At 37.1% G+C, this 72,089-nt stretch overlaps 3 protein-coding genes across 3 annotated transcripts; 1 reads left to right on the top strand and 2 right to left on the bottom strand.

The window, feature by feature from the left end:
* Positions 1-28,413: 28,413 nt before the first annotated feature.
* On the bottom strand, positions 28,414-29,726 carry LOC5565061 (probable E3 ubiquitin-protein ligase HERC3). The gene is made up of 3 exons (XM_021857633.1): positions 29,596-29,726; positions 29,057-29,540; positions 28,414-28,976 (listed from the first exon to the last, which is right to left on the bottom strand). Exons 1-3 carry the CDS (start codon positions 29,660-29,662, stop codon positions 28,463-28,465), a joined length of 1,065 nt encoding a protein of 354 aa, XP_021713325.1. The 5' UTR covers positions 29,663-29,726; the 3' UTR covers positions 28,414-28,462.
* A 58-nt stretch (positions 29,727-29,784) lies between these two features.
* LOC5565056 (ADP-ribosylation factor-like protein 3) lies at positions 29,785-39,340 on the top strand. Its single transcript, XM_001649324.2, has 5 exons — positions 29,785-29,908; positions 30,200-30,328; positions 38,052-38,183; positions 38,241-38,477; positions 38,541-39,340. Exons 1-5 carry the CDS (start codon positions 29,906-29,908, stop codon positions 38,577-38,579), a joined length of 540 nt encoding a protein of 179 aa, XP_001649374.1. The 5' UTR covers positions 29,785-29,905; the 3' UTR covers positions 38,580-39,340.
* LOC110681558 lies at positions 39,037-69,622 on the bottom strand. Its single transcript, XM_021857632.1, has 4 exons — positions 68,395-69,622; positions 52,924-53,206; positions 52,397-52,639; positions 39,037-39,940 (listed from the first exon to the last, which is right to left on the bottom strand). The coding sequence occupies exons 1-4, from the start codon at positions 69,324-69,326 to the stop codon at positions 39,860-39,862; spliced, it is 1,539 nt and encodes a 512-aa protein (XP_021713324.1). The 5' UTR covers positions 69,327-69,622; the 3' UTR covers positions 39,037-39,859.
* Positions 69,623-72,089: the final 2,467 nt, after the last annotated feature.

Below are 72,089 nucleotides of genomic sequence, written 5' to 3'. Positions count from 1 at the left end.
GTTCAATCGCCGAAGAGAATTCTTTCTATTTGTAATAACTGGGCGAATAGGAATGGTTAACACACACAGTAGCTTCGTTTATAAGGAACTTATATCCTACCTTATCACATCAGCAGCTTTAGCACAGGACACCAACGTGCCAGGCATCCAGCACACCATCATCCTAGTTGTGGGTTCGAATCCTGATTTCAACAAAAAAATCATTGAGATAGTAAAGAAAACCATTGAAAGGTAGCCAATGGATTCATTGTTTTGTTTACTTTTAGCGCAAGACCTAAATATACATTATTGTAAGCTAATATACATCATGAACCCTAAAAATACAAACATAAATGCTTTAGTAGGGCTTGTGCATTAAAATTGCTTTACCAAGTATTGCATTAATTTGGTTATTGTGCACGCAGCGAACTGGACTATCGAAATTCATGCTTTTTGCCTTATGAAAGATGGAACGATTATCGCATTACGAACGCTTTATGTATCGTTTTAGCATCACCTCACACTAAGGCGTCGATAGGCGCGGGGTGTACGCACGAGCCTATCGATCGCAAGGTTCTTGGTTCGATTCCAGGTTGCCGCGAAAACTATTTTTGTTTTCAAATTTCGGTTTCACAAGGCAAATTTATGAATTTCAACCCCGATTCCTTGTGGCGAATTTTCGTAAGGGGTTCCTATGTTTATCGATAGTCCATTTGCCTGAGTGTGGGGTCCTTTCCCACTTAATTATACTTTATAAAGCTATTATATGGTTCCGAATTCTGCATTCTGGGTAGAATATAATAGATACTATATGTTCTTTCAGAACAAACCTCGTTCCAAATTACAATCCCTTTTTGAATACCCTCATCCCCACACTATACTAAGGAACAAATCGCAATTACAATTAAAATCCCAGACATTTGGCTCAGCAGTTTTTCGTTCTCACCAGGCCTGAAAGCGAAACTGGCCAGACGGCGTTTCTGGCCGCATATTCCACACACCGCCGCCGCTGCACAGCTCTTAATTTCATCCGTAAAAATCCCTGACCCAATTTCCCAAATAGCATCCGAGACGACGAAGACGGTCGCATGAAGAAAAAAAAACTGCAGTTTAAGCTTAACAGCCCCTCGTCAGTATTTTTCCGTCTTGCCGTAGTCTCGATCCTCGATTCGCGGTATTACCCCATTACAGTATTGTTGTTTGGGGAACTAGGTGTGGAATGCGCCGTCGGTGAATACGTGCCAACGCAATATCTTCGCGATACAAGGTATTTTAGTCAAATTCGATCGTTTCATACGACATCTCTTTTAGTTTTAACACTTCTAATGGAAAAATATGTCCAAATTTCCGTCAAACAATTGAGAAAAATCTAAACCAATTTAGACAACCTTGGAACAAAATGCGCCATACTTAATGGTTTCTGAGAATAATATTGATATCGCGAAAGTCCAAACACAAACGAGATATAGAACTGCATATTATCTGCTGCATTCACAAGAATTTTGAAAATATCTGGATTTTACTACAAACAAAAACATTTAGAACTGGAGTGAAGTGTTATACCCGCTGTTTTTAAAATTGTTGACTATGGTTTCATTTCTTTTAAATTTAATATCTTAGACTATTATCTAAATCAAATAACTTCTTCTTCTTGGTATTACGTCCCCACTGGGACAGAGCCGGTTACTCAGCTTAGTGTTGTTATAAGCACTATCACAGTTATTAACTGAGAGCTTTCTTTGCCAAAGTTGCCATTTTTGCATTCGTATATCGTGTGGCAGGTACGATGATATTCTATATCCAGGGAAGTCAAGGAAATTTCCATTACGAAAAGATCCTGGACCGACCGGAAATCGAACCCAGATACCTTCAGCATGGCTTTGCTTTGTAGCCGCGGACTCTAACCACTCGGCTATGGAAGGCTCCTGGTTTTACTATTAAGCTTATTTGTACAATTTCCCTGTAAACTCAATTAGAACAACGTTTCCGTCGAAATTCAAAACTAAAAATTGAGGAGACGCATATTACCCCGTCTTTCCTTATTACTAAACCCCGTCTGGTCGCTATCCCCAATCCACGGTCAGCTCCAATGTCGATTTGGTTTTCTCCAAAAAACCCGTCCATGTTCGGAGCGACAGCAGTAAATCATCCAAACCGCGCGCGGTTCACAAAAGAATAAAGATCGACATTGAACGCATTAAATGGCTTGGCCCTGCTTGCCGTCAGTATTCAGTATCTTGCAATTGCATTTTTGCTCGACGGTCGCACAGTGGCGCGCTTTCATACAAAGGCTGGACCAAACCTCAAATGTGCCCAAAATCGATTGAAAACGTTAACTTATCATCTTTACTTGATACTTAGAGTAAGCCTAATGGTAATAAACAAAACAAAGTTTTTATCTGTTTTCATATAGGAATAAATATTAGATGAAACGTGGTTTAAAACATTAACTTGTACAAGGAATCGGAAAATGTATCTGATATTTCTATATTTTTCTTAAATTCATTGACTGTGCTGTTATATTAATCATTCTTCATTCATTAGAATCTATTATTTTTCTTACCTATGTTCTACAGAAAAAACAGTTAAGAATATTTACTCTAGATTCTTTTAACAGAGGATAAGAATGATGAATAACTTTGCTGTGAGGTCTTCGTTAGAAGCATGATGTAAGTTAGTTAGTTGCTTCTTTCAATATACATTCGCTTGTCATCAATCTCCTAATGTTTATATTATTTGAAATTTCTTATTACTCATTTATTATTTGATCTTTGGTTTCCAATTCTTTTCATAAATGCCTAAATATACATGAAATTACATTCCGCATGGAAGGTTTTCCAAATAAAGTAACTTGCTAATTGTTATCTCTTGACCCTGAGCAAACTATATAACTGGGCACTTCTATCGTACGTAATATTAAAAGCCACCAGGAGCCTCAGCTTGCTGATTTTTGGCAGCAAATTTCTAACAGACATAGTGTTTATGGGTATGGAGTGTTTGTATCACAAACAGTTGTGGAAGGAATTTGAAATTTACAGTGGAGTTTTCTCCTCATCAAAATTATCTATGGAATGATTTGTTTAGATCTAATGCCAATGGAAGCTTTTGTCCTAATGGTGGTCGTACTATGTCTATTTTGATTGCTATAACTTCGTGGATTGCTCAACAGTATAGAACTGTACGAATACCTTAAATCTATGTGAACCTCAATTTTATACATATTTCTGCCTTTTGCTGAACTATAGATTCTACGTAACCATCACAAGTCTACTTCCACTTTTGACTATACTCACTCTCTAACACATCCATCAAATGATTTTCTCAATAGCATGAACGAACCTGAAGTGTCAATCCATACATTCACGTCGAAAGATCGTATGTCAGAAGTCTAACATACAAATTAAAATTCAAATCAATTTTTTCTACAAAAACAGTGGCTGTCTTTACATACCTACAAGATTTTTGCCACGAACTCTTCAACGTTTCCAAAACAATTATTATGCTGAGTTTCCCAACTATATTTTTTGATACATGTGGAATTACGTTAAGGGTTCGTGCGATATAAAACATGCACAACTAACATCCAACAGGTTCAGGTATTTTGTATACGTCACATACATTATAATATCATTTCGATTCAAATATAGAAAAGTGTTATCAATACTAAACATATCATTTGCATTATATCGTGAATACTCAGTACTCATATAAGAAATCATAACATGCTGGAAAATTCTACAGATTTGCGTATCATTTGAGAGCAAACCTCTTGATTGTAGAGTGGATATCTTGACATGCATGAAGGCAAAATAAAAGGGCACTTATTTACTTCTCATCTGAGAGCATCAACCTTTTTTATCTATGGACGATATTATTTATTCAACAGCTCCAACCTGTATTTGTTTTCGCTTCATTTATTTTCTATTTTCGCAATTAAGATGGATTATCTGAAATTTCTTTTCAATCATTTAAGCGTATTATTTTTCTTCTTTATTTGCATCATCCAAGAATATTTTATTTTTTAATATTTTTTTTTCATCATCCAAGAACGTGTTTCATTTTCTTTCACGTCATCCATGAGCCATCATTTCAGCGCATCATTCAAGTGCGTTCTACAGAGCTATCATATGATTTTAAATTCACATTATTCAAGAGCGATTTCTTCTTCCTTTCGTTTCCTATCCTTATTCAATTTTTTTTTTGCTTTTCTTTCGGATCAGTCAAGAATCATAATATGATTTTACATACACATCTTTCAAGAGCGTTTACCTTTTTATTATATTCTCTTTCGCTTGATCCAAGAGCGGTCATATGATTTTTTTTTAATCGTATCATTCAAAGGCAACCATTCGATTATTCATTTGCATAATTTTCGATTTTCTTTATCCTTCATTCGCATCATTCAAGAGCGATCATCTGATTATTCAATCGTATAATTTCCATTCATAATCGTTTTCCATTTTCTATTCTTTTCTTTCTCATCATCCAAGAGCGATCAGTTGATTTTTCATCCGTATCAATAAAGAGCAATTATTTGATTATTCATTTGCATCACACTCCATTTTCTTTTCCTTTTCTTCACATCATTCAAGAGCGATTCATTCGCAACATTCATGAGCGCTTTCCATTTTCTATTCATTTCTTTCGCATCATCCAAGAGCGATCATTTGATTTGACATTCGCATCATTCAAGAGCGATCATTTGATGATCATTTGCATCACACTCCATTTTCTTGTTTTTTTCCTTCGCATCATTCAAGAGCGATCATTTGATTTTTATTCGCATTATTAAAGACCGATCATCTGATTCATTCGCAACATTCATGAGCACTTTCATTTTCTTTTCATTTCCTTCGCATCATCCAAGAGCTATAATTTGACTTGTCATTCGCATCATTTAAGAGCGATCATTTGATTATTCATTTGTATCATTCTCCATTTTCTTTTCCTTTCCTTCGCATCATTCAAGAGCGATTCATTCGCAACATTTATGAGCGCTTTCCATTTTCTATTCGTTTCTTTCGCAACATCCAAGAGCGATCATTTGATTTGACATTCGCATCATTCAAGAGCGATCATTTCATTTTTCATTCGCATCATTCAAGAGCAATCATTTGATTATTCATTGGCATCACTCTCCTTTTTCTTTTCCTTTCTTTCACATCATTCAAGCGATCAGTTTTTCATTCATTTCGCATCATTCAAGTGCGATCATTTTACTTTTCATTAGCATCATGCAAGAGCGTAATATATTTTTTTTCTTACGTGTCATTCAAGATAATCTATTTATTTTTTCTTGGCCACGTATGTTTATTTGATTTTTCTTGCACATCAATTAAGAATATTTGTTAAGCTTCTTTCCTTTTGCATCATTCAGGAGTAATCATTTTTTTTTTTCGTTTGCAATCGTTTGACTTTTTGATTCGTTTTATTGACGAACGAATTACATGTTTCCAAAAGTCTGAATAACTTCAAATATGTGATGTACATAAGTCTGCCTTACGTAATTCATCATCATTATTATCTATTATTGGTATAATGAAAATTAAAATCCTGTCCCTGTATCCTTTACGCGAAAACAGTTGCGGTGCGGTCGGTCCTATAACAACTGCCCAATAATACAAATAAAAATAGAAGGTCAATAACTCGTTTGTATTTATTACAACGATCATGAATCCAAACTGGAAGAGACCAAGTTATCAATTGCAACAGCGTTTATAATTCTTCCGATCTGAGCAGGTTGTAAAGTCCACAACTATGCTCTAACCCTATTTTATTACAGAAGTTGAGCAAAGTACAGAACATTTTAATGCTTATTGCTTCTCCGATGGTATGCTTTTACCACATTTGAAATGAAAGCGAGGGCTCTTACGAACTCAATATACATATTCAAGTCATCATATTTGAAAACTATCTTCTACATACTCCTTTCATTTATGAGTATCATGATCGATAGAGTCAATTCAAAAGTAAAAATGATAAACAATAATAGTCAATAACTCTCAGCATTAATGACAAACTTACCTTAAATAACAGCCCATGAACAAACCTGGTAGCTACATCAACACATTTCGATGAACACCAATCAAACAAATCACATGATCATTATCATGTGGCTCTACTAACATGCAAGATCCGTGTTCACTTTTACTCACATTCGACCTTGAATGCGACATTCGAACAAAGCGAGCAGCGGCGATACAGCACAACGAAGGGAGAAATAAAACAATAAGCACCCGTTCGTATCTCCACTGCGTGGCGGATTTGTTCACTTTTTCACCTTTTTCGTTCGCCATCAATTATACACAGCGTATAATTGCAAAACAATTTCTTCCTACACTCTATTAATTATTTTTCTTCACCTGAGAAAATCATCACATAATTAGTTCAGTATTTGGAACTTTTTATTGGGATTCTACATCCTCGTCGCCATCTTGTGGTAACGACCACAATGTATAATGAATCCAAAAACCACGCGCGCTGCGGAGCGAACGAACTATCCTCGTCAGAGGTGTGAGAGCGACTGCCTGAAAGCATAACTATTTATTTGGAAGGATGTCGATCGGGAAGGCATAAAGTAGTTGATAACGAATGTTAATGAAGACTCTACCACAAGTTCCATTTGGTTCATTTTCCACCAATTCAGATAAAATGGCTAAAATTTTATCAGATTTTCAGTTATGTGTGGTAGAATTGGCTTTGGTCTAATAAATCCTAAAGGCACCGCCCACAAATTAAGTAACGCTCGAAGGAGGTGGTGGTAGACTAAAGCATTACAACTCATACATAATCAAAAATTTCCAATTTAGGCGTTATTTTACAAATTAGGCAGCATTTAAAATTTAAGTAACAAATATTGTTCATTCAAATACATGGATATTGCTGCCATGTAGCGAACTTTCTCCGAACCACTTCACGGTTTTGGATAGGCAATAAAAAAAAGAAATATGAAGGTTCGAAAGTAAATCAATCCCGGATTTGGGGGATCTCTTGACGGGGTCCTTGGTACAAAATGAGCGGGTAACGCTAAGCATAAGAAGAGTAAGTATTATAGAAAAACATACAGAATATTAAACAAAAAGTTATATTGCTTAAATTTGACTATACCCACATCACTTCGTGAATGTTACGTATAATAAATAATCTATAAAAAATACACAATGAATAATGAGCTTGAAATTTGACCGAATGGTTCTTAATGAAACATGGACACATTTAAAATGAGGCCAAGCAAAATCAAATTTGAAAAATATGAAATTTTAAGAAACGTCGTTCACTAGTAAAAAAAACTATAAAAATTACATACAGTTTTATAAACTCAAATTTTTGAGATTTTGTCCGGCCATGCGCCACTGTGGGTCGGACGAAGTGCAGTACACAGTGCGAGTACCCAGCCTATGGACGGGCATCGGTAAGTAAGGAGAGAAAACACGAAGGAAGATATCCACCGCCCTGCAACGAGACGATGACAACGAAAAGAGTCCCAAACTGAACCCAGTCATACGAAAAAGCGCACAATACAACACGCAAGTCACCAAAAGAACGCTTGCCGTCGATAGCCTTGAAGAAATGTGTACGAGCGAGGATCGATCGCTGTTCGAGCAGACTGAGACGCGCCCAAATTATAAAGATAAATCCCACTCTAATCGAGTCTATGGTGATTAAAGCAGATGTAATTTATTTCTTCAAAAAATTCTCATTATGATACTATCAGTACAACATCTCTCAAATAACACTGATAGAGGTTCTATCTTTATCTATTGATAATATTATAGAATAAAAATTGTTCGACGATGGGTATATAAAATTAATTTAATTCCATATTTAGCAATCCAAGGTGGCGGCTTAAGAATTGTTGGAAACCCATGCAATATGGGTATTTTCGGAACGGGCACGATGAGGATATGGCGAAATTCTCTGTCCGACGCCATTTTGAAATCCAAGATGGCGGCCTCCGGTCAAGGAATATTGTTGAAAACCCTGGCAATATGGGCATTTTTGGAACGGGCGCGATGAGGGGATGACGAAAATCGATGTCCGACGCCTTTTTGAAATCCAAGATGGCGGTTTCCAGATCAGTAAAATCATTGAAAACCCATGCAATATGGGCATTTTCGGAACGGGCGCCATGAGGGGATGACGAAAATTGAGCCCGCCATCTTAGATTTCAAAATGGCGTCGCACATCGATTCCCCTCATCGCGCCAGTTCCTAAATTACCCATATTGCATGGGTTTTCAATGTTTTTCCTTAATCGGAGGCCGTCATCTTGGATTTCAAAATGGCGTCGGACATCGATTTCCGTCATTCCCTCGTCGTGCCCGTTCCGAAAATATCCATGAGAACATACCTTGAGTTATTTTTATTAGCTTTTTCCCATTATGCGCAAGATTTTGGTTTCGGTTTTTGTATCAACGATAGGATAGATAGGGATAGCTATAAAATTTTGCAGATAGTATATTTTTCCCCAAAGATAGATGCTAAAGATATGCTTGATCCATCAGTGATGAAAAAATGCTGATAGTATCTCCAGCCGTCTATCAATCGATAGAGATAATATAGTCTATTTTCTGTCCATCATTTTTCAAGAAGTGATAGTATACCCTACTAGACTGGCCCAGCTCAGTATGGGAGAAAAATAAAGTTGTATGATTCCACGGGGCACCCCCCAGGATTATTTCTTGGGATTAGAGGAAGCCTTTCTGAAAAATTCAGCTCATTTGGTCGTTCCATGAGCTGGCGCATTTAAATTGAAGTTAATATGGGATTTTCAGCTCAAACATAAGAGCAACAGCACATCATCTACTGTTTGGTTCAGGAAAATTGATGATCGCGTTCAATTGGACCCAGAATGTCAAAAACACTACTTGATATAATAGCGAAGAATATTGTAGAAGATTGTACCACGATCAAAATTAATAAAGTTGGTGTTTTGACCATCTGAAATATATCATGCAATACTGCTTGTATTTCTTCAACATAGCGTGGAGGTAACCACTAAGCGCATCATAGCCACCTATGACGCTGGGCGAGCTGAGGCACATGTCGCATGCATATAAGTGACTGTACGGGAGTGCTGATCTAGACCTAACTTTCAACAACTGAAAAAGTAATGAAAATGAGATTAAATCCAGATACAACCTTCTGCAATTATGTTCATTAGGGTTTCAACTAGTGTATTTGTCATTCTGGGCTTATTTGAATGCGAACAATTAGTATACGGAACGAAACAGTGACATAGGGTCAATTTTCAATATATTTGAGACGAATATCCCATACAAACTTCATAACAATTGCGCCAGCTGGTGGAGCAACCAATTGAGTTGGAATTTTGAGAGAGCGTTTTTCTTACCCTAAGGCTCATATCTAGGGGGTGCCCCGTTAAGTTTTACAACTTTTTTGTTTAAGGGCCAGTCTAATACCCTACCCATAGTGATAGTATCATTTGATAGTATCAAAAGATCGACGTTATAATGGTAATTGAGAAGGACAAATTTGAAGCCTGTCCAGGTTGCCGTGAAATATATTTTTGTTTTTTGTTTTGGGCTAATTTTACGTCTCCAATTTAAGGAAAATAATCAAATTTCAATTATTTGTTCAGAATTTGCAATATATTCTCATATTTATCCGAACACATCAAGTCACATTGCGAAATTTACTCAAAAACAAATGAGGACTTACGCAGTTTTGGCCAAATCTCACCCAAAACGACGGAAGTTGCACATTTGTTTTCAAATTTCTTTAAATTCGAAAGGTAAATAATTTCACCGTGAATTGAACTATTCGCTGATACGCTGAATGGCTCTATATGGCTGTGGTCTGTAAAGGTTTCTTGCTCTTGAACGCTCTATCATCAAGTTATTACGGAAAGAATGAATGGTAACATTAAAAAAGTTTCCGATTGCGCTGTTCCACGATTTTTTTTTTTTTGGTTTATGAATATTGTTCGATCGGCTCATTCGGATCAAAATCCAAACTTTGCCAGTCAAATTTATTTGCGTTTCTATTATTATCAGTGTATGATAAAATCAGAATAGGCCCTTTGCAAATCAATTCACTTATGTCTTGACACAAAAACATCATCCTCTGATTGCCTGTAGAACAACAGAAGTGATGCCAAAATAGTTTAACTATTAAAAGACGTATATTTTATATGTTTCTCAGTATATTGAAGATTATACACTACAATCTTCAAATAAGAAAATATTAAAACGCTCAATTGTTACCAGGCTTGATAGAAACTCCTCTGCGAGGCAAAGAGAAGGCGATTTTGCCGTTTTTCTGAGGAGAAAAAAATAAACTCAAAATTTTCAACACAGATCCTCAAGCGATTCGAGTGAGAGTGCAGAAAAATGCGAGGATTTTTTCAGACACTCTCTCTCTCTCTCGTTGCGATGCTCACCATCACTCACACTTCAAACGAACTCTCGAGTCTGCCGCCCGAACAGACAGTCCTCGGGGAGTTGTGAGAGCACCCTTTTTTGATGGAATTTAACTCGTTTTTTTTTGTGCTGCATCTTCCTCGCTCATTTTTCGTTGCCTCGCTGCTTAGCATTTTTTGGCTCCCTCGCAAAGAGGCACTAGCAGCACGCTGCTCTAGAGTATGTCACCGAACTCTGATGATGTTGAGGAGAATTATCAAGCCTGATTGTTACCAATGCATGCTTTGTTGCCTAATTTCAATAAATAAATTAGTTGTGTTTTTTTTCTGTGAATTTAAATCGTGAATAATAAATACACCGCAATTGAAAATGGTGGCGTCCACAAATTACGTAACGCTCTAGGGGGAGGGGGCGAGTTGGCTCAAGCGTTACGGCTCATACACAAATTTTACATTTTTCATACAAAAAGCGTTACGGACGGGGGGGGGGGGGGTCCAAAAATTGCACATTTTAGCGTTACGTAATAAATGGACGCTGCCTATGGTTTTCTGGCAACCTGGTCCAGTAATAAAAAGTGATTGCTGAGGAAATCAAAGTGCATTAATTTTAATTTGTGATTTAAAGCATAAAAAATAAGTATTTTCGAGTGCTTTATATGCAAATCAAAAGTTCAATAGTGCATAAGTGATCGGTGCGTAGCTTTTGTGGAAACATTGGCATTGGAGCGGTGAATTTGACCTTTTAAAGCGGTGAGTTTTTGTAAGCTGTTCTTGTGTTGTTTTATTCGGCAGCTCACGAATGACGATAATTTCGTAAGCATTTATTTTATTTAATGATAACACCCATGTTATATAATATTTTTGTAAAAGATGTGATTTTCATGCAAGATTATAGTTCAAGGAATATGTTGAGTACATTGAAGTTAACTCTTGTTCCGTAGATTAATTTAAACAAGGACGATAAATTAGTGCTGCCGAAAATACTCTCAGGGTGCCGAAGCCATCAATTACCCGATGTCATCATTGCGCAACGTTCAAAAAAAAAGTTTAGCCATAATGAGTTTTATCGCCTTAATCTATGAAATATGTAATCTGAATATGTTATTTGGCATTTTTGTTGTTTCAGAATGGGTTATTCACATATTACGTAATATTTTACTAAGTTTTTTTCTATTAGAAATGCAATCAAATTTAGCTGTAAGCACAAATTTTGTTTGTATCTGACCAAGTTTGATCAAAATGTGTATGTGTGGTTAAATATATTTCAAATGATTTTTGTATGGAAAATATTGCCAAAATATATGTAAAACATTGCATTATTCAAATAGCTTTAACTTAAAAATCAGCAAATTAAGGTAAAAAATGTTAATGAATCACCCATTTCCCGGAAAATCGTTTCCCGGAATACCCCATTTCCCGGAAAGATATTCAAGAATAATTAAAATAACTATACAATTTTTTAAAACAAATGATGTACCGTCGTTTGAGGGCGAATTTCGATCACTATTTTTACAGCGAAGTAATATCAGAATCATGCAAATAATGTAGCAAGCTTTAAGAATACTTTGTAAATAGACTTTAGAATGTCATACATTAGTTTTTTGACGTTCATGCTAGCCATAAGATGCTTAGAAAAAGGCGATCGAAGTCACCCCTAGGCCCAAAGTCATGGTGGTAATACTTTATTGATGTAGAGTTTGAGAAAATATTGCTTGATTGCATCCTCACTTTTTCATACTAAAATAAAATGTTAAAAAAATATCAATTTAACACCAAGTAAAGTGATTTTTAATTTTGTCCTTCTATTTGATATGTATTCTGATTACAAAAGCAGTATTGCTGTGTGCGTTTGAAATGCAAATAACAAATGCGGGAACACCAAACGCGATAGGATTTTTAACAAGGAAGGCGAAGTCAAAGATTGATTTTCTTTACTAGGCTGGCGGTGGTATTGATCATGGTTGCTAAGTATCTTATGGTTACGTTGTGTTACCGCATTTGAAGCTATGTTAGACTGGATTCGCACGTCAAACGCAAACAGCAATGTTACCGGTCAATTTAGTAGCTCATTAAAAAGACATTCAAGTGAAACCCCTGGAAAAAATAATTTTTATCCATCATCTTCTTCTTTCTGGCGTTACGTCCCAACTGGGACAAAGCCTGCTTCTCAGATTAGTGTTCTTATGAGCACTTCCACAGTTATTAACTGAGAGCTTTCTTTGCCGATTGACCATTTTTGCATGTGTATAATCATGTGGCAGGTACGAAGATACTCTATGCCCTGGGAATCGAGAAAATTTCCAACCCGAAAAGATCCTCGATCAGCGGGATTCGAACCCACGACCCTCAGCATGGTCATGCTGAATAGCTGCGCGTTTACCGCTACGGCTATGTGGGCCCCATATTATCCATCATATTTTCAGTTAATGGGCGAGGTTAAGGGTTGGGCTAAGTATGTATGAGATTGAGAAATTTTACGGGAAGGATTTTTTGTTTCGAACAATCTGATTGCAAGTTTAGTCTAGTCTATTTAAATATCATGTAGACCAACATTCTAGATCTAATATCCCAACATATGGTTTTCAACTGGAGATTTACTTTAATACTAAATAATCTCAAGACATTTCAATTCTTTTCAAATTTCTATGTACTGAATCTAAGAATCTTTTCGGCCGGTCTATTTTCGTTTTATTGAATTTGTTTATCAGCATATCAGTCTATTTTGCTCGAAGTAAGCAATGAACACTAGATGAATAAGTACCGTAAGGGCACGGCGAGAGAAATTGGATTAGATGTTGAAGAGGGCATACCATATGAAATTGAAGATTGGCTGTCTTGGTAGTGTCATTTTCAAAACACACCCAAGCCGTTCCCATAGGGGACGTTAGCCACAAGGAAGGACGTTTCAAGTAATACTGTTTCATATGGTATGCCCTCTTCAACATCTAATCCAATTTCTCTCGCCGTTCCCTTACGGTACCTATCCATCTAGTATTCATTGCTTTCTTCTCCATAGAAGAGTGCATGGTGACGTCACGAAAAATTTTCCTTCTCTGTCCCTCTTTCATCACGCTCAATTGACTGTCCTGCTCTTTGACACTCACTGCTGGAATTGTTTAGATTTTTTTTATATGGAGTTGACATTCACTGCTGGAATTGTTGACATTTTTTTTTTATATGGAGTTTCGAGGTTAGGTCAAGCGTGCAACGATCTATGCTCCTTCTTACTTCGAGCAAAATAGACCGATATGCCGATAAACAAATTCAAAAATATAATTATCACGGTCTATACCTTTGAATATTTTCGTGTTATTCTGGTAGAGTTATTATAGTCCAAACTGTCTATATTTTCAAAGGATAGTTTCCCTTCTTTCTTACACAGGCTGTTCTTTCGAGTTATGCCATTAGAACCAGTAAAGTGATAAACAAATCCAACAAAGTGATAAACAAATCCATCAACATGAATTCCAATTATAATTACTGTCATTTTCATAGATAATAGACAATTTCACATAAACCAAAATGTCTGGGATTCAACCAGTCACCCCTAGTCCTAATTGGAATACTAAAACAAACTACTACACGGATAAAAATCTGATCCCCACACCATGATTTACAAATCATGAAATTCATAAATTGGTTAGGTCATAATATCAGGATCACAAATCATGGTTCCTGGAGTCATAATCATGATTCATCATAACCGTAACATCCAGTGTGAAAACACTAAGCGGCGCACTTTGCTTCATCTCATTCGTATCGATCATTCCGAATTCAAGATGACGAAGCGGTTGAGTGGTAGAGTACGTGGCTTACAATCAGAAGGATCTTGGCTCGAATCTCAGTATATGCTACATTTAACTTTTTTTATTTTGTCGATCATAAACGGATGCGCGACTCATCATTTTCAGCATTTGAATCATGATTCCGAGCAATCAGCTACAAAAATCTAACGCGTGTGTTGCGTTACGGCAATCTGACTCATGATATCATGAGTCCAAATCATGGTGTATTTTCATAAGACGAAAACACGCTGGAATCATGATATCATGAGTCATAATCTTGTTTTTGGATTCTGATTTCTACCCGTGTAGACAAATTTTCATTCAATTTGGAGAAGATTGGGAGGTGCCTCAAGTCGAATTTGTGTTTTTTTTGGCTATTTTTTATCTTCAGAAAATTCTAACGAGAATTTGATAAAACGAAAATCAAAATAAATACCACTAGTTGAACGTATTATTAGTACTTCACAACTTTTGAGAACACTGTATGCCGATTAGAGATGGTTTTGACCTCATAAAATTGATTTCTGTTCATTAAAGTACCTGTTAAACATACATTTACATCATCCATCATTGAAAATGCAAAGCTACTATGTTCAATTTTGTAGCATGTCAGCAATTGCGCCATTTGGCAATAGCTCTAAATGCCGAGAAATGAAGAATGCCGTATTTCCGACGATTTTTTTACAATTTATCTGTAATTCGGACACGAATATGATGTACTACAATAATGTTCAGGAAAGACAAAGGAATGATACTACGATTCAATTTTTATGATTAGGCATGAGGTTAAGAATTCCGTAGAACAAAAACTGTAAAGAAATGTATGTTTAACAGGTATTTTAATGAACAGAAATCAATTTTATGAGTTCAAAACCATCTCTAATCGGCATACAGTGTTCTCAAAAGTTGTAAAGTACTAATAATACGTTCAACTAGGGAAAGTATACCAGTTATGGCCATAGTGGTTCCCTATTTGGCCATATGTGAAATTTTGATATTTTTCACATTTTAAATCTTTTTGAATGTTTTAACATAAAGAGATATCTTAAATCTAACTATTAAAAAACACACAAATTTTCAAAATTTGAAGACTTTAATGTAATTACGTATGGCGAAATAGGGAACCACTATGTCTATAACTGGTACACCTACCCTAGTGGTATTTATTTTCGTTTTTCCAAATTCTCGTTAGATTTTGTTTTAAGATAATAAATAGCCAAAAACACAAATTTGATCTCCTAATCTTCTCCAAATTGGATGAAAATTTTTCTGGTAGTTTGTTTTAGTATTGCAATTAGAACTAGGGGGTGACTGGTTGAATCCCAGAAATTACGATTTTTGTGAAATGGTCTAATAGATAATCACCCTTCCTTTGAACATGTGTCATTTGACAGAAAAATGTACAACGAAAAGGCTGCAATCAAACATCAGAAATTTTCCCTTCATTCAAAGTAAGATTATTCTGTTGAGTCATTGGATTATATACAAATTATTCAACGCAAAATTTTGACATATTTGAGCAACTCCCCTTTGTCAATTTTGCAAGATTTGTGATGCTTCCCTCAACTCCTTCCCACCTTTGGAATTGGCATGAACTTTATGCCGTAGTAGCAGTGAATAAATTGTCACCCAACACGCAGCAACAAAGACATTGTCATCTTCTATTCTTGTTGCAACAATTTTATTCCGCAACATCTGTTTATCACTACTTGAACAGAATATGACAAAGATCGATCACCACCAGCAATATTTTGGGCTTCGCATTGCAATTTTGGAGAACCTTATCTGTGTTGGTAAACATTGGTATATTTTCGAACAGCATGCATACAATATATTTGGTTTTGTGTTTAAAATAACTGATTAATCGCGAGTTGAAAAGGTTGCAACAATTTTGTGCCCTGTGATTTTCATGACAATTTTGCTTCTGATTGTATCATAATCCGCAAAAGTATGGATAAACGGACTGTGAGCGAGCTTGCTTTGTGGTTTGTTTTTCGTCTTATTTGTTGACAATTTGATTCACTGCGTAGTAGTGATTTAATAAGTATCTTCCTATCAGCTCAGCTGTGAGTGTCCTGTTTTTCACCCAATTACCCTTACATCATAGTTTTATATCCTGCAGATAAAGAATAAAATAATATGAATTAGTCCACAGTCCGGGAAGTCTTCTCTTCTGCGCTTACGGCAGCCAGTATTCATAGCTCATAAGTTCCACAGGTACGAACAAGTAAAAGGTACCAGAGTCATAAAAATATCACTTGAGATAGGTAGACATGACACATAGGGCTACCTATTTCTTTAGTAGAGAAATCTTATGAACAAATTTGAACTCCGAGGCTCATAATTTGGTGTTGTTCGAGCACGTATCATTCAATAAGCGCGCTACAGAATGCAAGCTATTTAAAGTATCTGATTTACGATTAAAATTAGCGATTTTTGTTTAGACACTGAACACAATTTTAATTATAATGCTTAAAGCAAAGTATAATTATTCATATAATAATTTTGAGGACTTGTTGGCTAGGCAACATTATATTCAAGTAGATTTGAAATAAATTTAATTTAGAAAAATTTCGAAGCTTTTTGTAGAAACTCTAGTTTTTTAATTAGCAACACGGCTGGGATACCAACAAAGTGCCCAGTTGCAATTCAACTCAACAATGTGACAATCGACAGGCAATTGCTTTCATTTTTTAACTTTGACCTAGCTGGTCTTGTCTTAAGTATCATTTTCTCCTTTTTTTCCTTCTGACATGACGTTACAACTGGATCAGAGCCAGGTTCTAGGCTAAATGACGGATTTCACGCCAACTCAACAAAAGATGATAGTGTCATAAGAAGGGACATTTTCAAAAATCTCAAATTATCATGTGTTTCTTATATTTTTGAAATCTATTGATAACATCATTTAGAACAAGAGGTGAGCTTGCCCCTACACTGGAATAAACTTCAAAAATGGTGCTAATCAACCATGATTTGAACCTATGTATCTTAAGGTGTCCTTCTTGCCCCCAGCCCCCCTACCACAAGGGCTCGAAGTGGGCATGGAATTAGTGAAACAGATAAACAGGTTGTTATTGATTTCTTTAATAGTGATGATATTAGTAGGCCTATGCCAGGAGCCAATGACTTCGTTTCTGAGTACCGAAATGGTAGTAAAGAACAAGTTCAAAAGCGTCTATTGATGATGTCTCTTAAAGAGGCGTACATGATTTTTGAAGAAAGATGCCAAAATGTAGAAATTGGTTTTACTTTGTTTACTATGTTGAGGCCTAAACATTGTAGGCTTCTCGATAGCACAGGAATTCACAATGTATGTGTGTGCACATACCACGAAAATGTTAAATTAATGCTTAACAGTTAAGGAATTGTCTCTCAGCCAAACGGTATGCCAATTCAGAGGATGAACCAAAAATATTCAATTTATTCAGTAAAGCCCAAAAATAATGTAAATATTCATGTGCAGATACTACGTTTTAGGATATATAGCAATAATAAAAATAATGATGCATGATAAAAAAAACCACGACTTTTTTTATAAGCATAATATTGACCCTTTCCAGACACCTGTTAAGATTGGCTTTGACCAAATAAGAAATAAAATATTATTGTGATATCTTTCCAACCATTAAAAACCCATCGGATTGTTAGACGAAGTTCATTTTCTCAAAAGCGGTTTGGTGCGAGATCAATTGTATTTAATTAAAAAAACTCTGTATAATTCCGTTTTATTTCTTTTAACTACTCCCAATAAAACAAATATAATCTATTTTGTGATTAAAACTCATTTATCACTTCAAAATATGAGCATACTAGATTATTTGAAGCGAAATAAAAAAAAAATCAAAAAAAAATTTTGGACTTAAAAAATTCGTTGTTAGAAAAACTTTTTTCCCTAAAATATGCCCAATTTGCAATGTATGGACGACTTTTAGTAAATTTAATTACGAAACTTTTTGCTTAAGGATGATCAAAACCTGAAATGGCCGTTTTTTTAAATCGACTTTAAAGTTTTGAATCATTGTTTTTTCGGTGTAGAAAATGTTTTTTTTTATTTTTTCAATATTTTTTTCTAAAACTTCAGAAAATTTCACGACAGTCCCCCATACAACACTTTTTTGTAGGTCTTACCGTTTTCGAGTTATACGGGTTTATAACAAAAGTAAAAAAAAACTTTGACCCTTTTCAAATGTTAGTCTAGATCGATTTTGAAAATACAAAATATGCAAAGTATCTTAGTTTCACATACTTTTGACATCCAGAAAGTTTCATTGAATTCTGAAGGGGTGCTGCCAATCGCGTGTCGAGTTGGCGTGAAATCCGTCAAATGTTAAAATTAGCATTTCCACAGTGATTAACTGAGAATATTCTACGCCAAATGCCAAATAAAAAGATCCTCGATCGGCGAGATTTGAATCTGTGACACTTAGCTGTGGTCTTGCTGAATAATTGCGCTTTAATCGCTACGAATCTTAACTAAGCCGTTCAGTTCTGACATTTTGAAAAAAAAACAGACTTCACGGAAGTTTAATTTTGGTACATTCCAGGAAGTGGCATTTCCGGGGATTGTCATAGATTTGTTTTTTGTATGATCTATGGATGCTTTTCGATGTGCAATATTCGAAATGGCGGTGACATGACGCGACAAGAGTTCAAAATTATCAAAATTAATAAAATGTAGCATTGAATTGAAACATGGATTATAACTTCAACCAAATATTTTTTCTCATCCTCATGCTCGATAAAAGTGTTGAACCATAAGATATCAGATAGTGCGTAACTTTGGGGGAATATTGCATTTCTTAAATATAAATTTTGTACCTTATTTTATTGTTCCATTTTTCAATTTTTTGACTTCAGTCATTTTGATGCTAGTCAAAGAAATTCAAATTTTAGTTCAATTTTAGTTAAGGATTATAATAATATAATACATGAAGTATATTTTAAAATGATAAAAAACACCAAATTCTCAAAAAAGTTTTTGGTAGTTTTGGCCACCCCTTTATATGGAGCCTGAACATTTTGCATTGGCTACAAAAATAGTTCATTGATTTATTTAGTTTATACCAAAATCAAGAATGTTTTCAACTGCAATAAAAAAGCATCAAAATGTTTAGACACATTGTGTAGCTTATCAGCAAAAATGTTTCTGTGTTGTTTTGTAGTAAATTTCATTATAATTTTGTCTTTTAAAATCGAGTGATTCATAAATTATGAGTGATTCAACTATGTGGGGTGACTGTAATCGTGTAAATTGCCATGTTATTACGTTTTATAGTATTATACGTGCTCCATTGATTTACGAATAGCGTAAAAACAAACACCTAAATTGAGTTAGATTTAAATTTCAGATGTGCATTGGTCATATTTCCATCCGCGGAAATATGCGTATTCAATGTATTGTTCATTCTTTTCAGAACAAATTACAAACAGTACATCATATTCAGCTCATAATCGAACCTCATATCAAAGATCCAGCTTGACATTAACTCCGCACCGTTTCCAAACCGGACAACTGCAATTACATCCCCCCACGTCCAGTTCGGTCTGTGGTGGCCTACTTTCGGTTTCGAAGCTCCAGACGAAAATAAATGCACTCAAACTCAGACACACCGTGCTGCCCGATGCCGACTTGTCCAAAAATGAGCAAAAAATAAATAAATGAAGCAGCCACAAAACCCTGAGCCCTTTTGCCGAAAAAACCTTGAGGAAATAAAAGTGAAATTGTGCATCGGCGTAACATTTTAACCATATCCATCCTGCTGCCGCCAATGCACAGTGGCCGAGCTCCATAGAAAAGTTGGACGATATCTCAAAAATTGTCCAAAAAAGCTGACATTTTGACAATTTGCTAATTTTGGTGATTCCATTCTTGGCGCCAACTTTTAAACATTTAGTGTATTTTCAGGGATGAATAGCTCTTGCTATGGTGTTTTTTAATATTGTAAATAAATGAAGAAATAAATCAATCTATACTATGGCAAGACAAACGATATTAAAGTATGAAGCAAGATGTACACTGGAAATTATAAATCATACAGGCATCTTTTTATATGATCTAATGACTTTATTAACAGGAAAAAGTAATCACCCTGTACATCTTCTAACATCGAAAAATTCCAGACGACTGAATTATTGTTTAACAGAGTTGAAAATGAGGTTTTGTCCGCCTTTATGCCACTGTGCGACGGTGATGCGAATTATGCCCGATGAGGTAAGTGCAATGTGCAGCAAGACGACGAAAACCGGTTCCCTGCCGCTTGCGCATCGCACAATGCACATTTCGGTTGTCGTCGTCATCGATGGGATCTGGATGCACTTTTTTCGGATATTACATGGCCCGAAAATGTGCATAACGAGTCACACGACGCAACCGAACCGAAACGCGAAGGGAAGAAACCTGCTGGCCTTGATCCCATTTTCACTCTCTTTTGGGGGGCGAATGCAGCCGAGAGCCAGGCAGACTGATCCGATGCAGCGGAGTGCAATTGCAGTTGTGAATAACAACATCCAACGACGATGACGACGACGACAAAAAAAGAGACGCTTCGGCCGTTGATGTGTTTATTCGTCTTATTTCATCGATGCAATAACCCGAGGTCTGCCGGTTTTCTTTCCTGATGGCCATAAGTAAACTGAGGGGAAGAAACGAAAACAAAAAGTGCATGCGGTCACAATGCAGCACATCTTGATGCACACGCACGTTTGGGGTGCGGTTTTCAAATTATGGAAATGTGCTGATGGTTGGAATATATAAATATCTGAAATTGGGTGATTGCTCTTGAGTACAATTGATGAACTAACACTTCAGAATTTTCATCATTTTTGACCATTCCAAATAATACTTTGAGTTTTATCAATCAAGACCATCAAACTTGAAACTTGACCAATTTGGTCAGTATTAGGTCAAACTGCACCAATGCTTTTCAAGGGTCGCCAGGTTCTCTTTCACTGGGTACAGCCATCGTATTCGTGGTCTTCCATAAAGTCGCCGGACTCTACCTGGTTCCCTGCTGAATACGCGGAGACGGGATTCAACTCAATTTTGGCTTGTTTCAACACAATTTCGTAGTTGAGCCCAATTACTCAATTTTGCTAATTAGGTAGTTTGCCTTAATTCCATTGGAAAAATGTACTCAATTTTTGGTTGATTTTACGCAAAATGGAGTTCTTTCAACTCAAACATAAGAAAAGTTACATCTACCCAAATTTGGCTTATTGGGCCAAAGTACCTCGATTGGGTAGATGCAGATCTCTCTATTGGTGCCTTCCTTGGCCGAGTGGTTAGAGTCTGCGGCTACAAAGCAAAGCCATGCTGAAGGTGTCTGGGTTCGATTCCCGGTCGGTCCAGGATCTTTTCGTAATGGAAATTTCCTTCATTTCCCTGGCCATAGAGTATCATCGTTCCTGCCACACGAGATACGAATGCGAAAATGGCAACTTTGGCAAAGAAAGCTCTAGTTAGTAACTGTGGAAGTGCACATAAGAATACTAAGCTGAGTATAGCCGGCTCTGTCCCAGTGGGGAAGTCAATACCAAGAAAAAAAAAGAAGAAGTTCTCTCTATTTTTGACAACATTCGTGAGGAAGGGAGAGAATATCCTTTACGTTACCGGCCTCCGACAAGTCATTTTGAAATAACTGCCTTTTCTTCAATTCCCATTCGATTTTTTTTTTTGAAACCACCGTCAGTTTACTTTAAACAGGTGTCAGTTATTTGTCGTAAATGGACAATTCTGTATTCGAAACCATGCCGGAGATAATCCGGATTGTACTGGGGTCACAAGGGTGCCAAATTTGGGAAATGTGATTATTTTTTTTGTTTATTGCAGTTACAACATTGAAGTTTTTAAGTAAAATATAATATAATGGTCTATTGTCATAATTTCAATATAATTCGAATAAGTGAACCGCTCCGGAACATGGTAGCCGGTTCTGCCAGGGCCAGTTTGGGGACATTTCCGTTTCATGTCCAAAACATACCGTACGACGTCTAAATCTTCTTCAATTCGGGCGAACATGTCAATAAAGGAATAATAAACTAAATATCTATAGATGTGGCCACTCCAGAGCATCTGACACAGGTTCTGTCAGGGCCTCTTTGTGGCCACTCCAGAACTCCAGGCACAGGTTCCACGAGGGCTTCTTGGGGAACATTTCCATTTTATGTCCAAAAACACACCCTCGTGACAACCCGGAATATCTCCGGCATGGTTCCGAATACAGAATTGTCCATTTATGATAAATAACTGAAACCTTTTTAGAGTAAACTGAGGGTAGTTTCGAATGAAAATTGACGAAATGGCAGCTGTATGAAAATGCCTTGTCGGGGCCGGTAACGTAAAGGATATCGAGTTATTTTGGGTACAAAAATTCGAATATTATCAAGCGTATAAAGTACGGCAGACTTCAGTGAGCTGGTCACTTAGTGCGAATGTCGGAAGAAAGAATTGCGAAAATAATATTCAGCAGGGAACCAGGCAGAAGTCGGCGACTTCGGGGAAGGCCACAAATACGCTGGCTGTACGCAATGGAAGAGGACCTATTTAAAAAAAACATGGATGTAGCAGTCATCTATTTTTTTAAATAATTGTGAATTCCACAAGAATTGTCTGGACATGCTTGACGCTGAGTCTGTAGTTTTACTGAGCTTAAAAACATCTTTTTTGTAACATTAAAACATTTAGTATTCGAAAATCTAGCGAATAGCGATTAATGCATTTAAAACTAATCATTAACAGTAATGAAATAATAGCTAGATAAGCAATTCGACTTACACCCTATAGTCTGGGTACTGCGAACTGAACCTCCTTTTATTTTCAAGCAAATCTTGAAACATGTTTCTTGTGACGAATTGTGTTTGTCGCATTGATCCCTCAAACGTCATTCAAAGTTCTCTGCTCTCAAAATTTTGCTCACCGATCTCTCTCTGAAGAGCTTGAATATGTTCAAACACCCTTGACTTTCTCAAAGTTTGGTTACATTTGGACTCAATCGACTCCATGTGAAATATAGATATGATCATATGAAACTCTTCGGGAAGTTGATTATTGTCTATCTATTCTATTCTTACTCATAACTAACTTGACTTGACGATGCTCGGTTAAAGGTTGCCGAAGGAACAACAGGAAGGATCGTGTGAGTTTCTATCACTTCCCGACGGATTTTATTCTCCGCTCAAAGTGGCTCAAATTTTATGATAATAACTAGACAAAAACGAAGACATTGAATTATAGAGTTTCATCTTCTTTTGTTCAGAGTAATGATACCACTAAACATGAATCTTTGTAGCATTTCGTTTCGATAAAAACACGCAAATCAGAATTCCACAGCCGGTTGGCAGCATGGCTGTATACTGTCGAGCGTGATAACCATAAATTATAAAGACAAATCAATATGAGAATCATAAATGCAAAAAATATAGATTTTCAAACTATACTTACAAAATATGAAAAAGTAAATAAAAATTTTTAGGGTTTTAATTTTGATAGGATGCAATACTCCTTGACTCTCATTAGTTCAATTCGGTCTTCGGACCAAGTAATCCATTGTTATAATTAAATGAGATATCACATCCGTTAAAGTAGACAGAAGAAAGATTTCATAAGAGTGATTCAGTATATGGCCGTCGGGGAAAATGAAACGTTACAATTAATTTTCGACATAATTGCAATTTTGGGCTTGAACCAAATTAATCATGTAAAAAATCGGCAAAATTGTTACCTTGACTTTCTATTGACAAACATCCAAGAAGATTTCTACGTTAATGAAAGTATTGCACCCTTGTGGAAAAATGAAGCATTTCATACAGCACTGGAATACTCATTATTTATTCACAATAACTGCAGACCCACAGTGTGCGAATATGAGGATATCTATGAATACGATAATGCAAATTATGAAAACATAAAAAATAGAATAAACTTAATTGACTGGCAATCACTGATCAGAGAAGAAAATAATGTCGAAAAAGCTGTTGATATATTTTACAGTTTACTAATGAAAATTATTAGTGAAGAGGTACCTCTCAAAAGGAAAAAACTTTTTGGTAATTCAAAAAATCCCATCTGGTTCAATAGAAATATCAGGAATTTAAAAAATCGAAAGCAAAAGGCTCACAAAATTTATAAAAAACATGGAAGTGATGATAATATGCAGAAATACCTGGACTTATGTGAACAGTTGAACATTGCTATAAATTCTGCACTTGAAGAGTACAATAGAAAAATTGAGAGCGATATAAAGTCATCACCAAGAAGTTGCTTTAATTATACTAAAACAAAATTAAAATCAAACAATCTACCGTCAAAAATGCAACTTGACGATAAAGACGCTAACAACCCGGAAGAAATTTGCCACCTCTTTTCAACGTTTTTTCCAAGAAATCTATACGACATTTTCAGAAGAGGATCGGGACCTAAATTATTTTTCATTCTTCCCTGCCCCCTCAAATGACATTAGTGTGCACCAGATAAGTGTACAAGACATCTTATCAGGCTTGAAAGGATTGGATGCCACAAAAAGTGCAGGACCTGATGAAATCCCTCCAGTATTTATGAAGAAGCTTGCTGTTGAATTAACATCTCCTTTGTTTTGGCTGTTCAATATGTCACTAAAATCCGGCAAATTTCCTAAAATCTGGAAGAAATCATTCTTAGTACCTATTTACAAATCTGGGAAGAAAACTGATATTCGTAATTATCGTGCAATTGCTATAATTTCCTGTATTCCGAAGCTATTTGAATCCATTGTTAATAGAAAATTGTTTGGGCAATTAAGGAACATAATTACAAATGCACAACATGGATTTTTTAAAGGCCGTTCCACTTCTACAAATTTACTAGAATTCACCAATTATACTTTGAATGCTATGGACAATGGTAACTATGTAGAGGCTCTGTATACTGATTTCAGCAAAGCATTTGACCGCATTGACATCTCTATGTTACTCTTCAAGTTAGAAAAAATAGGATTTGATAAACCATCTTTGAACTGGATACAATCATATTTAACAAATCGGCAACAAATAGTGAGATATAATGGTAAAAAATCGAATCCTATCCATGTAACATCAGGAGTTCCTCAAGGCTCACATCTAGGACCTCTTCTTTTCATATTATATGTAAATGATATTTCCTACATTCTTAAGCATATAAATATTCTTATCTATGCCGATGATATGAAGTTATTCATGGAAATCAAGTATGCTAACGACATTGACATCTATCTGAGTGAAATATCTATTTTCGATGAATGGTGTAGTAAAAGCTTACTTCAGTTAAATGTTAAAAAATGTAATTTAATTACTTTTAGCAGAAAGCGAAACACTGAAGAAACAACTGTAGTTTTAGGAAATCAAATCGTCGAAAAATGCGATAGGGTCAGAGATTTAGGCGTAATTTTAGACTCAAAACTCACTTTTATCGATCATTACAACACCATTATACATAAAGCAACAAATATGCTCGGTTTTATCAAACGCTTTGGTTCTAACTTTAATGATCCATACACTATTGAAACTTTGTACGTCGCTTACGTGAGGTCTATATTAGAGTATTGTAGTATTGTATGGTCTCCTTTTATGAAGACGCATGAAGAACGTCTTGAATCAGTTCAAAAGCAATTTCTGTTATATGCTCTTCGTAAATTGGGCTGGACATCCTTTCCTCTTCCATCTTATGAATCAAGATGCATGCTCATTGATATTCAGACATTGAAAAAGCGCCGCGAATTCGCTATGGTTTCATTCGTGAACGATATTGTTTCGCATCGTATTGATTCTCCTAACCTATTAAACAGTTTAAATATTTATACTCCTTCCCGGCAATTGAGGAATCGTAACTTGTTTTTTATTAATCACCGTCGTACTAATTATGCAAAATTTTCTCCTCTAAACCGAATGATGAGTTTATATAATCAACATTGCGAGACAATAGACTTAACAATGTCGCGTAGTAACCTAAGAATATACTTTAACTCTGTAAGATAAAGCAGTATATAGATTTAAGTGTTAACATGTAGTCTACTTTGATTGACGATAATAAATAAATAAATAAATAAGTCATTCATCCGAAACAAACATAACCTCAATTTCAAATGTTTGGCTCCGGCAATCAGGCTCCCGTTTGACAAGCATATCGAGTCTGTCCGCAGCACCCAGTTTTCTATGAACTAATCTACGATGACGTCACACAGCAACTTCCAGCGGGAAGAAAACCTTTGCTGCGGGCCGTGTTTATAAAAAATGAACGATTTCGCTGCGCATTCATCCACTCCATGTTCATCTGGTGAACATTCCTTCACTGGATGTTAGTCCGGATGTCATTTTACGTAAACATGGCCCGCATTTAGAAAAAGAAAGTCGATAATAAAAGAAGACCGTGGATAAATCCATCGTCTCTCATTCATTCTGCTGTGAATATTTACACTGTCATTTCGACTTGGTTGAAGCTTAACGATGACCAGGTGAATTGACAAACAGTAATAAAATTCCCTACAGAATGAAAGAGAGAAAAATAGTCATTATTTACTAAAATATAGTAATTCTGTGACTACCCACGATTCTGAGTGTTCACTTTAACCACAGACAAACAGACGTAACACTTAGAACAAATCGCGATCGAAATCATAGTCAAGAGAACATGTACGCCCAATGCTAAAATCGGTGTGTTTGGCCGATGGGCCAACAGATGGCGGTAGTGTGTGAACGTCAAACTCGAACAAAAACGATGCGAGCGCTGCGGGTGGTGGATTGGCCACCTACAATATATTTGAATCGACCGTTAAAAAGGTGGTCGATGGATAATGATGAGAGTTACGTCTGTTTGTCTGTGCTTTAACTATGGATCTATAACTCAATATCGAGATACCGAATATCAAGTAAGGGAGAGTTGACTGTATATTTAGTAAGTTGTGAGACCGGCACAAACAAAGTGAGTTCTGTCTGATCTTTCGACCTTGACGCTTGCTCCTACGGGGGCCAGCGACGAGGGCAGGATCAAACATGTCGCGCGTCGGTCTAGTAAGTGAAAAAGTGGCGTGATCGGTTAGTTCTTTTTGATCCTTTGACCTTGACGCTTGCTACTGGGCAGTGCGTCAAGAAAGCCAAGTTTTTTTTCCTTTTCGGGTCGCGCGCCTATTTTTTTCTGAGTGCTTTTATATAGCCGAGCAAACGAGTGAGGCTGAGAGGGGATTGTGGCTGCACAGTGAAGGATAAAGGATCAATTGGTGAGCTCGTTTCAGAACAGAACACCCCTTTTTACCTTTATTTTTGTAATTAAAAAAAAAACTTTGAATGGTTCGACACTACAAGTGTAGACTTGCGAAAGGTTCACTTTATTCAACAAACTTTGGATGGTTCGCCACTGTAAGTGTCAGCATAAGAATAAGAGTGTTCTATGATGTTCCAACCAATCGAGTTTTTTGTTTCTTTTCAAATAAGTAAAATATAATAACACATGCTTTCGTCCTGACAGCTGTAGGAATGTTACATTTAGGTATTTGTTCAACAAACTTTGAATGGTTCGTCACATCAAGTGTCGGCATAATTTTCCACTACATAGAAATTGTTCATATCAAATGAAAATATTATATTTACAAATAAGCATGTATATATCTCACAAATCATTATTTATCATGGTCTAATCGCTTATCAAAGTGAATCCTGTGACCCAACGATCCTTCCCATTAACAAACATCCCTCCCAGTAACCTTTGTGGAGATGCAGAGGCAAACACGGTCTCCAAATAGCAAAGGTTACACACTAATATTCCTTCCCCCAATCCCACCTGACTGCAAGGACGTGGCCGGCGCCGTTATTGACCCTGTATAAATAGAGGCACTGAATTATGCACATTGAAGAAGATTATGGCCAATCCCAGCCGAACTTCTAGTTGATTCTTTGTGCATTTTCACTGACTTCGGTCAATCACGGAATAGCAACCATTGATATGTGTAGTCAGTCTAAGCTAAGCTAAGCTAAGCTGTGAGACCGGCACAAACAAAGTTACCCGCATTATCAGAGATACTTCGTTTTAGGGTACCCATTTAGAATATCGACATGGGTAATTTGTAATGAACTAAGGCTGGTATACTTTCATCAAATAACTACATGGTTCAAAAAATAGTCTAATTAACTAACTGGGGTTCGCGTACTATACGCGTGTACTATAAACGGAATTGTACAAGAATATTTATCTATGTCATTCGGATATATTTATTCGGAAATGAAACAAATGATTACAGTAAAAATCATTACATAAATTTCCAACAATAGCCACCTATCGTACAATAGCGTAACTTCTTAGTTTAATTTATCCTTCATGGCGACATTTCGCCATCACCACATTCGCTCACAAAAACGAGCGAATTCGCTCCACTTTTCAAAAGCTTCAAACCATCGACTTTCGGAAAGCTTTCAAACTTTTTAAACCCACTCAGGTTCGGATTTCGCTCAACGTTAACATAATCTAGCTTTTTCCGAAGATCATTTCCAGCAAAATACAATTCTCCTTTGGAACTTATCACCACGGTATGGCAATTCCCACAATGAACATTTTCTATGGAGATTTCTTGCGACTGATCGTCTTCCTGTTCCGAAACTTCAATCACCTGAGGTAGCGCAAACACAGTTCCCCTGACTTGTTTCTCGTCCATCAGTCCCAACTGCCCTTTGCTGTTCCATCCCCAGCAGTACAGATCTCCAAACGAGGACACGGCCGCCGAATGCCAACCGCCGGCTGCGATATCCACGATTTTGACTCCCGCCAGGGCTTCTACCAGCTGCGGTTGCTCCTTATGGGGAGTTATCGCACCGTTGCCCAACTGACCGCGTCTGAAACGGAAGTGATGGTTAATAAATTGAAAAGAGTGGTTCGAGTTGGATTTTTTTACAGATTACGTGGTATAACTTACAATCCACAGCCCCAACTGTACACGTCGCCATTTCCGGTCAACAGCAAGCAATGCTCCAGTCCCACAACTACTTTTCGGATGCGAACATGCTTCGGAAAAGTAAACGTCTTGTTGGGAATGTTGAATACATATTTCCCTGGGCTAGTAACTGCAATCGATACCTTATCACCACATGCGATGTGAGAAATTGACTCCACGCTTTCAGATTCCGGTGAATTTTCAACCGACAGAAAATCAAGTTTTTTCGTTTGTTGCGAATAGATATCATACTTCAGAAGGTGGCCATTCTTCAAAAGGATCAAACAGTACCAGTTGTTTGCCGAAAGATGAGCAATTCGACTGCCACAGTCGACGGTGTGCGATGTTTCCGTAATGCAGGAGTATGATAAAAGCGAACTTCCGGTTGCAACCAAAGCATGAGTAGCAGTAAGTTCGATTATAATCTCACCCTGGGTATCTTTGACAAATTTACTGAGATCTAATTCTGAAGTAAGAAAAAATCATGAAATGTATAATTTATTCTTTGTTATTAAACTTACCTTGCAAATCTCCATTGCCGTCTATTTCAAAAGGGTTGAAACCGTAGATCCAAAATCTAGGCGCCATTTTCAACCGTCAAATTGAAAACAAGATAAGCTTTAAAGCTCACCCGTTTTCGTTCTCACCACACTTTTCACCAAATGAGCAATGCAGAATCCACCTCCAGCGACTTGCGAACGCGCTCTTCTCGATAACACAAAGTGGTATGCGTGCGGGATCGTGTTTTGTTTTCGTACCGCAAAATTACCTCTAATTCATTGGTAAATCGCAAAATTTTGTCTTGAAAATTATCAACACTTTCCACTGGACATGGTAAGATTTTGAATCACATGGAAATACCTACCTTTTTGCGTTGATATTGGCTTAATCCATGGTGATTAACACCGTCGAAATCTTGGTGAAAACAGCCGAAAATTGTTTGGCGATAGTCGCTAGGCAACCGATGGATTGACAGAGCACCTAATGATAATTTTGAAAACATTCGCTTACACTTGCACCCACTCCCTGACATTAACCCACTGAGAATATTACGAGCACGTGGGCACTAGTGGGTGCAACTACGTTCACGTGTTTCATTCAAAATCGTTTGTTTTTCTTTGAAAGGGTTTGCTGTCTCTGTTGAGGAAGCTACGATCCGCTCCAGAGAAGGAACTAAGGATTCTACTGCTGGGGTTGGACAATGCTGGCAAAACGACACTGCTGAAACAGTTGGCTTCCGAAGAAGTAACTCAGGTGAGTTTAGTTCTACAAACAATTTGATTAGGGGTATTCACTTATCGGCATAATTTCCCGCGCATATCGAGATAAACGGGTTATCTTAAATATATCACAAAATTGCGTAAACTGCGTATAAAATATTTCAATGTGTTGAGATTCTACAGTAGATTAATCCAAGTATGCGTCGGTTGTTATAACAATTTCCATCAAATGTGTCATAAACATTTACAGTCAGTCTTCCCATGAACCGAACCGATGTGCAACATTGGTTTGAACCTTGTAACTTATGTTGAACCGCAAACGCGCTTCGTCTCTGTACCAGTGTATCAAACCGAACCCGGTACATGTGTACTTCGATTCAAACTTGGGTTCAAATAATGGCACAAAGCAGGCAGACAGGGAACGGTTGAAATCCACGTGGATAAATTTCTACGATCATAAATGGAACTTTTTGGTTCAAATCGCAAGTCTCTTGAGGCTTGAATAAATGTTTAAATTAAGCAGATCAACTGAGATCAATACTTTAAATAACACTTATCGGTAACTTTATGAAAAAATCACGGATTTTACTATACTAAACAACAAGACACGATGAGTAGAAATTGGTAAGCGTGGATATCAACAATTTCTGTTTCTCCGTTTGTGTCTTCGTTCTGAAATTTGGATGCAACCGAAGATTTGCACCAAAATTTGAACCGCGGTTGCAATCGAAGTACAAATCAAGCGTGTGCTAGAATAAGGGCGTAAGTCGCATGATCGATATCTTTTCATCGATCCTCTCTTCTGTGAATAAAGGTGACAAGACGCAACTTTATTGCCAATTTTTCTTCCCCCGATGCAAGAATGCATCACCGTCTAGCATCCTGATATGAAAAACTGCTTAAAAGTTTGCACCTGGTCACCTTTATTCGTAGAAGAGAGGATCGATGAAGAGAAAACGACCATGCGACTTACGCCCTAATTCTAGCACACGCTTGAAATGGACTGGTTTTCGAACCGGCGTTTGCACTGATGTTCACTTCCCACATGTTTGGGGTTATACTTATGACACACTTGTACGAAAAGTGCTTAAATACGCATAACACAGTCTTCAAAGATCATCATTGCTGCACAGATATTTTGAAAAGAATGCTTTGAAAATATAATTGCTTCGCGTAGGATTCGCGCCTTTTCAATTCAATTGCTCCTGTGCTCACTTGATCAAAAATCATTGATTCAAATCATTTCAACGCAAATGCATACTCTAGACCTCGGATTCCTAGCCTCGGTAAACATAAAACAACCCCATGCAAAATTCCAGTTTTCAGCGAGCTTTGTATACAATTGGAACTTCTTGATTCCCCTTTTAGGAAACCTATCTTAGGGCCTATGTTATCAGTATAGTAAATGAATAAAAGTGTTGAGATCTAATATACTTACCATGGGAGTTAACTTATAATTTATATAAATAATAGAATTAGTTCAAAGATTAGCTCTTTCAACGAAAAAAAAAAAACAGTTTGGTGTAAAAAGTTAGTTATATTTTTGCTAGTTGAGGCCATTTATTTCACCAGTATAACTGCAGTATAAACTTATCATGCCAGAGGCAGTTCATATGTTCAATAACGTTGTAGGCAAGACATCTATGCATAATAGAACTTGCTTAACGGATACAATGGACTTAAATAGGGAAACTTTTTTTTTTTGTCTAATTTAGAGTTAGAATAGAGCTGTCAATAATTTGAATTGCTTTGGTTTGGCACCCAGTCTTATGAAATCAGAGGAAATATATTACGCCGGAATGTCGCAAAATAATAAAATTTCTTTTGATTTTTTTTTTTCAACTGGATGCCAAACCAATGCCAATAAAATTAGAATAGAGGTGTGTATAACATGTGAACTTCTTTTTTCGTGATGGTAGAACTTTCACAGGTAATACAAAACATTTTTATTGACATTAAACATGAGATAACATATACATATTGCTAAGTATTGAAATACAATGAGTCTGTTCCAAAAATCACATGCAAATTTGAGACGATCCGCTACAGGGTTGATGCTCCTGTTCGTACATGACGTCAATGTCGTAGGAATGCATATATGATGAAACATCACATCATCATCAACATCATCATTCTCCAAGAAAGACTGTTGAAACTGGTTGTGGCTATAATAAAAAAGATAACATTAACATCTTCAAAAGACTTTTGGTTCAATCAATTGATACTACACAACAGCTTCATGAGAATCACTATGTTCACGCAAGATAGTTCACCATTTATAGAAGCAGACATTTTATTTGTCAACTGGATAGGTACTGACACGCACTTTGGGACCTTGCGATGAAAAGAAAACATTGTTGGTTGCTAAGCCTACCAACAATTTTTATTATCCTTCTGCAGCGTAGCCCGCTTAGTCCAAGGAGCCACAAATGATTCAGAAAAATGATGCAGTATTTTCACCGAAATGATTCAAGCAAATCAAAGCCTTGTTGGATTGAAAAATAAGGATCGTGCATTCTCTTTCTCCTTGTTTTCTGAATCAAAGCAACGCAATTCAAAGGCAATTTTGAAGACTGGCAGTACATGGAAATAACCTATTTTTCCACTAGCAGAAGAATGAAAGAGACATTAAAAGACACAAATAAGTTCCGCAAAGTTTTGTCTTTTAAAAACATACACTTTATCCTAGAACATTGTAATCCATGTCAACCACAGTCAAAAAGATAAGTGAATAGTTGTATTTTTAAAGTGTTTTTACATGAACCGTCCATTTCAATAGATAAAGGAAAAATGTCTTCGACAACTTTTTTTCACTAAATATTTTCAACAACTTTTCCGAAGACATCAATTGCTTTTATCGACAAACAGAAAAAAATGTATCTCACTTATAAGTAAATTCATCGATTTACAGCGGTCTCATGAATCCTTGGAAAATTTTACTAATTACTGATAGAGTATCTGAAATACTTCTTGTATGATTTCTCAGAGCACTTCCCGACTTTCCGTTGTAAACAACATTCGGTACCGACACCCGCGACGGTACAATCTGGAGCGAGTCAAAAGACCCGAAATCACAACTGAGTATTTGTAAAGCCTTGAAACAGCGTTACGGATGAGAGAATGCTCTCCGAAACCCTTCTTGAGGACAGCTGGAGTAGTGTCAATGTAGCCATTAACAACGCAGCAGAAGGTGCCATCAGTGGTGGAAATATTCGTATCATGAAGCACCTTTACACTGGAACTAATACAAAACAAACATGACAGACTCGAATACAGGCTTGGTGTGAGTAAATTCGCACTCGCCTGTGTCATGTTTACCTATCTCAAGTGATATTCCTCATGACTCTGGTACCTCTTATTTGATCGTACCTACGGGATTTCTGAGCTATAAATACTGGCTGCCGTAAGCGCAGAAGAGGAGACTTCTCGGACTGTGGACATATTAACATATTATTTTATTCTTTATTTGCAGGATATAAAAGCCTGCTCGAGAAAACATACCACAAGAAATAGCAAATAGTTCGCGAACATTAACTCGCGAATATCCGAACGGGGTGTGATTTATTGTGGTTTTGACAAACAAATCAATAGTATATCCATAAAATCGACAGTAAACTATAGGTTGTACACACTCAATCTGTTCGGTAAAAATAACTGGGTTTTGGAACTACCGAAAAAGTCAGTACACTAAAAAAATGTTAGAAATCGAAAAACAAAGATTTTTCACTGAAATTTTGCAGAGAGCTTTCTTTTTATATCATACATTGATAAAAAATAAAACATGGTGAAATTTGCTTTTCAATTACGCGTGGCGACAGTTTTCATTTTACTGACTTTTTCGGTAGTTCCAAAACCCAGTAAAATTTTACCGACCCCAGTTATTTAATCTAAGTGTGTAGTCAAAAACTCTTGAAAGCCAAGACCTTCCTTGCGTGGGAGGAAATCGACAAAACGTTTGGCTCAACGAGGAGTGTCAGACGGTTTTGGTCGAGAAGAATACAGCGCGGACGATGATACTACAGCACGGTACCTGTCAAAATGTGGAACGATACAAACAGAAGCGAAGACAGCAAACCCATTTATTAAGGGATAAAAATCGCCGCCTGGAAGAGTTGGAGTGCGAAGAGATGGAGCAGCTGTATCGTTCTCAAGAAACACGTAAGTTCTACAAGAAACTCAATGCATCCCGCGAAGGCTTTGTGCCGCGAGCCGTAATGTGCCGGGATCGGATAGAGGTATCTTGACGGACGTACGTGAGGTGATTGAAAGTTGGAAGCAGCACTACGATGAACACCTGAATGGCGCAGAGAGGGGAGACCAAGGCAGCAGGAGGAATGGCTTCATCAGTACGGCGGATGAGGGTGGCGTGCCAAGCCAACTCCCACAATAAGTGAAGTTAAGGATGCTATCAAACAGTTCAAGAACAAAAAAGCACTGCCCTTAACCGCATATTTGTAACATTCGACAAAAGTAGGCATTGAGTAAATGGAAAGGCAAGTGTGCATTTTATGGCAGTATGGGAGGAAACAAAAATTTCTAAAAAATACTAGGACCTCAAAAGTGCTTATTTGAGGCTGATATTTTGTACAACTCATATTACATACTAGGTGAATAGTCAGAAAATAATTCTGATAGAAATTTCATTGATATTACATTACGAGGCTCATTTATAATCTCAATGTGACTGTTATGCGGTTATAATTACCAATGTGACAAAACAACTTGGTATTTTTTTTTTCGAATTTTCTAGAACAATCTCACAGATTTCAGTAAGTTGATCGAAAGTATTTATCATTTAATGACTCTCCATGGTATTAACTCCATTTTGTCAAAAATGTCGAATGTGACTGTTATGCAGTTATGGGCAGCAGCAGCTGGTATGATTGGTATTGGAGAGGAACATGGCTTCTTGTCTGCACCGATTGATAGTCAGGATCTGGAATACAGAACGTAACGATTCTATCCCATTACCCTGAATGCCATTTCCCCGAATTCCATCACCCCGAATGCTATTTTCCCGAATTCACAAATAGCTCGATATGATGATATTGATGGCATTTCCCCATGATATTGAAATTCGGGATAATGTCATTCGGATGATGGGTCGTTCGGGGTTTTGGAATTCGGTGTAATGGCGTTCGGGTTAATGGCATTCGGGGTAATGGGATTCGCGAAAAGTAATGCTTAACTTTGACGAACAGTTTTTCTTAGGAGTTTTTGGAAAAACTATTTAGTTTTTCAACAAAAACCATTTTGTAAGATTTTATATTTCCATAACATTGTAGAATTATAGTTGAACGATGCCCAGAAAACCGATTACGATTTTATCAATATCAATAAAAATCAATCAATAAAAAAGATATAGCATGAACAAAGTGTTCACTTTATAAAATGAACAGTCCTTATACCCAATATACAAAACGGGTAGGATGACAAGTTATAATGTGAGAATCACTATCGAGCGATCACTATTCTTAACACAGCCTATGAAGCGGTTTGTCTGGTCATCTTCCATCGTCTACCACTGCAAGCAAGCAAATTTATGGGGAGTAATCAAGCCGGTTTCCTGGACAGGCGATCGACAACGGACTAAATTTTTATGTTGCGGCAGATCCTACAAAAGTGTGGAGAATATCAAATTCCTACGCACCACCTATTCATTTGTTTTCAAATCGGCCATCGACCGTGAAGAGTTATGGGAAATTATGGACGAAAACGGCTGACTATACGGATCAAGGCAACGATGGATAGTGTACAGTGCTGTGTGAAGATATCGGGTGCGTTATCCCTCTCGCAATGTACTTCGACAAGGCGACGATCTTTCCTGCCTAATATTGCGCTAAAAGCGGACTTAAGCCTCTCTTTCCCATGGTAGCATAGGTGACTCACCGATTTTTGACGAACGCTAGCTAACCCGGATTGGTACGATTAGCTCAATAATGATTGGAATGAATGTATGCGCTCATTTGTCCCATCAAACATCGAAATAAGTAAACTAAAGGTTAAACTATTTAAAAACAATCAACAAAATTTCATAGAGATTTGGAATAATTTTGCAGCTTATTGCAACAACTTTTGTTCAAGCACTCCTTTTAGAATCGCCGCTTTAATAGTTGAATTGTCGAACAAAGCTGTGGGATAAAAAGGGTTAAGCATGCGGGGCACGATCTTCAATAAATCCAGTCAGATCATCTGTTTCACTGACGACGTGGACATTGTCGGAAGAACGTTTTAGGTGATGCAGTATACCAGGCTGAAACGTGAAGCAGAAAGGGTTGGATTGAAGGTAAATACGTCAAAAACGAAAGACGTGTGATGATCGGTGGAGATGAGTTCGAAGTGATAGTTGAATTTGTCTACGTCGGATGCAGCAATGAAATTCGAAGACGTATAATTGTCGGAAGTCGTGCTTACTACGGACTTCACCAAACTTTGCGGTCTGGCAAACTTCACCTACGTACTAAGTGTACCATGTACAAGATGCTGATACAATACTCGAAGAGGACCTGCAACGGCAAGGAGTTCTTGGAAGCACACGTCAATCTTTGGCGGAGTATGTGAGGAGAAACATGGCGGAGTATGAAGGAGAAAAATGAACCAAGGGTACGGTATTACAAAAAAAAGATACATTGCTGCTGTTCTCCTTGGCCAAACAGATATATATTTTATTTAAGAAATATGCAGCCTGAGGCTGACTGAAAATAATCACTACAAAACCATTTGGAGGAATATTATGATAAAATTTTCGACATTTGATATGATATGATATAAAATACTTTTGGGACGTGACGCCAGGAAGAAGAAGAAGATGAAGGAGTATAAAAATACTGGACCAGCAAGTGGACCCTAATATCTGCCTTAAACTTGCACTATGGGCGGTTTCCATACAAACTGGCGGCAAAAATATGTTTTCTATCTCATGGCGTATTCATTAGTTTTGTGATACAAATTTGATGTTTTATTTTCAAAAACAAGTTTTCGAGACTAACTTTTGAATAGGGCCTATAGCGAAATAATAAGTTTTGTTACTAATGATGCATATAAGCCATATATGCGATTAACTTTGTGCAAACCATTATAAATGTTAGAACTTACATAGAAATGATGATATAAATGATTTAGTGATATTAACATATTCTCTGAGTTATTTTTAATAGAAAACGGTTAAAAATATTGGAAAAATTCAAAAAGCCCTAAATTAAAAACGTACAAATTTGTGTATCTAAATTCTTCACGATCCTTTCGTTAACATCTCAAAGTACCCTTGGAAATAAATTTTAGCCTGGGACAACTTGGGACAAAAAAGTGTGGGATGTGTAAAGTTTCGATATAAAATCAAATATATTTTTTTCAGTGCACTCCCCGCATTTTTCCGACCTAAAGTATTTTATTTTTCTTAGATAGCTTTTTGAATAAGCTTTCGGACAGTGTATAATAATCTGTACAAAATATTACGATTATGCAGTATATTGTATTCAATGTGTACCTTGTGTTTGCTTTGAATTTATCATTTTTCTTAAAAAATCTAACTTTGACATACTGTATCAATGAAAATATAAAAGATCTTACTCTGATATTTCAGGAGTAACTTTATAGAAGTGTTTACTATGAAAAACCTATCAGAACAAATTATTTTTTCGATTATTGGCCACCTGATCGCCCATAGTGACTTGTTCGACTCGAATTGATTGACTGCTTACTCGTCAAGGAACTGAATATCTGCCAGGCTAACAAAGTTTATCCCCACCCATGCTTAGGTAACACCCACTGCTGGCTTCAACATAAAATCCGTAGTCTCCGATGGTTTCAAACTGAACGTATGGGATATAGGCGGCCAGAGCAAGATCCGGCCCTATTGGAAAAACTATTTCGAAAACACGGATGTTCTGGTAAGATGTTTTTAAATAGCATACATCAGAACCTACATCCTACATCCCACTTTTCAGATCTACGTGATCGATTCAAGCGATCGGAAGCGCCTCGAGGAAACCGGCGACGAACTGGCCGAACTGCTCCTCGATGATAAGCTCAGGCAGGTCCCGCTGCTGGTATTTGCCAACAAGCAAGACATAGCCGGGTCACTTAAAGCGTCGGAGATTGCCGAATGTCTCAAGCTGGTCAAGCTGAAGGATCGAACCTGGCAGATCCAGGGCTGCTCGGCACTCGAGGGAACCGGTATAAAGGTGAGATTTTTAGATGGGTAGGAATATAATATTGTAATATCGAATATTTTATTATATCCGCAGGATGGAATGGATTGGGTTTGCAAGAGCATTAAGAAGTAATTCTGATTAAGGCGAGTGTATAACGAGACCACACTTTGACTTATCAAGGGCACACATTTTTAGAACCAGGCAGCTGTTTCAGCTGAAAACATGACTAATAGGTCTCTCGCTAGTGGTGATCAATCGATCTGCACGGAGCTCCCTTAACCATTACCATCAGAATCAAATTTGAGCTCATTAGTCGACTTATATGACCAAACTGCATATCTGGAAAAAATAAAAGCATTCTAAGGCTTTTAATACGAAATAAACTTATTAAGTATGTTAGAGAAAGAAAATTCTCAAACACGAGTACTATAGTTTACAATTTTTCCAAATTAATGTTCTACAAAAAATAAGTCTACCTAGTTAGCAAGTTTCAACATTTTTTTTTTTTTTTAATTTTGTCCAGACATGAAGTTCTGCTTTACAATTCGACTGATCAGCACAAATTTAATTGATTCGTTTTATGATAATAACGGTCTGAGACGCAGCATGATCAAACTTTCATGTTTTTCTAGAATTGTGCTCTTAAAATTCTTTAAGCTGTGCTTTCGGATCATCTACACTTCTTCACCCTAAATCGATTAGAAATAGGATCGCTTTCCCAACTTCAATGTATTTGTGCGTCTTTCACTGTTCGTGTATTGTCCATGTGTCGTCAGGCTCTGCACGTAGAAACCTAAAATCCGAACTAAAATGCCTTTAAAAATGTGTCTCATCACAAGTGCAATACATGTAGCAAATAAATTAAAGTCTCAATGTAGATTTTTGTAAATTAATTTATTTTTTGGATTTTTGTTGTTTTTGGGTGCGATTTCCCGAGTCTCCGAGCCACTCTCTGATCCGAACTTCCGTGCGACTGACCGAGTTTGAAACTCACATTCAAAATGGAAAAGGCCCCATTGTCTCCCCTTTATTTTTTGCATACCCACCCAGCCGAACGGTTAATTCTACGCTACCGCTACGCGAAATGAGCTTGTTTTAAGCCTAATTTTGCTTTTCCTTCTCCCGAGAGCGGCGGCGCGCGTTTTGCGCAATCAAACCGCGCTTTTATTTTCGGCGTTCCGCTTTGTACTCCCTTATTTAACCCTCCTCTGTCTACTTATGCATATGGATAACCAATCAAATGTGAATTTCAAAACATACGGCGTCGATTTTCTATGTTTCCGTGCAGCTTTTTTCATTTCTCGTTCGATCGAGAAAGCTCTGAACACTCGCATGAATATCGCCCGATTTTCTGCCTTTTCCTGTAACAATCACATTTTTTTATGAACAATCTCTCCGCCGCTTCGCCTCCTCTACAGTTCGTTGTGTGGATACTCCGTGGATACTCGGTATTCGTTCTCGTGGTAATCTGTACACTCGACCGGATGTTTGACCTAGAACATTTCGATACATGGATTAGTAAACAGTAGGGTGCAGCTTATCTTTAGGCAGTACTCAGATTAAAGGTACGTCAGCTCTTTTAAACTAGAATCATATACAGCCATTCCATGAAAACCCGATCTAGTGAATCACCGAATTCCATGAAAGTTTGCTATTTTGTTCCTTATATGAAATAAGGATACACGTGTTTTTGGATTTTTTGATTAGGGTGACCATTTCCAAAATAAAGTGACCAAACAAATCGCGACTTTGCAAAATAAGATTATTTTTTAAAAAATCATAAATTTTGAACCGCTTGACCGATTTTTAATTTTCTTGGACGAAATAAAAGCTAAAGATTTTGACTTTTCAAGATAAAATCCCAAAAACACGTGTATTCTTATTTCGGATAAGGAACAAAATAGCAAATATTCATGGAATTCGGTGACCCACTAGATCGGTTTTTCATGGAATGGTTGTATAATAAGGGAAATATCGAAGTTCAGGCCAAATATATTCGGATTTGGAGGTGATGCACGCAATTTGAAGGTAAATTTTCATGTTATGAAATATGACTTTCAGTGCATTTCTCAAAACTTAGTTATATTTTAAACCAAATTTTAATTTTTCATCCTCACAATTTATTATCTGAAAAACATGAATGAACATTAGATTTGTCCAAAACTAAAGTCAATAATTTTAATTAGCTATTAGTTTCTGTTTTTTTTTTTCAAAAATGAATTGTATTTGGTCGGTTTTTAGACAGGCCGTACTAGATGAAATTTTGGCGTTCTAGAGATATGTTAAAAACTTCATAATATCCGATTTTTCCTATGCTATTTTGATACAAACGTACCATCAAACAGATATGTTCAATTTGTTATAACAGCAAACATTTTTTTTCTTTTTTTTTATTAGTATTATTCCAAACATCACATTATATTCATTTCTTATATCTTGGTGTTCTGTGTTATTAGACGACACTATCATCCTAAATTGGTAAAACAAATTTAAGATTTTATTAACATTTTATTAACAACATATTACATTTCATTTGCCGAAGCAGTTCAGATTTTTTACAGGTGAGTTGATTTCACCTACTTATAAGAGAAAAAAAACTCTTTGAATATACTTAACCTAACTTAACCTAAACATATAACGCATTAATCGTGGCAATAGAAGATTGTAACGATTTTTGCCTGAAATTATTAATTATTTTATTTGACATTTGTTCCAATGTTTCAACATTGGATATTCTATATAACTCATTGGTACAATACCAGGGAAGAAGCTTCAGAATCATTTTCAAAATTTTATTTTGAATTCTCTGCAGAGCTTTCTTCCTGGTATTACAACAGCTAGTCTATATTGGTACAGCATACAACATGGCTGGCCTGAAAATTTGTTTGAATATCAATACTGCGCAATCGTTCGCAGCCTTCTCGAATATGCTGTTCAAATCTGGGCACCATATCAAGAAACGCATATTTCTCGCATAGAAAGGGTGCAACGTTGTTTCATGCGGTTTGCGTTACGGAGACTACCATGGAACGATCCGCTCAGACTGCCTCCTTACGAGAACCGCTGTGAACTAATTAAGCTTGAGCCTTTGCAAACACGTCGTGTATTTCTCCAAAGAATGTTTGCTTTCGATGTCTTGACGAATCGGATTGATTGCCCTGATCTTCTGCAAGAAGCGAACTTTTTCGTTCCGGCTCGGAGATCCCGCCCACGTTCGTTGTTCTGGACCGCGAGATATCGTACGGTATTTGGACAAAATCACCCGATTGAAAGATGTTTTAATTTGTTAAATGTTGATGTTTTTGACTTTGATGTGAGAAGAAATAAGTTTAAAGCTAGAATAAGAGTATTGCATTAGATTAAGACCAATACAGTCTGTACAGCAATGCCGAAGACGAAGAAAATAAATATAAATATAATATAAAAAGCTTGTTCTTAAGACAAAGTTTTGATTTTCTGTTAATAAGGGGATAGAGACATTTTACATATTTATTACATTTAGCTTGAATGCCCTCAATGTGATTTTTGAAGGTTAAACTCTTATCTAGCATGAGCCCTAGATACTTAACTTCATCTGGCCAATTTATTGGAACCCCTCTCATCGTGACAACATGTCTACTTGAAGGTTTCAAATAAAGAGCTTTTGGTTTAGTTTTCTGCTTCCAAATTAGGAGAAATCTTCCATTTTTGCAAGTATGAGAAAAAATATCCAAACTTTTTTGCAATCGACTACAGATGACACGCAGGCTTCGTCCTTTGGCGGAGAGGCCTGTGTCATCCGGACACAAGGATTTTTGACATCCCTGACGTAACTCAGGTAAGTCAGATGTGGAAATATTGTATAATATTGGTCCCAAAATGCTGCCTTGAGGAACACCAGCTCTTACAGGAAGTCTTTCAGATCTGGAGTTCTGATAATTAACCTGAAGTGTACGATTTGACAGATCTTTGAATTATTCTTACAATGTATGTTGGAAAATTAAAGTTTTTTAATTTTACAATCAAACCTTCATGCCAAACACTGTCGAATGCTTTTTCTATGTCTAGAAGAGCAAGACCAGTAGAATAGCCTTCAGATTTGTTGGAACGGATCAAATTTGTTACACGTAAAAGTTGATGAGTGGTCGAATGTCCATGGCGGAATCCGAACTGTTCATTGGCAAAAATTGAATTTTCGTTGATGTGGACCATCATTCTGTTCAAAATGACCTCTTCAAAAAGTTTACTGATGGAGGATAGCAAACTGATTGGACGATAGCTAGAAGCTTTTGCAGGATTTTTGTCTGGTTTTAAAATTGGAACAACCTTAGCATTTTTCCATTTGTCAGGAAAATATGCTAATTGAAAACATTTGTTAAATATATCAACTAAAAATGATAAGCTACTTTCTGGAAGTTTCTTGATGAGGATGTAGAAAATTCCATCATCGCCAGGAGCTTTCATATTTTTGATTTTTTTTAATAATAGTTCTCACTTTTTCCAAATCAACAATGGAATTTGTTAAAGTTTCAAGAGCATTGTCAATAACAAGTTTTGTTTGTAAAGGAATATTAACATCTAGATTAGAGTCAATAAATGTTTCATAAATATTCCAGTCGGCTTGAAAATAATTGAAAGTGGAGCTGATAGAATTGAGAATCGCTTCATGGGATATTTGAAATGTAACAGGGACATGATCAGAATCAAAATCAGCATGAGTAACTAATTGGCTACAAAGATGACTAGAGTCGGTTAGGACCAAGTCAATCGTAGATGGATTTCTAGAAGAGGAAAAACATGTGGGGCTATCAGGGTATTGAATTGAGAAATATCCTGAAGAGCACTCATCGAATAAAATTCTGCCGTTGGAATTACTTTGAGAATTATTCCATGACCGATGTTTGGCATTAAAGTCACCAATGACAAAAAAATTTGACTTTTTGCGAGTCAATTTTCGCATGCCAGTGCTCCAGCAAATTAACTTGCTATCCAGAGCATTGAAAAGGCAAATAGGCAGCTATGAAAGTATATTTACCAAGTTGTGTTTCAACTGAAACACCTAAAGTTTCAAAAACTTTAGTTTCAAATGACGAAAACAGTTGATGTTTTATACGCCTATGAATGATGATTGCAACTCCCCCACATGCCCCATCAAGTCGATCATTACGATAAACAAAAAAGTTAGGATCTCTTTTGAGTTTAGATCCAGGTTTCAAATACGTTTCAGTAATAACTGCTATATGCACGTTATTAGCTGTAAGAAAATTAAACAGCTCGTCCTCTTTACCATTCAGAGAACGAGCATTCCAATTTAAAATATTTAAATTATTATTTGGATCCATTAGAAAAACGTAATCCAATAATTTGATAAATAAATTAGCAAACACATTTTGATATTTCTAATGCTTAGGATACATTTTCCTGAAACCATTAAAAAAAACTTAGCCCAGTCTGTCTAAACAGCGACCATTTGATCATAACATCATGAATAGGGGAATTAAGGGCATAGTGGACACATTATGCGATTCCTTATTATACGATTTAATATAAGTACGACGTGCTGCATCATTCGAGTTTAAAAAGTTTTCTGCAGGAAGCCGTCCATTAATTACATAAGACATATTTTGGTATTTTTCACACCCTTTCCCCTCCCACATAAAAAGACTTTTTGTATGAAAAGAAAAAACAAATTGTACGACTCGTAAGAAATCTCCAATCCACACTTCCATCATAAATCCTAGGGTGATTAATGAATGGCCCCATACATTTTTTTTTTTTGAAATGCCAGTCATACTGCTTTTCTACGCTGCCTTTCCACATGTTCTATGTACACCATATGGACCGCAGAACGGTAGTATCAATGAGAATATATACCATGGTGTGGAAGAAGAAGCAATGGCTATGTATTAGTACTAAGAAAAAACGTAAACAAAAATAACTACGTCACTAATTTACGCGGCTTCTTATGGGAGCTCACACGCTTGTAGTTGTGAAACATTTAGCACCGTACACGGATATCACGTACACTAAATGTCTTTTCCACACCTCGGTATATATTCTCATTGCGGTAGTATAATGTTTGAAATCATGAAAAAAAAGTTTCTTATAATGATTAAATTCAGGTTGTCGTTGTCGGAGGATCGGATGGGTAAAAACGCGTATGTTCAAGTTGATTGTTAGGTAACTCTCGTAATTTAACCTAAAATATGTTTATGGTATGTTAATATGTTCATTTGTAACGCATTTACAACTTTTTTTCAACATATTTGGTTTTTTTTTCACTGATTTGTAAATGTATGAAAATTATCCTATTGTCACCCCGTAGAGAAGTTCACATTGCACATTGGTCTCAAAGCCATATCTAGGAAGATAAGAATGACGTCGCCTAAACTGTCAATTTTACATATATGGTGTCTTCGACAAAGTTTCTCCATATTTTTCAGACATTTTTTTCAGTGATGTGAAATTAGGATGGCCCACATGGTTTACGAGATCAGCACATAAACTTTTTTGCTGACGCATTTAGGCCTACACAATGTTTTAGAACAACCGATTTGGAGCAACTTTTCCGAAGAATCTAAATTTCTATCTCTTATGGGTCGCGAGTTATGATTTTTTTTTCGACAAAAAAGTTAGGGTGGTACTGAAAAATCAAATTTTTTCTTGCTAACTTTTTATACGATAATTTCTCGCAAAAACTTTGTTCAGAGCACTTATAGAACTTTTGATTGCGTAACTTTTTGCCGAAGAAACTACTGTTCTATCTTTTATGGTTACAGAGTGATCCGATATTTTCTTCGAAGAAATGTTTTTTTTTTTCAAATGCCGATATCTCCGAAAGGCGCAAACGGATTTTCAATCTTTTGTCGCCATTAGAAAGATTATCTCTTTCTCTGTTTATGGTGAAAAAACTGTGGGGACGTTTTTTGTTTGAAAATATTGACAAAATTTTGATAATAATATGTTTTTAAACGAAAATCGTCCATAACTTGAAAAATAATCGACATAGCTCTTGGGTACCTTCAGCAAAAATGTGCAAAATTGAAAGTTCTGGAAGTGTTTCATACAAAGTATTCGGAAAAAAAATCAACGCTTTAAGATGTATTCACCATAAACCAAAATGTATATGGTAAAGAAAGCGAAAAACGAGATATTTGCTAAAACAATCGAAATAACTGTATGTAAAGTCATTTGAAACTGAATACACATGTATTGGTATCGATCATAGTAAACGGAATCTGAGGAGTTGAAAGAAGGAAAATTATTTGCTGAACCAGTTTTTAAGCGATCAAGGCCCATCTTCTGGTTCGTTACCTTAGACAGACTTTTGGGACTTATATCTGGCTCTTGTTTAAGATTCATGCATTCCAGGCGAATGCTGCCCTTACGAAGAGAGGATATCACGGGAAGTAAGGTTTTGGTAATTTGAAGGAATTCTTCAAACTATACGTTTTGTTATCGTGTAGGGTTGATAATATTATAAATGGGACCGGTATTGCACGCATGACCTTCTGCTTAGTAAGCCGAAGCGGTAGCACGTCATAGGTTAGTTGGACAAACTTTATGTCACGTGAAATAACATAACTTTGTTGATGTATTAATGCTCCATGGATCACTGTTAAAACTGCTTCAGCAAATAACTTTCCTACTCCTAACTCCTTAGTTTTCACTTACTGTGATCGATCTTATATCAATACATGTATATTCAATTTTAAATGACTTTACATACAGTTTTTTGGTTGTTCCAGCAACTATCCCTTTTTTCACTTTCTATATCATATAAAATTCGTTTTATGGTGAATATATCCTAAAGCGTTGATTTTTTATGAATACTTTGTAAGAAACACTTTCAGAACTTTCAATTTTGCACATTTTTGGCATGATAAATAAAGTAAAAAATAACATTTTTTACGAAGAAAAGCTCCGATAACTCTGTAACCATAAGAGATAAAACAGTAGTTTCTTCGGCAAAAAGTTGCGCCATCGAATGTTTCAAAAGTGCTCGGAACACTTTTTATTTAAAAAAATCATAACTCGCGACCCAAAAATTTTCTTTTCTTCGAAGGAAATACGCGCCGGAATTCGACTATAGGTGCAACCACTTTTTTCTTCCAAGATATGGCTTTGGGACCATTGTGCAATGGTTGCTTATTAGCTTTTTGTTTATATTTGTACGAATGAACCATGTTAAAACAATAATCGCAAATTGAAATGTAAGATTGTGAAAAATAATAGAATCGTTCTGGTGGGCTTCGATCCCACGACTCCCAATACGCTAGACTGGGCGCGTTAACCAACGGATAACGGATAACGATTCTGCAGCGCCATCGGCCAACCTGAAACCAAAGTCCGTCACGACCCCATTTTCTCCTTCACAACCCTACATCTCCTTCGGCTCTCTGAGATGCCCAATTCAACTGTCCTAAGCGTGCCTACGAACAACAGTGAGAGATTTTGTTTTTAGCGTCGCACTGTTGCCTTGTTTGTGCCACACTACTCATAAGCCAACGTTGGCTCAATGAGATGGTTGGTATGGTAAGTATTTGTCCAAATTGACTTTTGTGTCTACGACCTTCAGGTATTTTCAGCTTAGTGGAGTCTCAGCTTATGAAGCATTTTACAATAACGTCGGCTATACGTTACGTTTTCAATTTTTAGCGAAGAAAAATATCAATTGAAATCCTCAAATCATTAAACCTGTTGAAATTCATGGAAGCATAAGCAATACTCATGGATTTAGTCAACTGTCATTTATGATTCCTATTTTTGATACGAAAAGTGGCAATTTCGGTCATGAAATCATGAAGCAGGATCTGATATCATGAACACAGGTCATGAAAACATAAGCACTTTTCATGTATTCAGATGTCTGTTATTTATGATTCCAATTTTGGTGCTGTAAAGTAGCAAGTTAAGTCATGAAATCATGAAGCAGGATCACTGAATCATGAACTCAGTTCATGAAAACAAACTTCATACGTCTATGATACCACTTTATATCTGCCATTGGTAAACAAATAATATTAAGATTAAAATTGTTACTGCTTTTGTGCCGGTAGTTTCGTAATAAACCGTGAAAACATTCCTCAAATGTCAACCTAACTGTAGTGGTTACAGCCTGACTGTTGGAATTGATTTGGAATGGATTTGGGTTGGATTGGATTTGGATCAGATTGGACTTGGAATGGATAAGAAAGGAAATGATTGAAAATTAGTGCTACAACTTGTTATTGGAATCAGTTTTTGAGTAAGAGTTCAGATTTTTGTTCGAGAACATGGAGTTTTAAGGGTGACTCAAGAATGAGCTTAGTAAATACATTGGGTTTTACTGTGATCAGCAAAAATAATCCACAATACAACTGAATGTGCTATACTGAAGAATTTATGGAGAGCCTTGTAAAACTTACTTCTAGATGAAATATTCTTATAAAATCAAGGTTTTATAGAGCACACTTCAAGTATTTGTTAAGATGGTTTGAAGCGAATGAACTGGAGGAGATTACTGCAAAGAGAAAATAAAATGTTTTAGAAGCAAATGAGAAAAAAAAACAAGGCAAAATAAATAGAAACGAAAATTGATAATATTGGTAAAGAAAATCGGATTGGATTTGATTTGGAATGGATTTGGGTTGGATTGGATTTGGATCAGATTGGACTTGGAATGGATAAGATTGGATTTGGATTGGATTGAATTTGGAAGGGTTTTGGATTGGATTGGATTTATTTGGACTTGGATCGGATTGGATTGGATTTAGATTGGTTTTGGATTGGTTTGGGTTGGATTCAGATTGATTTTGAATTGGATTGGATTGGATTTGGATCGAATTGTATTGAATTGGCTTGGATTGGATTGGGTTAGATTTGGATTAAATTGGATTTGGATTGGATTTGAATTAGACTTGGATTGAATTTGGAAGATATTTGGATTGGATTGAAAATAGATTGCATTTGGATTGGAATCACGAGAACGAAAACAAACATGATTATGAACGTAATACACTTGGATTAGTTTTGGATTGTATTTGGATCGGATTGAATTGGATTTGGATTTGTTATGGATTGGATTGAATTGGATTGGATTGGATTTGGATTGGATTGGATTTGGATTGGATTGGATTGGATTTGGATTGGTTTTGGATCGAATTGGATTGAATTGGATTGGGTTGGATTTGGATTGGATTTGAATTAGACTTGGATTGAATTTGGATAATATTTGGATTGGATTGAAAATAGATTGCATTTGGATTGGAATCGCGAGAACGAAAACAAACATGATTATGAGCGTAATACACTTGGATTGAATTTGGATATGATTTGGATTTGGATTAGATTTGAATTGGATTTGGATTGGATTTGGATTGGATTTGGATTTGGATTGGATTTGGATTGGATTTGGATTGGATTTGGATTGGATTTGGATTGGATTTGGATTGGATTTGGATTGGATTTGGATTGGATTTGGATTGGATTTGGATTGGATTTGTATTGGATTGGATTTGGATTTTTTATGGATTGGATTGAATTAGATTGTATTTGTCTCGAATTGGATTGGATTCGATTGGGTTGGATTTGGATTTGTTTTGGATTGGTTTTGGATTGGATTTGGATTTGTTATGGATTGAATTTGGATATGGGCTGGATTGGATTGGATTTACATTGGACTTGGATCGGATTGGATTGGATTTAGATTGGTTTTGGATTGGATTGAATTGGATTGGGTTGAATTTGGATTAAATTTAATTTGGATTGGATTTGAACTAGACTTGGATTGAATTTGGATAATATTTGGATTGGATTGAAAATAGATTGGATTTGGATTGGAATCGCGAGAACGAAAACAAACATGATTATGAACGTAATACACTTAGATTGGTTTTGGATTGGATTTAGATTGGATTTGGATTGGATTTGGATTGGATTTGGATTGGATTTGGATTGGATTTGGATTGGATTTGGATTGGATTTGGATTGGATTTGGATTGGATTTGGATTGGATTTGGATTGGATTTGGATTGGATTTGGATTGGATTTGGATTGGATTTGGATTGGATTTGGATTGGATTTGGATTGGATTTGGATTGGATTTGGATTGGATTTGGATTGGATTTGGATTGGATTTGGATTGGATTTGGATTGGATTTGGATTGGATTTGGATTGGATTTGATTTGGATTGGATTTGGATTGGATTTGGATTGGATTTGGATTGGATTTGGATTGGATTTGGATTGGATTTGGATTGGATTTGGATTGGATTTGGATTGAATTTGGATTGGATTTGGATTGGATTTGGATTGGATTTGGATTGGATTTGGATTGGATTTGGATTGGATTTGGATTGGATTTGGATTGGATTTGGATTGGATTTGGATTGGATTTGGATTGGATTTGGATTGGATTTGGATTGGATTTGGATTGGATTTGGATTGGATTTGGATTGGATTTGGATTGGATTTGGATTGGACAAGGCAGAAAATTTTAATTTATTTTGTTTTGAGTTTTGATGTACAGCATTGGCAAAATTAATTGAAAATACATGTTCACAGAGTAGAGAAGAGGAATAATGTAGTGGGTTACAGCCTGACTGTTGGATTATTTGCTAGAATAGGTTATGCGTGTATGGAATGAGAATTGAACGAGCAGTTTGAACACCCCTAGTCGAATTTGCGTGTAAACAGGTCGAAAGGCAAAGAAGCTTTGTGTCGGCGGGAAATTGAAGCAATCGTGTGAGATCGGAAGATGCGAACACAGAGCTCAAAGCTGCGCTTCGTGTGACGAGTTGAGTGTCGAAGCAAAAAGCTCTGAGATTGAACCGAAACAAAATTCGTTCCACTGGTTCGCGGGCTTCATTTGAGACGAATGAAAGCATTCTGTTAACCATCGTTGTAGCGATCAGATGCAAATCTTAAAATGGCATCTTTCGTTTACTACACTAACGAGTGTCACATCTTTAGCAAGAACGCGAAAATTCGGTGGTTAGGTTTGTACGCAAAATGTAGTTTCGAGCATCCATTGAATTGGCAAATGGTCCCTAGGCTGGTGGATTGCATGAATGATGGAATACTCCTTAACGACTCTGCGGATGTGGAAAGTGGAACTGGAACATCCGGCTGCCGAAGGCCTTTTGTGAGCTGCTCTGTTATAGGACTTCCGAACAGTTAAAATCGCCGACGAGCTTGTCAAGCAAAATCTTCGCTCAAAGTCAAACATTGTCCGGTTCTGCAAAGTCAAGATGAAGTAAGTACATTATGAAACATCCAATAGCTCCGGCAGAGAATGTCATCGATATGATGACAAGGTTACGAAGAATTCAAACTTTTCCAACATCAAAACTTTTTTATATAATTTCACTAGACAACATCACCGATCGCCATGATACACGTTGACTAAGGTGAAGAAAGTGACAGTTTGATTTGTGTAACGCCCTGAGCATACGAATACTTGCATAAAAGTCACGATTTCATGGCTTTAAGTCATGATATCATGAAACATAAAATTTTATAAATTCATGACTTTTTGTTCCGGCAACGGATTTTTTTCCGTGTATGCCAAGGAAGTCAAGGAAATTTCCATTACGGAAAGATCCTGGACCGACCGGGAATTGAACCCAGACACCTTCAGCATGATAATGCTGAAAATGGATAAGCCTCGAAACAACTGGGGGGGGGGGGGGGGGGAGGGTTTGCTAGCCCAAATCCGCTGGGAACATATTCAGCATTCTCAAGATTTTGCCAGAAATAGTCCAAATATCTAGAAATCCACAATTTCCTGCAAAGAATTTGCAGTACGCCCCAGAAATCTTAGGAATCAACTATGAATCGCCGGATGTTGCGTTGCATTACCAATAACTGATTATACATGCTCTAAATCTAAACCTTCCCTAAATAATACTCAGGATCCCGCAAGAAACTCCCAATCTCCAGATTGCACTCAGTATCTTCAAAAATCTGCCTAGAATTCTTTGAAACCCACTAGAAAAACCTAGGATTTTGCAAGTATTTTTCAGGTTCTAGTTAGGATACTATTAATTCCGGCTAACGATCCCCAAGATCTCGTAAAAAAAAATTTGTGCGGCCTGTATATTCGATCTTGATATGACACGTAATATATGGCTTGATCACCATTGGTAAAGAATGTTGATATGACGATAAGATAAATATCTTCTAAAGAGTGAACGCAGCTCTAAATAATTAGCGCAGATAGATCAACATACACACTCATACCATAGACAAACATTTAAAACACTCTCAATTGTATTCATCGCACGCTTTTTTGAGAACAAAACGTAGTTTCTGTTTAAAACTCTGTATGAATCATAGACTTTTTGTTGCTCTTATGCGTTGTTCAATCGCGTGGTTCCGAATCTGCACAACAAAGTTTTTTAATGAGTGTATCACCAACCGACAGACTCAAATGGGCTGGTCACACAGCATGAATGCCTGAGTATCAATGTGGGAAATCAAGTTGACATAGTAATGTAGATAAATGACTGTATGAATTGTTACGAATACATAACTATTCCGAGATGAAAAGGCGTGTAAGGGAGCCCTATTACTTAGCTGGTGTAATTTGGGAGAATATCTGACGCATATGAAGTTCTGGAATGCGGTTCGTATGAAGCTGACCTGCTGTTTAAATGGCTAGAACAAAATACACAATGATATTTACAAAAAGTCACTTTTTTCATGGCTCTCAAATATGTTGCCAAAAACGGGTCATCGATCAAACGATTTCATCCATCTTGTAGTGCGGGTTTAATGTAATTTGTATAAATAAACGATTTTGTTCGTAAACTGTTAGGTATTTTTCACTTTTAAATCGCTTGGGTCTCCTCTAAATCTCAATATTTTTGGCTCAAACTTTGAGTTTCTTTTTTTATGTAATTTGAATTCAGAAGTGCAAACGAAATATAAGTTTTGAGTGCCCCAATATACAACTTCGGTACGTATCAAATCGCAAAAACTCTACCCACCTCGCAGTTGTGCGGATCGTTGATAATGGCAAACAGCGTCCAGAAGGGCGTTCCGGTTTCCTGGCTGATGAACCACGAGGCCGCCATGCTGCCGAATCGGGTCACACCCTGCTTGAAGCCTCCCAGCGCCCGCTTCTCGTTCGGATCGTGCGAATTGATTTCGCACAGAATGTATTTATCGCAGTGGGGCGTCTGGATTGCATGTCGGTAGGCGCGATGAACTTTCAGTACCGGTTCAATTACCTGGAATAACGTGTGCGAAAAATGGAACGAAATGATCATTAGCAGTCCAGACACGTGCGCGATTCGGCGTGCCCCGCACGGTACGTCCAATGGGGGTTATTATGCGACTTTCATGTACCCCAAGTTTTCATTTACAGGAAGTTGATCATAAGATACAAGCTAGTAAACCGCAAAATAGTGTACCTCAGATATTTTGTGAAACCATATTAAAAGCTGGTTTTTATGGCTACATGAAAATTGCATTATAACCCCCTTCCAACATAGCGCGATCCCGTTGAACAAACCTCCAAATTCAGCGTATCGGTCAGTTTGTCGGTCATTTCGGTGACGTTGTACTGCTTGAGGATCTGCTTGGCTTTGCCCAGCTTCAACAGATCTTTGACGTAGTTGACGGCTGGCTTAACGTACGTCACCGAGTTGATCTTGACCTGCAGGTGCTTCTTGGCGACGTGATCGATCAGGTTGGAGATGCTCTCGCTGGGCCGGTCGATATCCAGGAGCGCTTGCTTGGGGTATCCCTGCGATTGCAGGAAGCCGTTGGCCATCATTTGTCCGGTTGCGACATATCTGATAAAGAGAGATAAGGTAAGATTGATGATTAATTCTGAAACTATGATTCTTGGGGCCCAGATAGCCGTAGCGGTAAACGCGCAGCTATTCAGCAAGACCAAGCTGAGGGTCGTGGGTTCGAATTCCACCGGTCGAGGATCTTTTCGGGTTGGAAATTTTCTCGACTTCCCAGGGCATAGAGTATATTCGTACCTGCCACACGATATACACATGCAAAAATGGTCATTGGCATAGTAAGCTCTCAGTTAATAACTGTGGAAGTGCTCATAAGAACACTAAGCTGAGAAGCAGGCTCTGTCCCAGTGGGGACGTAATTCCAGAAAGAAGAAGAAGATGATGATTCTAGTTATAAGTATAAATTAAACTGACCTCAATGGTTAGTAGTCAAACTGAAAGCATTAGTCCGAAAATATGACAGCGAACGAAAATTTTATACAAGAACACATATAATCTTAGGGAAAGCATTTGTATAATTCTCTGTATGCCAAACGACCATTATGCGAAACGACCGGTTCCCCGTTATAATTATGGATAGCAATCAGTCATCTGCAGTAAACAAAAACATACCTGAACAGTTAACTGTCCTAGACAAGGCTTGTTTTTCAAAAAGTCAATCATCCAATTACAATAGAAGAAATCTAGAAATTCGAAATCTATGAGCTTTTTGGAAATATATTTCAAAATTAGTTCTTGAACAATTTCAATGGTAAATTTTGGATGAAAATAATACATAATATATTGGCGGAACCCTTAGAATTTTTTTGGATATGTTGTGCTGGAATCGACAGAATCCAGACACAAGATTAAAACAAGAAACGAAGAATGATTTTTTTTCATAATTCTGAACAAATTTATTGTATCATATTTGATTGGAACTCTGGGGAAGTTTCTAGCTCACATTTCTTAAGAAGTAAGGTACCCCGGAGCAAGTGGGACATAAAAAAACGATAGTTCAAACAAATAGTTCAATAAAATTTTCAAATGTAAATATTTTTCAAATCCAACAATACAATCACATATTGGCATCATATCGTCCCCTTAATGCTACAACTAGATAACTCAAAAATCGAAATTTTGAGATGCGCAACTTCGAAAATATGACTGTTTTACAAGGTGATGGTAATTCGCTGAGAATATGATTGAAAAATAAACTTAAACTTGTGTATTTTGAACCACACGCTAAGAAGCCTTGGATATTTCAAAGATCTAATTAAGAATAAGGTTTCAAATTTCGAGTTATATAGTTGTAGCATCAAGAAGACGATATTTGCTAGTGTATGCATGAAATTGATCGAATAAATTCGAAATTGTGAAAACTTTAGAAGACAGTTTTAGAAAGAGCCATTAGACACAGTTAGCTCGCTAGACGGGGCAAGTGGGACACATCCAGTTTCATGCGTCAATCCACATCAATAAATCAACCATTACAATAATAGGTTTGATAAATCATAGATTTTCTATTTTGAGTACATTTTTGATGTACATAAGGAACCAACCATAAAATACGTAAAGCTTTAGAAAGAAAACGTTTATTTTAAAGTATGTCACATTGCACTTGATAGCAACTGAAAATTCCTCAATAAAAGCGTAAAGAGGAATAAAATATGTTCAAATTATATCATTTATAAGCTATTCATTAAAAAGTAGCACATAAACATTTAATAATTGACGAAATTATTAATATGTTCTCTTATTACTTAATGCATGGTAGAAAACTACTTAATGAAATGAAATTGTTTTCCGTAACCACTAAATTTGGTAGAAATAACAAATAAAGTTCAATTAAAATAGAAAAGTAATCGTTCTCATGAAGGCTTTCGAATTTTATCTCTGTCTGTTCAATTTCGAATTCGTGTTTCAAAAATAAAAAATAATATAGAAGAATTACACATATTTTCTCCCTCTTATGCAATAACGTAATTTAAGATTGATTTTTTTTTTTTTTTTTTTTGATAAAAATCATTTGTTTGAATGTTTTAGTGCTACTCTCTAGGAATATGTTTGAAACGTGTAGAAAAAGTTTTGATTCTGGTTTTTGTTTTGATAGGTCCCACTTACACCGGGCATAATGATATTTTGGGGTAAGTTAGACCGTTGAAAATTTCATATGAAATGAAAACAAAATACCGGTTTATCGTTAGCAGCTTGTAATAATACTTAAAATTGTAAGTTCGATTTATAACACATTTATTTTTTGCAAGTTAATACAAGACGTGAAACGTGTTACAATTCATCATGCAAATTGAAAATGGCGCTAAATTGACAACTGTTATTTGAACCACATGGTAATAAAAATAACAATATTTTTTATACGTAATACATTCCTTGCCATTGTATCTTCATTTTTCTAGAAGAATACTCCCATGAGAAACTTTTCCTAAGTGAGCCATGACGGAACGCCCCACTTACCCAGGATTCTCACTTGCCCCGGGGTACCTTATTCTTGATACATACTTCTTTGAAACATAAGATAGACATCCCTCCTGGCTATCCACCAAAAATTTCTCCAAACCAACAATTCATTGAACAGACCTGTCAGAAATATGTCACGGCTTCCGGTCACACTATTCAAACACTTCTCCTCTGTAAAAAAAAATCTGCCCTAATTTATTTCTCAAATTTTGTCTAAATTATCACCACATCAACTTTTACTATTTGAAGCTTTCACTCCATATCGCTGACAAAAAATGTTCATACATTCTGCCTATTCTTGACGTTTTGATGGTAACATTTTGAGATTTTGGCAAAATTTTTTCACATTTTCTCGAAAAACTCTTCTTTACTAGCATTTGTTTCGAAATTGTTCTTGCGATTTGAATATATTTTGTGGTAAAAATTGTGGTACTTATTACCACAGACAAACACACGTCACACTCTCATTGAAGTCCATCGACCACCTTATTAACGATCGATTTAAATATACGATAGGTGGTCAATCGACCTCCCGCACCGCTCGCTTCGTTTTCGATCGTGTTTGACGTTTACACACTATCGCCACATGTTAGACTGTCGGCCAAACAAGTGGGATTTAGCATTGGGTGTACATGTCCTTGCGACTATGATTTTGATAGCAATATTCAAACTATCGTTTGTAAAGGTTTTTTACAGCCATGAAAAAATGCGTCCATTATATATTTGTATAAAAGTTATTCAATTTCTGTATACTGCCGTGAATCGCAAGTCATCCCATTTGCATTTTGGCCAAAATTGAGTTGAGTTCAGTTTTCAACATATCTTTCAGCTGCACTAATGAGATAATATGATTTGTTCGGAAAAAATATGAAAAAAACAGCAAGTCAAATTGTCCCATAATGAAATGTAATCGCATATCAGTCACAATACAGATTTCCGTACCGTGTAACACAAAAAATAATCGTGTTTATATTTTTTTCGGAAAGATACCGTAGGGAAAAACAAATTCTCGCGTTCAGTATCACAAGGGCGTAACTGCGATGATCATTTTCTCTTCGTCGATTTTCTTTTCAACTAATATCTTGGCAGGGTGAATGATTATGACTACTATTCTAGATTCACTACTCATCGTACTCCATCATTCTGAATGGTTAAACATTCTTCTTCTTCTTTCTGGCGTTACGTCCCCACTGGGACAGAGCCTGCTTCTCAGATTAGTGTTCTTATGAGCACTTCCACAGTTATTAACTGAGAGCTTTCTTTGCCGATTGACCATTTTTGCATGTGTATATCGTGTGGCAGGTACGAAGATACTCTATGCCCTGGGAATCGAGAAAATTTCCTTTACGAAAAGATCCTCGACCAGCGGGATTCGAACCCACGACCCTCAGCATGGTCTTGCTGAATAGCTGCGCGTTTACCGCTACGGCTATCTGGTTAAACATTATGGAAATCGATTGAATTTTGTATACTAATCTAAAGAGAAAAACGTGAAAATTGTGAAAGAATGAAAGTTTCATTAAGATTTGAACATGTTCCAATTGTCTGGAATTTTTTGAATATTCGTATGGAAAACGAATTTGGAAACTTCACAGTTCATTTTTTCAATGCCTATTTTTTACATATGGGACTGACTTGCGATTAACGGCAGTATAGTCCCCCAAAGCATTTCTTTTCGAACGATTTCGTTAGCAAATCGTAATTGTTAAATCAAATACAAATGGAAAGATTAATACTTTTCAACTTGCTTTTCAAATGACAACCTAGATTGGTTTCGGTTTCTTGAGATCTAAGAACAACTTCGCTGGTGGCCCAAATCATCATATTAATCAATATTTTATTGGATTAAGTTGAATATTGAAACTTGCAACTCAAATTGTTCCAATTTTATTTAATGGTTTTGTGGTATACTGCCGTTCTACGCATATTTGTCCCGCGGTCCACAATGTTTACAAAGAACATGGGACAAGTAGGCAGAGAAGGGCAGTATATGTCTTGGAACTGGACAGTTTAGATTTTTCTCGCAGCAACTGGTAGAGCAGGTTTATTATGAGTAATTTTATGCATAGAAGAAAAATCATATTCCTGTAGGTTTGTGTTGAGGAATATCTGAAGAAGCAATTGATTAAATTTTAGGACAAGCACTTGTTGAAAGGTCCCTGAAAAACGTTGATGTTATTATTAGGGACAATGGAAATTCGCGGCAAAATTTTGGAAATTTTGCGTGTGACCAAGGCGATTAATTCAAAATTTCGCGGCTTTGTCGCGGTCCCATACTTTTGGCCGTATTTTACCCAAAAATAAACAGTTTTGGAAAAATTGTCTTTGTATATGAACATTTCGTGGAATTTCATTAAAAAATTTGGTTTTTATTTTTAAAATTAAGATGACAATTTTAATATTAGAGTGATAATGCAAAATTTGAAACAAAAGTAGCCAACCAGAAAGTCGTCCAAGTTAGAACTAAAAATTTTATGGATCTTGGATTTCAAGATAAATAAACCATTTTCATTAGCAAAAAACTGGAAATCACTGTGATTTTTATAAAAATCTCCAAATTTGACTAATTTCGCGGCATTTCGAGAGATGTCTCAAATTTCGCGGCGAAGGCTGAATTTCGCGGCCTCATATTCAGAGCACTTTAGACTTACAGCAACTTCAAATGCATTCGATATACATAAATCAGCTGATATTTGAGAATTGTCCAATTTCTTTGCTAAATTTATCAGTAGTGTAGTAGAATTTAACGTCTTATACTGTTATTTAGTTATTTTTTCAAATTGATTAAAATTCAAATAAATTTACCTAGATTCCGAACTAAGGAATAATAAAAACTCCAAGTATTTAAAAAAGATTCAAAGACATTCAAATTGACTGTCATGTCACATTCATAGGAATTGAATGACACATTCCTGTGAAATAATTCAACAAAATATCTATACAAAATGCCAGTACTGGGAATTTATGACATAACGGAATTCATTATGTTTGTGAAAGCAAAACCTTTAATTGAAAAACATGATATTTCATTCCCAGATAATTCTCAAATTTCTGATGGCGTTCCTGGAGAAATCATTACATGAATTTTGAGCTGAAATCTTAAGGTTATTTCTCAAGAAAAATTTGTTTGCTCGAAAAAAAAAACTTGAAAGAAACTTGTGGTTGTTATTTATTATTTCATAGTAAAGTATAATAGTACACGGTCTACTTATGGTTGACGGCATAAATTTTACTATTTCTGTTAGGGATGAACCACTGCGACCATTTTTCTTTGTTATTTTGTGGTATACCCGTGTCCTTTGTTAAGTGCATATCGTTCTACTCCATTACTATTGAGAAATAATGAAGTAGTCGTTTTTTATATAATTATAATTCTTTACCATTTTGCATAGAGCCATTTTAGAAAAAAAGATACCGTAAATTCGGGTGAAATTGATCAGTAGGGTGAAATTGATCACTGTGTCACTCGATTTTATTTCTTCCTAATGGAGCACAAATATCAATGTAACCTACAGTGAATGAACGTTGTTTGTCGTAAGTATGTCCAAATTGTGTATTGTGAAGTTTTTTGTGTTCAAAAATGTTCATTTCTATGTAAATAATGTAAAATTTCATAATCTAGTACGGTGCAGTGTCAACAAACATCAATAAACTTCTAATTCTAGACAAGGATTTGGACCTAGTATAATCCTGAAAGTTTGTGAGGATACTTAAGATATATCCCCAAACTAGATTTCATAACCAAAACTCGTACCAATTCGTTAATTTGGTTGAAATTATTGAATTTCTGTTATATATCAGGAAATTCCTTAGGAAATTGCATACATTTAGGCGTTTTCTGCATTATTCTTGAAATTTAAACATTCATTATTTCTATAAATATTGTATTGTTAAGTGTTTGACAAGCATATTCGGATTCAGGGAGCTCAAATTTATTATGTGAAGTTGTTTTGAAAACTAACAATAATGGCATTGATAAGTGATCGATTTCACCCCGAAATGAGATCTCCTGATTTTTTATTTTAGACATATTTTTAGCACTAAAGTTACATTCGTTAGAAATTTCGGTACTTGAGTCAATGAGGCTCACCTTCATACTTATTTTCCTGCATTCAGGAAGAAAAATCATACTGAAGGTGTAGAGATATATCATTTTGAAAAATATTGGTGAATAATGCCTATGAAACAGTTTGCTTATTTATAAGTCATGAAAGTCCCAAGTAACCACAAGCACTAATAATAAGCCCTAAATCAGCATCATAGATGCATACAGGAATTATAATACCACTACAAATTCAGACACGCCTAATAACAGCACTTCCACTGCAAACAAACCCTTGCATAATTAATGCTTCTATGCCTGATGCATACAAGTATTAAATAGGCACTATTATAGTATAATATTCGCTCTATATTCTATGTTTTAATGTCATCCAGTGTTTTGACAGATATATCACGTGCTTAGTGTTTTCATGTAGTGGTAAGAGGGAGCAAAACATAAATCTTCTGATTACCACAATGTTGGTTTCTTTTCTTCCCAACAATATTTATCTTTTGTGGCCGAAGGAGCAAAGAATCAGGAGTACGGTTGTCGCTGTCACTGGATCGAGATGCAAAATGAGGTATGTTCAACATCTTAGAACAAAATGTGGCAATGAAATGTCCTAAAAAGGGCGATAATTTTCTCGACTTCTGGCTGCTTGGGCACATCAGGAGTTAATCATCGATATTAACCTCCTTTGCCCGAGCAGATAACGATCTGGTTTTTTCGTTGCTGATCTTTTTCGTGCTGAGATTGCAAAAAGCTTAATCCTGCCTAGTTTGAGTAGTGGCTACGGTTAGGTTAGCTCAAATCAATCTTCAGCATAAAAGAACAGCGACGATCAATCTTTGCAGACTCATGCAAAATGGTGCAGCCTAAGTGGCGCTAGTTTAAGAACCCTACTTTCGTAGAGGGAACTTCTATCTAGGTAACGTTGTGGACATAGTTTTTGCTACTTTCAGCAAACTTAAAATGGCAAACTCGCGCTCCATGCACCGCGCATGCGTGCTCGTTAATAAAGCAATCGTTGCTACACTCATTTCTGAGTTAACTACCAGAGATGTATGTGCTGTCACAATCGATGTTTCTGTTGGTGACCTCAACAGGGAATACGTCTATTGTTTGGTATATTTACCACATTATGAACCATCCCCAACTGATGACTTCAAACGAGTTGTCGTACACTGCGTAACAATAGGCCTTCCGCTGATTGTGGGCAATGCTCATCACATCATCTGGGGCAGCTCAGATATCAATTTGAGAGGCTCCAGTCTGATGGAATACTTAAGTAGTACAGACCTAGGATTGGGCAATCGCCCAACTTTCATGGTTTCTAATAAAGAAGAAGTGTTAGACATAACGCTCTGCTCGAATAGAATCAGTCGCGAGTGAACGAATTGACATGTATCAGATGAGGAATCATTATCTGATCATCGCTACATCTTCTTTGAACATTCAAATGTAACTGCGCAGACTTTGCGTTTTATGAATCCCCGCTCAACAAACTGGGAACTCTATATTGAATTGGTTGCGTCCAAATTTCATGGATATTCTCCGTCCATTGAAAATCCAAGTGATCTGGATGATGCCGTTGATACTACAACATCCTACATTATGGAAGCTTTTGAAGAAGCATGTCCTCTGCGGTCTGTAAAGACTACAAGAGGGACCCCATGGTGGAATTCCGATCTGACTAGACTCAGGAAACAATGTAGAAGGAGTTGGAACAAACGCCGTTCAGCTGGATCAGAGTCGTTCAAGTCGGCTCGCAAGGCTTACAAGAAGGCTCTTCGTTCTGCTGAACGATCCGGCTGGAAAAACCTTTGTACAAATGTTTCCAGTTTGAGTGAAGTCAGTCGGCTGAACAAAATCCTTGCAATATCTAAGGATTTCCAAGTGAACGAAATTCGCTTACCTAATGGTGGCTTTACTTCTTCCGATGAAGAAGTATTAGAATGTTTATTCAATACAAACTTCCCCGGATGTGTGGGCATAGCATCTACGGATGAACGAAATGTCTTTTCATGTAGTTACGAGTCTCTGGCCTCGGCTTACAGTATCGTAACTACTGAATCGATTCAATGGGCACTTAACCTTCGGGCTGTCGCGTTGTTGTACTTTGTACAACAGTTGTGATTTATATGCTATCATTTTGCAACAAAGATATCTATCGACACCAAACCTAAATGTATTCCTCAAGAATCTTCTTAAGAACAATGATCGGCAGTTTTTATTTACAGTATGACCCTTTATATTATATAATACGGTAAATCAACAAATGTACATGGAAGTCGCATAATAATGAACGCACTATGTACGGTTCGAGGAAACCACAGTTTGAAATCGTGATATCGCGAAATCCAGATAATATAGAAACTTGGGGTCTTTAGAAAAGTTGTTCTGGAGGTGAAGCGCTATCTGATGGTACTTTATTTCATTCGGAATTTAACCGTTAGATGGTTTTAGTGGGCATGGAAGTTTTACTTTTGTTTTGCAGATTTTTCAGGATCCTGACCATTTAGAAGGATGTCGTCTTCGGCAAAGTTGTTTAGTAAGTTAAGGACTATCATTTTTCGAGCTAGATGATTCAAAATTTTGCCACTAGGCGGCGCTAGTGAGCACGAAACTTTTGTTTGCAGATATCTCAGGAGCCTGACTACTTAGAAAGATGGTGTCTTGGCGCTAGTGAGCATGAAATTTTTGTTTTGCGGATACTGCAGGATCTTGACTTTTTAGACAGGCACCTTTGGAAAAGTTGTTCAGAAGCTCAGGGACTATCATTATTTTAATAAATCTCTAACTTTAAGGATTAAACAAAGAAAGAATTTGAGCTACTGAACAACTCTGCCGAAGACACCATCTTTCTAAGTGATCAGGCTCCTGAGATATTTGCGAAACAAATGTTTTATGCTCACTAGCGCCACCTAGTGGCAACATTTTGAATCAACTAGCTCAAACAATGATAGTCCTTGAGTTACCGAACAACTTTGCCGAAGACGCCATCTTTCTAAGTGGTCAGGATCATGAGATCTGGGAAACAAAAGCTTAATGCTCACTAGCGCCGCCTAGTGGCAAAATCCCGAATTTCTTGTCTATAATAATGATAGCCCATAAGCTACTGATCAATTTTGCCGAAGACGTCATCTATCTAAGTGGTCAGACTCCTGAGATATTCGCAAAACCAAGGGTGTTGTACAAAGTACAACGCGCGACTACTCGCGTTACAAAAATTCGCGCGACGACCGAAAGGTTAATAGTTTTGCTCCTTTCAAATCTCCAGGAGCGGATGGGATTTATCCTGTTCTGCTCCAAAAGGGATTTGAGTTTATCAAAACATGTTTTGAAAAAGCTACTTGTAAGCAGTTTTGCTACCGGGTACATTCCCAAATCCTGGCGTGATATTACTGTAAAGTTTATCCCGAAAGGAGGACGTGCGTCGTATGAAGAAGCGAAGAGTTTTAGACCAATCAGTCTGACCTCTTTTCTTGTGAAATGTCTGGAACGCATTATCGATCATCACATCCGTGATGTTTATTTGGCAAACATGCCTCTTCATGTGAATCAACATGCTTACCAATCTGGAAAGTCCACTGTGACTCTTTTACACAAAGTTGTATACGATATCGAGAAAGCATTCGCTCAGAAGCAATCCTGCTTGGCTGTTTTCTTGGATATTGAGGGTGCCTTTGATAACGTGTCTTTCGATGCCATATCGGAAGCCGCGCGAAACCATGGGCTACTTACAATGATTACCAATTGGATTCATCAAATGCTCAAAAACCGACATCTCTTCTCGATATTGCGTCAAGCAGCGATTCGAAAATTTAATGTTTGCGGTTGCCCTCAATGGGGAGTCTTGTCACCACTTTTGTGGAATCTCGTAGCAGATACGCTATTGAGGCAACTCAATAATAGCGGTTTTCCAACATATGGATTTGCCGACGACTATCTAGCTCTGATCGTTGGTATGTGCATAAGCACCTTATTCGACCTGATGCAAAGTGCTCTTCAGATAGTCGAGAGTTGGTGTCGCCAATATGGCCTTTCGGTTAACCCGAATAAAACATCTATTGTTCTTTTTACGGAAAGACGAAACCGCGATGGAATTCGACCTTTACGTCTTTTTGGCCCTGAGATTAATGTGACTGATCAAGTAAAATATGTCGGAGTCATTCTAGATTCCAAACTTTCTTGGACACCTCACATTGATTTCAGAGTCAAAAAAGCTTGCATGGCCTTCGGTCAATGCCGGCAAACCTTTGGTAAAACTTGGGGCCTCAAACCCAAATATATCAAATGGATTTACACAACAGTTGTTCGACCAATATTGGCATATGGATGTCTTGTGTGGTGGCAAAAGGGCGATGTGAGAACAATCCAATCAAAATTGGGCCATCTACATCCTGATGGCGAGGTCTGATGTGTTCTCTACAACTCCCACAGCAGCGCTTGAGGCCATTTTCGATGTTGCGCCACTACACATATATCTTAAACAAGAAGCACTTTCTTGCTCTTACCGTTTATGGGTACTGGATCTACTGGAGAAAAATCCAGTGAATCGTAAATCTACACTCACTTCGTTGTTTCTACTTCTGGTGAATTGGGACAAAATTGTCCTTGCTCCAAGTGATCTCACAATTGCTTGTCACTTTCCTTACAGGACATTTACCACACAATTCCCTTCACGGGAAGAGTGGACGTCTGGCTATTTGGAAAGAAGTATATCAAACAATATAGTATGTTACACTGATGGCTCCCTTCTTGAAGGTAGAGCTGGTGCAGGAGTATATTCTCGTGAGCTAAGGCTGAATCAGTTTTACTCACTTGGTAGAAACTGCACCGTTTTTCAGGCGGAAATATTTGCTATTATGTGTGGAGTGCAATCAGCACTTCAACAGCGCGTAATGGGTAAAGTCATATTCTTCTGTTCAGATAGTCAAGCTGCTATAAAAGCTCTTGCTTCGACCAACTCAAGGTCGAAGCTTGTTATCGCATGTCGAACTCAAATTGAGGAACTGAATTCAGTCAACTCTGTTAAACTTGTATGGGTACCCGGCCATTCTTCCATCGCTGGAAATGAATTGGCAGATGAGCTAGCTCGCGATGGAGCATCGCATGACTTCATTGGCCCTGAGCCTGCTATTCCAATTTCGAAGTGCTGGGTGAAGCTTCAGATAAACTCTTGGGCGGCAACTCAGCACAAGCAATATTGGAACAGATTGGAGTCATGTCGTCAAACAAAATTGTACATTACTGAGCCATCTCCAAGGGTGGCGAAGTATTTAACAAATCTGTCAAAGCAGGATTGCAGTTTCTTGGTCAGAGCGTTGACACTGCCGACTCAACTATCACATGGCAAATATTCAGCGTGCTGACACATTTGTGTGTGTGATAGTTGTGACTCCGATTATGGAACTTCGTATCACCTGATATGTAACTGTCCAGTTTTTTCGCAAATGCGATTCCAATTAGGGGCCGTCCATAAATGACGTAGCTTTTTATCGCTGATTTTTTACACCTCCTCCCCCCTCGTAGCATTTCGTCACAAATGCTGATACCCCCCTTGGAAAATACGTAGCATATCAAGCACCCCCCCCCCCCCCTCGTCTTTTTGTTTTGTTTTCATATTGCCAATATTCAGAAGGTTTTTGTCTAATTAATAGAAAATATTTTCCTTAGGGTGCAGAATATTGATATATCTATCCTATCATCGTGCTTGCCACACGATACACTGATATCAATCCAGACGCTCGACCTGTGTGTTTAAAATTATGGATCGACTCATGAACGTCCATATCGATTTGCTGTTATTTTCTTGCAAACTTCGTGTGTAGTACACATTAAATTCCTTTGTTTTGCTATATGGATTAATTCATCAACCGTAAAAACAGTTTTGGATCCAATTCTAATATTGTGTCAAAATATCGAAACATTAATCTTGCGAGGAAAGCGACATACAACAGAACAATTCTTATTTTAGCTTTTTGAGTTGCGGAAAGCCCAAAAATAGATCAAGAATTAGTTTAGTGCCTTAGCTATAGGCTTGACAGAAACTCCTCGGCGATGCCAATATGAGGCGATTTTGACGTTTTTTGAGGAGTAAAACGATTCGAGTGAGTGTGCATCTGGTGTTTATCTGGTACTCTTTCTCTCTTGTTGCTGCGCTCACCATTACTCACACTTTAAAGAACTTTTGAGTGTCCAGCCCGAACAAAACAGCCCTCACGGATGTGATGTCAATATTTTTCGATGGACTTTTGCTCTGTTGTGTTTTGTACTACATCTTTCTCGCTCATTGTTTGTTGCCTCTCTGCTTAGTATGTTTTCGCTCCCTCGCAAAGAGGCAAAAGCAGCACGCTTTGGATTCCAAGGTGTGGCACCTCAATAGATCAACTTTTCCCATTAAATTTGCCTGATTGAGCTATGTTTCTCCTAAATGTCATATCTTTGAACGTTTATTTCCCGAATTCAGTGCCAGGGTGATAAAAAAGTACGATAAACAATCATAATAAAAATATATTTCTCGCGTTCAGTATCATAAGGATGTAAGAATGATCGATTCCTCTTCATTGATTTTTTTTCAGCTAATAACTTCTCCAAGCGACTATTTTTGACTGTAGCTAGGCTGATACAAATATTAATTTTCTTTTATGTCCGAGACCACTTGGAAGGTACGAGGGGAGGGGATAAAAATAAATAAGGAACAAAAAATAAAAATGAAAAAAAGTTAGGTATTAATTGAATTTTTATTTTTAATGATAGTTGTTAAACTTTTTACAATCGTCATCTGGATCATTACTAAACCTGGTTTTTACTATAAAAATTAAAAAAAAACCTAACTGATGTCAAAAAATGATGAATTTTTTTTTCTCCCCTTCAAAATTTCCGGATTTTTGAAGAGGGGGGGGGTGACATAAAAGAAAATAATATTTGTATCAGCCTTATGATTTACCAGAAAGTACTCATCGTCCTTCGCAGTGTTGCATGTAATTTTTATTTTTTCGAATAAAAGGGAAAATCGCTTAATGCAGATACGCCTGCGATACTGAACGCGAGATTTGGTCATTTTAGACTAAACACATATTGCTAAAAATGCCGAAATTGGTCAAACTCCAAACAATCGCCTAAATAAAGGGTTCATATCAGATGACCCGAAATGGGTCATTCGAGGGATTTGCATTCGGGTAATTGACATTTGCGGAAACGACATTAGGAGAACTAAAACTGTATGCAATATTATAATCGTTGCTTATTTGTTAACTTTCGGACACATGGAGAAATGACGGTCGAATGTTAAAAAAAAAGTTGCATAGCTGTAGCTGATTTATCAGTTCAGCAATGACAAGCTGCACGAGTGCACAGATAAGTTGAAAGAACAGCTCATTTTTAAAAAAAGGATTAATTACCTATGAAGCCCAAAAATTTGGAGATGCTGCATATATACATGATGTGAAGAAATCTTAGACTCCTCTTTTGTATTTTGAAGGAAGAACCTCCTCTGCCCATTATGTTCGGTAGTAATTTCAAACATTTTTCAGTCAACATTGTACAAATTTCCGGTATATAGTCCTTCCGGGTAATGGTTCTCCGGTAAATGGTAATGGTAATGGTTCTTCCGGTAAATTGCATTCAAGGTATCGATTTTCCGGGTTATGTCGGAGAACCATCCATAACGGTAAACGCGCAGCTATCCAGCAAGACCAAGCCGAGGGTCGTGGATTAGAATCCCACCGGTCAAGGATCTTACAGGAAATTTCTCGACTTCCAAGGGCATGCAGTATCTTCGTACATGGGATATGCAAAATTTTGATCAATTTCAAATGCTTATAACTTTGTGACAAAAGAATGATATTGGATGCATCCGGAAGCAGTCCACGGTAAATTTGGTCTATTTTCAGTAACTTGCTTGACCATGCATATTGGCCACAAGACTCCGGAGATGTTCCGTATTTTTTCAAGGTTATGTAAAATGACTGTTATTGGATTTGCAAACTATTGTCATTTGAAAATTATATTGAGCAACTACCGTTTTTTAGGTCCAGTGTTTTATACAACTTTAATGATTTGTAGTTTAAAATTGTGACGTGCTGGAACATTTCTGAGAGCAGATTCTGCCACCCAAAATTTACTGGAGACACATCATTTTGCTCCCTTGTTGCTAAATAACTCGAAAATCCAAATTTCGAACTATTCAACATTGAAAGTTTGACCGTTGCACAAGGTACAGATAATATTATTGAAAAGTAATCTTTGACTTCTTTACTTTGAATCACACGCTTATGATCTGAGAAAATCTGTCAGATTTAATTATTATTTATGTTTAGACATATTGAACCCTAAAAATAGAAAGTTTGAGTTATCTAGTTATAGCATTAAGGGGATGATTTGATCCCTGAGACACGCAAACATGTTATTTTTTTTTCACTGTAATAATCAATCCAAAGTCCTCAAATTATTTATGACTTAGTTTGCCACGGTCACCTCACAGTCATATTTTGAAACATCAAAATGAAATTAGTTCAAGCAAACATAAACCAAGAAGGATTTTAATGTAACTTTATATTCAAACATACGCAGTCACAACGGATTGTCCTCTCATCAATTTTCACCCCCAATTACCCCAACTGATGACTAACTCGCTCTAGCTAGTTCCAGCTAGGTTTTGCGCGCAACTCTCTTGCCCCACAGTTAATTCAACATGTTTGAAATTCGTCATCACCACGCCACTCACCTCTGATAGACCTCCGGGTTGGCAATATAATTGGCCCAGTCAGCCAGATAGATAGTGGCCGCCTTAATCCACCGTCGCCGGAAGCTCTGGTTCTGCAGCGTGGCAAACAGCTTATCGTAGTCCAGTTTTCCATCGCGACCCACAAATCCCTTAAACACCGTATCCAGTCCGATCTTGGTCCACAGGGCTTGTGCCAGCTCGGATTGTGTAAACTGATCCCACATGACGTGGATGTGCTCCAGGAAGGGTGGCAGAACCCACGAGTGATCCTTGTGCTTTTCCTGAGTCTTTTCCATGTCTGGACCGGAGAAGGATTGGAACGCCTGGACGGCTAGTGGCAATAGATTGGCGATCGTGTCCCCATTGAATCCAGGATGTTGAGGTTCCCGATCTTCGTCATGATCGACGCTGTTCTGATTGGCCAGCCAAGTTTGAGCAACGGTCAGAACGGTATCAAGGATGGGGTTACCCTCTTCGGCTCTCTGCTGACGCTTCTGTCGTTTGTTGGATCGTCTCTGGGGTTGTTGATCCTCGTTCGCTCCAGCGAACATTTGGATCACATTGCCAATCAGAGCGGGATCAAATCCACCACCACCACCTCCGGCATTGCCACCATTGGCCCCGGCCAACATGCTTCCGATTCCGGAAAGGATCGCTCCAACACCATCATTGTTGGACTTGGCACCACCTCCGGCATTAGCATTGGCCATCAGTGGCAACAGCATGGAAGCGATTCCCGTCAGCCCAGCTGCCGCATTTCCACCGCCTCCATTTTGATTTCCAAGAGACTGCAAGAACTCCGAGGCCATATCCAGGAACGGACTGCCTTCGTCATCCCGGACGTTCGATCGCTGTGTCGTATAAGCACTTCCACTAATCGAAAATATCACCAATGATATCACGCACAGGTATTTACCGTTAACCTTCATCATGCTTCTTTTCCTATCTAAAGTAGGTCACTATCAGTTGCGAACTAACAAAAAAAAAACGCGGTGCTAATCGATTCTGTGTTTGCTCAGTATTTCTCTCCAAAAATGTTTCGTCACTCTTATTCCGAACCCACGAAAAACATCTCCTAACCCCCCTGGACTTAAAAAAAAACTGTGTCACGCCCTCGAAAGAGCCCTTTTGCTGACGAGGGCAAACCAGGAGCTAAACGTAACGTTCCACGTACGATTCGAACCGATCAAGATCTAGCACAGCACTGAGCCATCCGGGACACGTAAGACGTTCAAGAAGTCTCGCTCTCGGCGGCAAGAGTTGCGCTCTTCCCATCCCGGACGGAGCCCCGGAGAAACAGGTTGGCTGGCTGGCTGAACAGAGCAACACACAATTGTACAACAGAAGGAGAAACCAAGAAAGAAAGAAAAATGTATCTTTATAACAGTAATTCTTTCTTCACGTCTTCCCGGCTGGCCGGCTTGCTGGCTGGATGGCTGATTTCATTTGCCAGCACTTGGTTGCATTCATACGATCGAATTTACACCCAAAGCATTTTTCAGCGCATTTTTTCACACGCAATTTTTCTGATCATTAATATGATACCTCTTCGGTTATTTGCAAATATTTTTGAAGCCATTTTATTATTCTTCCTTTAGAGTAACGTGGCGACCTTGATGGAATGGAAAATATTTCCAGAAAAACTGTTTTAAAGACACAAATACCGCACAGTAGACCTTTGATAAATTGGCTACAATTTTGCTGAACATACTTAAGGGCTGTGACGAACTAAAATTCAAAGTCCTGTATATTTTTTCTTAGCTATATTTCCGCTCTTAAAATGTTATTGAAGTTCGAGTATATACTTCAAAATTAGTATACCATGAGTGAACTTACTATTCCAATTTTCACTAAACATCGTAAAGATCTCTGCTAAGAGATTCTCAACATGATTTTGTGTTATTGGTTAAATTGTTTTGCAGCAACAATAGAAGGAAATCTCCCCTCCACCTGGGAGGGAGAAACCAATACGAAATTTATGTACGTCAAGGTGAGCCGAGATTTTGCTGTCACGAACTGTCACTGTGAGCCCAGATCTAAAACAATGGACAAACATGATAAAAGCGCGTAATTCATTAAAACGTATTTTAGCATTTTATCAAATATGACAAAAAATCGATTGAAAAGCTATTCATGCTTATTCAAAAGTAATGTCACAATACAGTCATCCCTCCATGAGTCGATGTTCCATTACTCGATATCGACTCATGGAACCATACTAAAAACATAAAATCATGGTTACTATGATGGTCCCTTCAAACAGCTTTCCAAAGAATAGCTGTTCCATGACTCGATATTTCCATGAGTCGATGGTCCCTTCAATATCGACTCATGGAGGTTTGACTGTAGCACCTTTTATCCTGATTGAATATAAAGTGTTCAAATGCGCATTATTTAACTTTATCCAATAAAAACAAAAATTAAATGCACAGAAAACTTCGGCCCTTTTTCCATATTTGTCCAGAACGATCGAAGGAACACAACAAAAGAAAACTAGCGATTTTCATCAAGTCTGCCTTGACTGTCGTTGGCAAGCTGATGTTTTCTTGCAATTCGAAATAACTTTCTGTCATATTTTGTGTGTAATATCGGTGCCTCCCTCCCAGCCCTCCACCAGCTTGACGATGATTCCCCTTTCCGTATTCTATGTCAATGCATAAGCATAAGCATAAGCATTGACGACCGTACAATTCGTAGTTGCTACTCCGTGATTGACTAGAATAATCGAAGTTGCACAAGGAACCAACAGATGTAGCTTGGGAGTAGCTTTCCATCTTCAATGTACACTTTCGAGAACTCCAAACATTATGAAGTCAATAACGGCGCCGGCCACGTCCTTACGGTCATCGGGGAAAGGAAGGATAATGGGTGTGACATCCATTGTTACTAGAGACCGAGATCACCTCTGCATCTCCATGGTTGTCACGGGAAGGAGTATGTTAGTGGGGAGGGTTATAAGCAACATGATCAGGATTCACCTTGGTAAGTAATGCGATTCATGCAACTTCAGTAAAAAAAAATCATCCATCAGTCTTCGAAGGCAACGTGAACCTATAGTAAGTCGATACTTTTAGTGTCGAATTATTCAAAGGTTTGTTTTGTAATAACAAAAAATAGGTGGAAGGAAAAGGATCAGTAGATTATGTCGACACTTTCAGTGACGAACCATTCATATTTTGTAGAATAAATATATAACAGTAAAGTAACCTTCCTACCGTTGTCGTGATAAAAAATCATTCAATGCGCGTGAAACAAAAAGAGAATAAAACTTGTGGCTCCTATGTATTTCGACAACCAAATGTTAACGTGTTTGTGAAAAATAAGAAAAGAAATTGCTCTATCTTTTACTCCTTCAAGTCATCTCTATCGTTCCTTTTGTGTTTCCATTCCATTCTACATTTATTCAAGTTACGCACACTCAGGCCAATGGACTATAGAAATACACTGGAACGCCCTATGAAAACTCGCCACAAGAAACCGGGTTGAAATTCACAGCTCTGCCCTATGAACCCAAAATTCAAATACAAAAAAAATCGCAGTGACCCGGAATCGAACCAAGAACCTAGCGATCGACAAGCCGGTGCGCACACCACGCGCCCAACGACTTCTTGATATGGGGAGATGCTAAAACGATACACAAAGCGTTCGTACTGCAATAATCGTTCCTCCCTCCACAAGGCAAAACGTATGAATAT

The sequence above is a fragment of the Aedes aegypti genome, chromosome 1 (genome assembly GCF_002204515.2).
Source record: "Aedes aegypti strain LVP_AGWG chromosome 1, AaegL5.0 Primary Assembly, whole genome shotgun sequence".
NCBI lineage: Eukaryota > Metazoa > Arthropoda > Insecta > Diptera > Culicidae > Aedes > Aedes aegypti.
The sequence above is the reverse complement of the archived record's forward strand: the minus strand, read 5'-3'. Positions and strand labels throughout refer to the sequence as shown.

Bases quoted from the DNA above. Each gene is read 5' to 3' on its own strand.
- LOC5565061 (XM_021857633.1), bottom strand. From the start codon at position 29,662: ATGGCGCCTAGATTTTGGATCTACGGTTTCAACCCTTTTGAAATAGAC. The intron at 29,541-29,595 runs GTAAGTTTAATA...TTCTTACTTCAG, and splicing joins CGGCAATGGAGATTTGCAAG to AATTAGATCTCAGTAAATTT. The intron at 28,977-29,056 runs GTAAGTTATACC...CTTCCGTTTCAG, and splicing joins TACAGTTGGGGCTGTGGATT to ACGCGGTCAGTTGGGCAACG.
- LOC5565056 (XM_001649324.2), top strand. The intron at 30,329-38,051 runs GTGAGTTTAGTT...ACCCATGCTTAG, and splicing joins CTTCCGAAGAAGTAACTCAG to GTAACACCCACTGCTGGCTT. The intron at 38,478-38,540 runs GTGAGATTTTTA...TTATATCCGCAG, and splicing joins TCGAGGGAACCGGTATAAAG to GATGGAATGGATTGGGTTTG.
- LOC110681558 (XM_021857632.1), bottom strand. From the start codon at position 69,326: ATGATGAAGGTTAACGGTAAATACCTGTGCGTGATATCATTGGTGATA. The intron at 53,207-68,394 runs GTGAGTGGCGTG...TCTCTTTATCAG, and splicing joins AACCCGGAGGTCTATCAGAG to ATATGTCGCAACCGGACAAA. The intron at 52,640-52,923 runs GTTTGTTCAACG...ACGTTATTCCAG, and splicing joins CCGATACGCTGAATTTGGAG to GTAATTGAACCGGTACTGAA.